This window comes from Dreissena polymorpha, chromosome 9 (assembly GCF_020536995.1).
Source record: "Dreissena polymorpha isolate Duluth1 chromosome 9, UMN_Dpol_1.0, whole genome shotgun sequence".
In the NCBI taxonomy this organism is placed as follows: Eukaryota; Metazoa; Mollusca; class Bivalvia; order Myida; family Dreissenidae; genus Dreissena; species Dreissena polymorpha.
The window spans coordinates 1777547-1849635 of record NC_068363.1 but is presented as its reverse complement, the minus strand read 5'-3'; the positions used below and the strand labels follow the sequence as shown (position 1 = coordinate 1849635).

The 72089-nt window shown below is 35.5% G+C and overlaps 4 protein-coding genes across 6 annotated transcripts in view; all 4 read right to left on the bottom strand.

The window, feature by feature from the left end:
• Positions 1–1334, bottom strand: part of LOC127844978 (GTPase IMAP family member 9-like) — a 17200-nt gene extending 15866 nt beyond the window's left edge. Inside the window, exon 1 of the mRNA XM_052375579.1 lies at positions 1242–1334. Within this exon, the coding sequence (XP_052231539.1) occupies positions 1242–1262 (21 nt within the window). The 5' untranslated portion in view covers positions 1263–1334. The remainder of the gene's footprint in view (positions 1–1241) is intronic.
• A 15346-nt stretch (positions 1335–16680) lies between these two features.
• On the bottom strand, positions 16681–29067 carry LOC127845701 (putative serine protease F56F10.1). Its single transcript, XM_052376793.1, has 10 exons — positions 28819–29067; positions 25101–25282; positions 22988–23124; positions 22149–22244; positions 21497–21632; positions 20871–20985; positions 20109–20310; positions 18157–18256; positions 17598–17806; positions 16681–16900 (listed from the first exon to the last, which is right to left on the bottom strand). Exons 1-10 carry the CDS (start codon positions 29038–29040, stop codon positions 16791–16793), a joined length of 1509 nt encoding a protein of 502 aa, XP_052232753.1. The 5' UTR covers positions 29041–29067; the 3' UTR covers positions 16681–16790.
• Positions 29068–34036: 4969 nt separating this feature from the next.
• LOC127845845 (respirasome Complex Assembly Factor 1-like) lies at positions 34037–49508 on the bottom strand. Its single transcript, XM_052377013.1, has 4 exons — positions 49245–49508; positions 39177–39280; positions 37148–37277; positions 34037–34838 (listed from the first exon to the last, which is right to left on the bottom strand). The coding sequence occupies exons 1-4, from the start codon at positions 49356–49358 to the stop codon at positions 34794–34796; spliced, it is 393 nt and encodes a 130-aa protein (XP_052232973.1). The 5' UTR covers positions 49359–49508; the 3' UTR covers positions 34037–34793.
• An 8214-nt stretch (positions 49509–57722) lies between these two features.
• LOC127845722 (uncharacterized) lies at positions 57723–68058 on the bottom strand. 3 transcript variants are annotated; one of them, XM_052376820.1, is made up of 7 exons: positions 67916–68006; positions 63730–63907; positions 60605–61299; positions 60407–60485; positions 59858–60275; positions 59517–59698; positions 57723–59247 (listed from the first exon to the last, which is right to left on the bottom strand). In XM_052376820.1, the coding sequence occupies exons 3-7, from the start codon at positions 60967–60969 to the stop codon at positions 57907–57909; spliced, it is 2385 nt and encodes a 794-aa protein (XP_052232780.1). In that variant the 5' UTR covers positions 60970–61299; positions 63730–63907; positions 67916–68006; the 3' UTR covers positions 57723–57906. The 3 variants fall into 3 exon arrangements, with proteins under 3 accessions (XP_052232780.1, XP_052232781.1, XP_052232782.1); XM_052376821.1 differs by lacking the exon at positions 63730–63907 and having other exon boundaries at positions 67916–68058; XM_052376822.1 differs by lacking the exons at positions 63730–63907; positions 67916–68006 and adding an exon at positions 66734–66842.
• Between the last annotated feature and the right edge of the window lie 4031 nt (positions 68059–72089).

Genomic DNA, 72089 nt, shown 5'->3' with positions numbered 1-72089 from the left:
GCAAAGTACTTATAGATACTTCTATAACAAAATAACTTAATGAAACGTTTCGTCTGCAACCACAAGGACTTATCGTATTTAACATTTCAGTGCAATACTGAATAGTCCTCCAGTTTAAGATGCTCGTCAGATAGAAGCTGCGTAACATTAAAGTAAACTTTACTGCTGAAGTAAACATGAGATCTATCACCTTGAGACCCGACGAGCTATCACCAAGTTTAAGTAGTAAAAATGTACCCTCGTTTAAAAAAAAATCAACCAGAAGAACATGTTCGATGATGCAGTTACTTCCCGTATACATATGGGAGGGAAAAGATCCCAAAGGAATAACAGTCATGTGTCATCAGGAAGCTTCCTCAGACGGGTAGGGCGGGGGCTCTGAGCCATTACAGGGAAATTTAACTGCTTCGCCTGTCTCCTAAGGTTCGTTTCCTGTTGAATCTAAGTATAGATCTCAGCATTACCTCACAGCTATCAAATGAACAAGCATGGTTCTTGATAGAAACATCGGGCAAAACAATATAGGAATTTTGCGTATACTTGTTTAACGCGCAGTTAAAAGGCAATCAATAATCTACCTCATTTCATTTTAATAAACGCAATGCGTTTGATATTATCGATCGGAACACTAAAAACCTACCACATTTTATAGACGCAATCCGTTTGACATTATCTATCGGGTCACTATTTGAAAGATCATGAGGCATTATGGCATACCCGAAATAAATTTGTCAACATCATATGCAGCTTCTAACTATGCATTACAAGCCAAGTGATCCACATTCTGAAATCCTTACACCCTTTGATGTTTCACCTGGACTAAGGCAAAGGTGTTTGATGTTGCCAATGATCAATCCCTTTGATATTGATTGAGTGATAACGATAACCACAAATGTATCAAATACATCTTTTGCGGAGTTCATTTCATTTTGTGGGTTATAAATTTAGTTACAAGCGCACTCAACGTGATTTTTTTTACCTGGCCATACATCTTTCCTGCTTGAATATTTAATGTAAACTAAGATTAGTGTTTATGTTCAAACAGTGTGTGGTGTAAGCAGATTTTACAACCCATACACAAATGCATTTGAGTCTTAGCTGATTAAAACTAATATAAATAAACTTAAACTATTTTTATAAAATACATCGAATATATATGCAAACGTTACAAATAACACTATATTGTTATATCGATAAATTGATTACATGTAATTTTAAGTTAAACTGTGTAAAACAAATACCTCTTGTCCTCCTGTAGCCATTTGCTTTTGAACGGCACACGGGATTGAAGAAACCAAAAGTTATCTATGTTGTGGGTTTGGGTTTGATGTATTTTTAGAACAGACGCTCTTGAGAACATCAGCCAATCATGCCTTACGCAAATATTTCAGATTAAGAGCTCATAAGCTGGACAAGTCAGTTCAATAAGTTTTTTATATATGATTTGAACTTTGGAATATATTATTAACTCAATAATTTACAAGCTTAAATTCACGAGATGCGTCAACAAATATGAAATTGTGCGTATAAAACAATTGGTTATACGTATTTACGTTTCCCAATGCGGTGTTCAATGTTTTAAACATTTTTTTTTTGTATTTATCAGAAAGTCAAAGTTTATGTTTTTTGATAGATAGATAGATAGATAGATAGATAGATAGATAGATAGATAGATAGATAGATAGATAGATAGATAGATAGATAGATAGATAGATAGATAGATAGATAGATAGATAGATAGATAGATAGATAGATAGATAGATAGATAGATAGATAGATAGATAGATAGATAGATAGATAGATAGATAGATAGATAGATAGATAGATAGATAGATAGATAGATAGATAGATAGATAGATAGATAGATAGATAGATAGATAAACTTTTATTTTCCTCCATTCATGGAGAGCATAACATATAATACAGGTTATAAACAATTAAATACAATCGAGTATATACAAAATATAAAAATGAAGTAACTCAATATAGACATTGTATTATTTACAAAGATAAGGAACATAACAAGAGTATATATAAAAATAATTGTTAGTTCAATGACATGAATAAAGTCATTGATAATGATTTTAGTTCACATACGCATTCACGCACTCGCGCACGCACGCATAAGAATATATACGTTTACATGTACATAAAGACACAGTATACGTTATGGACAATCAAATACGCATAAGAAATACCAATAAAAAAAGAACAACATAATACATCTGTATATATTTCTAATCACTGGCACCATCATCGCTGTATTAATGAAGCAATTTGCAAATTGAGACGGCAATGCCAAGGTGTAAAAAACGCTTCTGAGATGTTTCAGAGGCCAACTTTAATATTTTCACACATTGCTCAAAGTCACTGATCTGGATGAAGCATATATAATCTTCAATCCCACAACTCTCAAGTATGAGTGTCCACAATGTCTCACGTTCGGCTTCAATAGCAATGCAATAACACAACTTGTGGATCATCAGGCTTCCAGTTCTCAGGTTACAAAGATTGCAGATCTGCATGAACTGATTTGATATTAATAAGCCGATGCCATTCATTAGGGTTTTGCACAAGGCTAAGAGTTTCTTATTGTCCTTTGCAATTAACCATAGAGGAGAGTAACCGTTAGTTTCTATAACATGCGCCGTTACGCCCCATGGGTCTCTAGCTTTAAAACGATTTACCATGTTTGTGTTGATACGCGTCACGATATTGCGTTCAATGATTTGCTTCCACTGTCCCTTGGAAGGGAATGTTCCGTGTTCAACATATGAATGTAGATAGTTGGTTAGATTGTATCTTTGTAATATTTTATACACATCAGGAATAAAGCCGAAACATTGACGGTCTATATCAAGAAATCGTATAGGTCTGTTGTTAAAAAGATCTTTTGCAAGATACTGTGGGTTTAATCTGCAAATTTGTCCTAGCTTAAGTTTCTGACACTCACGTATGTAAACTATTGGTATAGAAGTTAATGTTATTAGACAAAAATCCGTAGAAATGCATTTCTGGTATCCTTGCATGTGTTTTAAACAGAAGTTTTGAGTAATTTGCAATTTCATAGGTCACTTGATGAATTATTATTCCAAAGCTCACTGCCGTAGGTAGCCTTCGGTAACACTGTATAATTGAATATCGTGATCATAGTCATAGGGCTGAGTCTCTCAGGTCCCATACCTTAAATGCATGAGCTTATATAAGTCCCTCTGATCTTCAAACATGCTTCTTGAATGCAGTTGCCTGTTGAGTTACATTCAATGCCAAGATGAATGTAACTGTTATTTACAGGAATAGTTTCTGTTCCGAAGTAAAATTACTTTTGAGTGGTCATAGTCTTATAGTTATATATCACAGCAGAACATTTGTTTGCATTATAGAAAAATTGCCACTTATTGGCGTAACTGGTACAAATTCGGAGCATATTGTCAAGTCCAGCTCGTGAGTATGACACCAAAACCATATCATCGGCAACAGTTGGTGCGGTCATGTTTATTGCATACAGGCACACTCCATTCCCACTTTCTTCCAGCTCTGAAATGAGACCGTTGATATAAACGAGGTAGAATAGCGGCGAGCTCTTTCCACCCTGGCGGGTTCCCTGGCGTACCGGTAGTGGCACTGATAGCAGTCCCTGGTAACGCACGCGGCTTGTAACATTCTTATACATATCACGAAAAGCCATTAACGAGTTAGCGACGATGGCTGGCGTATGGGCGTCATCACCAAAAGTGAGAGAGGACAACTTATAAAATAAGCCATCATGCCACACCCTGTCAAACGCTTGGCGTGCATCCAAAAACACATGTACACAGGTGATGAGTGCCCCCTATAGTAATTTAGGCATTCACGTAGAGAAAAACTTGTCATGATGCATCCAAGTCCGTCTTGGAAACCTGCTTGTAACCTCCTTATGGAGGTCATTATATTGCCTTTACACCGGTCAAGCAAGACCATCTCGTACACTTTTAGCTAGGTCGAAGATAATGTTATGGCCCGATAGTTGCTCGGTTCATCTAGCCTTTTTCGCCAACCTTTATACAAAGTAATAATGTCACCTTCTTTCATTTTATCGGGTATTAGTCCGGACCGTAAGATAACAGTATAAAGCTGAGATAAGTGGTAAGCGATTATGTCTTAACCATACGCATTTATAATTATTAAATTTCCCTTAAATATCAAACGAATTACGACACATTGCGTGTGGCTTTATTGGGTAATTTGTGCCGACCTACCTGTCCGTGGTTTGAGATGGTAATCGAATAAAAAAATTGTTTGACCTCTGTAATCAAACAAAACTCGTAGAGGTGAAAATATTGGACCTAAGAATTCTGAACACAAAATCTGAAATTCAGCGCATGAAACGGTACCAGAAAAAGTACACAGACATGAGTTGATGAACTTTGGAACAGTTTTATCAAAATAAACAGAAGAAACAGATATACAAAATTAGCATAAAAAGTACAAAAATGAAACTTAAAATTACACAAACGGACATTGTGATTGCAATAAGAACCTGTGGACGCAACGTTTTGGCAGTGCGAGTGTCGAGCAATACCCGGGTATTTTTCCTGTTATGTGTGCATGGTTGGATAAAACTGTGTATTTAATTACCAGAAATAGTTAATGGTTTGTTTATAATCAGCATACACAATACAAATATAATAATATGATAAGCATATGTTACTGTAAAAGAAAATAGGCAAGAAAAATTATACATTGAAGACGAATTTTATTAAATGCAGAAAGGGACAAATTAGCGCCCCGAGCCGATTGTGACGAAGATATTTCGTACATATTTTCCTACAATAACCGAAGCATTCGTCTTTTTATTAGGATCGGAGTTACTGTTCGTGTGTCGTATGAATAGATATCGTTGCAGGAAATTCAAATGATCCGTAAAACTAAATTTAGATTCACATCGTACATGCATGATATACATGCTGGCGAATTCGACTGTAAAGACATTTTCGATTTCAGAATTAAATATCTGGCTTATTTCGCATTTTTCGACACATGGTCTTCTTTTATCTTGCCTCTGTTGCAAACATTGACCAAATAAAGCATGGTCGAATAAATGTTCCTTTCTCCGGTCAACAGGAAGTAGTGTATTCCTACGCACGCTGTGACGATTAACATGTTTTAATATTTGACATTTGAAATCAATTGGGACGCATCATGAATGTTATCTTTATATTATATATCATCCTTTTTTTCTTCTTTAAAATATATTACTGAACCAGCTTTCCGTATTTATCATTTTCATTTACTTGATTGCGCAATTTATGACGTATCTAGTGTGACGTCATTTCTCAGACGAAACATGCTATCTAGTTTCTCTCAGGATATAAGGGACAACAATTTTGATATGGTGGTTAAACAGTATTTAAATATTTTTTATAGCATCGAACGAATCATAAACGTATTTCGGATTGTGTGTTTGTCATTAATGATTGTTAACTTCGATAGGAATAAAATAATTCGATAGACGGCAGAATTATCATTTCGTAAATCGGGTTTTGGGTGAGAGTGGTTATCATTCAATACAAACGCTATAAAAAAATAGTGTGGTTTAAAATTCATTTCGATAATAGGGATGGAAAAACAGAAAATGAATTTCGTCAAAGGGATAGAAAAACAGAATATATATGTGTATATCGTTGTAAATTTATTGTTATAAGCAATGGATTAAAGTTGTCATTAAGGTAAATAAAATTTAGTTTTTGTTTTGCTCGCAGCTGTTGCATTTTTTTTTTCATTTTTTACCAAGAAAAATATCTCATTCTCGATTCGTTTTTTATTTCTTCTCATATTTTCAATAGGAAAGTAGTAAAAGAAACTGTTTAAAGTGGAACTATTTTTTACGTGACAAAATCGTTAGTTATTCGGTCGTCTGGAATGTTGTGTACATGTAGGGGGCTCGAAAATAATAATTACATTGTTATGTCAATGTATCATTTGTCTTTAATAAAATATGTCAACGGCATGAAGAAGGATAAATAGAATACATGGTTGGTGCCGAGATGGAGAAAGTTTATCCGGTTCGGCCCGAAAAAGAAAAATAGGGCTCTCTACAGCTCGCCCTATTTTCTTTTTCTAAGCCTCACCGGATAAACTTTCTCCATCTCGGCATCAACCATCTATTCCCTATATATTGATAGATTTTTGGTGCAAACATACGTTATACTTAATTTAACGATGTTTATAGAAACGCTGCTAACTTTACGTTTTGCACTAACGTATGATTTTTGAACGTACGTAGTTCTAAGAAACGGCCCCCGGGACTCCAAGGGTTAGTGGTTCGAGCCATGTTAAGGCATACTTTTTTTATTTTTGTTATTGTATTCTTGATTGTTTTTACTGTTTTTTTTATCCAATGGTTACAATAATCAATATAAAGATTTTAATGACAAACTTCAATACATGCCAAAATCTGTGAAAAGGCCCCTTTATGAATTGTTAACAACATCTAACTCCATACAGTTTTGTGAAATAATGAGCATTAAACTTCAAAGCACAAGAGATGATGTGCTTTTCAATTGTTCTGTTAATATTTACGTTTGAAAAGTTCAGTTGTCCAAATGTAAAGAAAACACCGGGATGTCCGCCATTTTACTTTTTTCGATGAGAAATGCATCTACGATGGATTCGTCAGTTTCGTATTGTGTATGAATGTTTCGACTTGTTAATAAACTGTATGATGATTATTAGTTTCAAACTATTATTTGTTGGAGTTCGTACCACATTTAAATCGCGGGGGAAAGCTTTTGAGAGATATTAATATAACGTTATAAGTTTCGGCTGTTGCCGTTAAAGCGTGAGTTTTTTTTACATTGTTTCACCAAGTTAAATTGTAGCTTAGCTGTGATTGTTTTACGTGAAATTGGAGTTTTGTTTTCATACATCAACAACAAAATGACCGATAAAAATCGTCACTTTGAAAATTCAATAAGTTTAAAACAGGTCTAGAGGTGTCTTACCTTTTTCAATAAAATCCGGAAAATTCTAAGAAACTGTCACGTTTCTAAGACAAAAACTGAGAAAATGTCACAGTTGAAGTGATTTTTTTTTTCACATAATATAAATTCTTAGTGAACATTTTGTCTAATAAAGTTTCAGAATATCGCCTAGGTTTACTAGGTGTTATGTTTCCATTCTGCTTAAATGAAAATCAAACGATTCGTAGCAGTATAATGAGAAGTAACAAACAAAACAAGAACAGCAAAGAGAAATCTTTGACATTATCTTCCGAATGAAAAAGTCGTTCGGACTCGTAAATAATAATTATAACGTTAATTACCACCCAGTCTAAATATCTCAAAGAAGCATGTAATGGTTATATGAGTTACTTAATCTTTTCAATAAATAAACAACGGGCAGATATGTAGAGAACTATTCTTCTCTAAATTAAAACAAGAGCATTAATAAACGTCCGGCCAATCAGAAATAACATTTAAATCCGGGCATTAACTCGCTCGCAAAATACCAAGCTCCCTTGATACATGTTTCCGATTTTCCGATTGATGTAGGATGTTTTTGCAATATTTCATCACTTCTTGTTTCAATTATTTGTACTGAATCTTAAAAAAAACTTATCTTCTTGATAGCCATTTAGATTTTCCTTCAGTCAACTGCTCCCTTAATATTTACTTCAGCAACTTTCCTGTATCTTGCAAATATACTTTCAACGCCGTCGGCGCTCTCGTTTTTAAACCAAAACGCATTATTGGAAATATACTCAATTCATGTTTAGCTGGCATCAATAGCTCGATTGGTATTGGTTTTTGCGGGGATACAGTTAAGATCGCTGTTCCTGATTTTAATAAATAAAAATAACTTCAGAACGAATTAAGAATGGGTAAAATTGGTGCTAAATAACTGAAACAAATATTACAAGTTTTGAAATTGCATTTTATTTCATTTCAATATTTCTTGCAGTAAAATTACTTTAAATTGCAGAAATCTCATTACTTTTGCAAAATACTCAACGAATTATAAGCCAAAATAGTTTTTTGAATGTGCCTGTATAAAAAAGTAGTTTATTTTAGAAAAAAAGGCAGACACTATGAGAAGCATGAAAAAAGTAGTAGCCTGATGTCCCCTCTCTTGGTATCTGATCTCTTGTAGTGTGTGGTATTACGCTGCTTTAATTGTATTGAATAAGACAGTGATCACTACTTGCCATTAATAAAATATCGGATTACAAAAGGAGTTCGTGTCTGGGTGCCACAATGCCTCATGAGTTCAATTTTGCTACCTATTTATTAAGTGATGATAGTGTTCACGATATTATAACAATTGTAGCTTTATTTAACGATCACCGCTATATCTGGGAAATGCAGCAGCCATACACATAATAATAGTCATGCAAAATACCTTATTCACGATAAGTAATAAGAATAAGTCTTGATATTCTAGTACACACTTGAATATATACATTTGTATAAATACAAGAAAATGGGCAACTAGATTGCCCACATAGAAGTTTAAACAAATTATAAGAACTGAAAAGAAATGGTAAGATACAGTATGGGCAAGTATTAAAAGGTAACATTACAAAGATACTACAGATTAATCTTACGTACAAAACTTTGCCATTAAATTTCAAATGAAACGTTTAGAAACACTAAGTCAAAGGCAATTATATTCCCGTTAGAACGACACAAAAACTTAGTCAAAGTACAAATAATACAAATACAAATGCATTCCACTTATATATTATAAAAATTATTATAAACACATTTTATTGCGCTTCACAAACACTGCACATTGGTTATCCTTGAAAAAAGATTGAACAAATGAGTTTTAAGTCTTGATCTAAAACAGCCCAAATTGTCAATAATGTTTAAGTAGCTTGGTAGATTGTTCCACCACTTTGGACCAACAACAGCTAATTCCAAATTGATTCCAAATTGCTCGCCGCACGCCGTCGTGTATATTATTATTTAGATTGTCATAAAATTTCCCTTTAAAATCATTTTGAAGTGCATGTTTGGTTTTATTTCCAGAAATATGCTTCCTTTGAGAATTGTTTTTTCAGGTCCTGAACACTTACCCCACTCGTTAAACTCGGTCGTTCAATTGGTCGTATTTTGAACTTTTCTTGTTCAGTTTCTACAAACTCAAATCGTTCTTTCAATATTGACACACTCTGTACTCTCTCCCAAACAACCTCATTTTTCGTGTCCGTCTCGGATTTGTTTTCATCTGTAAATGTTTTATTTCTCGCTTCTACCATGTCATTTGCGTTATTACTATAACGTGGTTTTACCTGATTATTCTCTTCAATGTACCTGTCTGCAAAATTTGTTGCTTCTTTGAACATGGTATTTGAGAAATATTCCTGTCCTTGCAACTCTTTGTTCTTGTCAATAGTGCGAATAATTTCATCAACCATGACTTGCTTATTTTCCTTCGTTTCGTCGTTGTCGATGTACATTACCTTGCTTCCACACCTCACTATTAAATACGGTTGGACTTTTACGTTATCCGTTGGGTTTGCATCAGCGTAGCGTATATATTCATACACGTTGTCCTTTGAATTAGTGTGTGTGAAAAGAATGAATGCAAACTTCCCAACACCTTCGCCAAAGAACTCAGAGACAAGATTAACGGTTCTAACCAGTTCATCAGTAAACCTATTTGGATACATGACAAATACAATTGCGTTAAAGCCAGGAAGCGTTTGGTAGACAGCCTGCAGAAGGCTCTTCTGTACAAATTCTTTGCCTTTTGATGTATCAGCAAAACCAGGGCTATCTACGATTTCAATTCGACGCCCATTTTTTAACGCGACCTAAAAGTATCATGAACCAATTAAGTAATGGTGTATCGACTTGTTTAACCAAAATCAGCAATACAGGGAAAGAAAATAACATAAAATATTAGTTTTCCTGATAGTATTATCAAATGCACAAGTAAATATAATCATATTAATTCAAACGGACTCAAGTAAAACGGATATGAGACATGAGTCTGATTTAATATTTATAGAAAAAGAAAATTGTTTCTGCTGCACTGAACAGTCGGAAATAAGTAAAAGATTAATTTAAACACTATTTTTCCAACGTTATTAACCAGTTTCGACTTTGTGTAATTCTATGACATGAACAGAAACAAAGACGATGAGACCACTTAACATTTGTATTCAAACACAAACTAAAACTCGAAAATGAGTGACTTTTATAATGGATATAAAAGCGCTCTTAACATGTATTTGTTTTGACGTCTCCGTCTCTGTATTGCGCCTTTAACCATCCATTAATAGACTTTAATAGACTTATTTTTAAAATTTATCATTAAATTTGTTTTTTTTGTTGTTATTTATTAATACATTAAATATTTTTTGGTTTTATTATTGTAAATTATATAAATACCGCTCGTTTTATGGCATCTGTCACGGAGCCCGGTGAGCGTTTAGATACACATTCTTTTTTTCCCAAGATGCTGTTTCCGGCGGCACTCTTTCCATTTCCAGTCTGCCCCACCAAGAGCATTGTGACGTCTTCCTTACATAAATATTCGCATTGATCTTCTTTAATTTCAAACAACAATCAGTGATTATTTGACGTATTATAGCTGCACTATCCAAATCTTTAAATTAACTACAATTTATATTCACGTAATTTTATTTACAGTTTGAGGATTTAACCCATTTATGCCTAGTCCTCCCATCCTTCGAAATTGGATCAATTTATTTCCAAAATTAGGGATGTCTAGTATTTTTATTTCTATATTTAGAATATTTCTTATAAAAATTCCTTTAAGCAAACAGCGCAGACCCCGATGAGACGCCGCATCATGCATAAATGGGTTACAATATCACTAAGCGTATGTATTATAAAAATATTCATAACATTAATTGTTAATGAGCCCTTTTTGACAACAACTGATTTATAATAGTTACCACCTGTTTGATATGCAAGCCATCCCTCGCCGTCCGGGAACAAAAATTGTGTATGAATACAGTAACTATGTAATAGTGCTGTGGCGAGCATATCAATGATTTTGATCTACTTGTAAAAAGCAATACGCAAGTTTGAATGCTTTCTAATTAATCCTTTTAACATCGCGCTAAACATAAACTTTTTATGTAATGCTCATTTACTCTTGTCTATTTTTACAAACGTAACTTGGTTAATTATCCACAAATTTTAAGAAAAAAAAACACGATACACAACTCGCGTGGCTTACTTGACAGATATCAGACCCGCTCTAAGACTGAAATCTTCACGGAGTAAAGGGCATTTTCCCTGCATAGTTCACGGACTTCGATACCATAATTCAATAAAACGTATAAACAAACATTCTTACCGTGCTTGCCGTTACATTATGCATCAAAACTAACTGACCAGCGCCGTTTGAAACCTTTGGTTACATACATTTCAACTAACCGACATTTTAAACACACGAGAGTTATTTCATTGGTCCAATGCGTAGGTGTGTCTTTACACCTGAAGATTTCATTCATGAATCGGGTCTGATCGCTGTGAAGTAGGTCACGCGAGTCGTGTATCGTGTTTTTTTCTTAAATGTTGTGGATAATTAATAAAGTTACGTGTTATCGTGTTATTTCTTATAATTTGACCAAGCATTTGTAAAGATATGTACATTTCCAGAAAGGACATTCATTTCTGCGTTGAATAAGACCGGGTTCATGAAAATCGCTGCACAATTGATGAAGTTATGGCTGTTCAAAGCGATGCACCCTGTTTTCGGTTGGTTTTGAGTTGGATACCTTTTTATATATGATAGTGAAAAAAATAATTTTCCGAAAAGTTGTTTTTTCGTTATAATTTGATTATTTATCATTCCAAATGATGTTTTCACCAATTAATACCATAGCCACACGCTAACCACCTGTGGTATTTTACACATCATGCATGTCTATATGGCAAACTCTACTCAATCTTCAACATTACAACTGGAAAGCTATAACAACTACTTTTTGTTTGCTTTGAGTAAACATGCAAATTGTTGCTTCGCTGAAAAATATATGGATATGTATAGATTGTCATATGTTTCGCGATTTAATCGATACTATATTTAATTGTAATACAAATCCAGAGGTTCATTCCTTAAATTTTAACGATGAATTATAGAGTGCTTTTTACGAAAAGAGCCGATTTTTTAGTGCATGTAATATATTAACGATTTTGCCAAACATTACATTGTTAATAAAATCCATGCTGAGCTTTATTTATTACTACGATAGGAAAACAACAGTTGAGTGTGGTTTTAGTTTAGTTTATTTTTAGAAAAGATGCTCTTTAAAACATAACAAGACAGATCAGAAGGATCTGAGTCCATTTTGAACATACATAGCGTTTCTAGAAAATCAATGATTCGGACTCAGAAACAGTCATTGTCGAACACTGACTATAAAAACCTTAAGTCGCATTTATTTATTGTCACATTAAAATTGTAATAGGAACCCTACTAGCCTAGCTATCGTTCCAATCCTATAAACTTTAGATGCTTGTACATTATGTTGTAAAACACATTATTGAATAAATATGTTTAAACCAAAATTGTAATAATTTAATATTCACCCTTTGCATACTGCAGAAGGAAGTTTTTAATACCAAGTCATAACTTCAACCACTGCTTAAGAAATGTAAGAGTTCCTCTTAGAAGGGAATATTATAGACAGCTGGTCTATTGATAGTTAGAAGTGTTCAATCAAAACTATGTGATGTCGGAAGCATATACAAAACCAGAACAATACCATCATTGTGACTATGCACTTAAATAGTTTTTTTTTAATCCCATGAAAACCCCTGTCTGGTCTACACGTTTGTTTTCAGAAGATGCATTGTTTATACTTGTATAATCGTATTTAAATGATGAAACAACTTTTATTGTCAATTGTAGAGTTTATATAAGCAAAACAAAATGAAATTGGATTGACCAGTTTTAGCGAAACGACTTGGAACGTAAAGGACCCCAGTCTTGTAACAAAGTTTTTAAATAAAAACTATGTTCACAGTGCTATGTCATATCTTACACAGATGTACCTAGCAAGAGTCCTTATTAGATCTATTGAGCACAACTTACTTACAGTAAGCTTTTGTGATTACATTTTGCACATTTTTTTATCATCGTTCCTGTATGGCCCGTTATCAAAATGAACATTGTTAACACTAGAGATTATATTTTTTTCCAATTTATAAGAAACTTTGTAAGAAGATTGGTCTAAATGACAATTGGGTAAATTACAAAACTGCATTCAAAAACTTGGTTACCATGTCAAATTAAATGAAAAATTTCTTAACATTCCCGAAGTAACATGTTTACCAAATTCTGATGAAACTTGCTGAAAACGCTTTTTAAAAGGTATATCTGCCGAGTTTGAAAAGGGTTCAGGTCTACTGAAAATATGAGTACCAGTGGGCTTAGAAGTTTTCCTAATGCGGGTGAAACTTTGAACAATCTAGAGGTCAAATGTTCTTTTAAATCATCATGAAACAATCAGAACAATTCAATAATGTACTCATGATATTTCAACTGAATACACAATTGATTCTATCCGTTCCAAAATACGACTTAAAGTGAAAGTATTTTAGGGAGGGATTATTTAGAAGTCATTCTTGTTAATCGTTCGGTTCGTCCGAAGTGTTTAAATGGTATTTAGCTGACCTGATCACAATCGTGGTGAGCTTTTAGGATCACGTTTTGTCCGAAGTGCGTCGTCAACATTTTGCCTTGTTAACAATCTAGAGGCCACAGTTTTTGTCTGATCTTCATGAAACTTGGTCCAAAGATTTGTCCCAATGATATTTTGGTCAAAATCGAAACTGGATCCTGTGAGGTAAAAAACTCGGTCACTAGGTCAAATTAAATAAAACGCCTGTTAACACTCTACAAGTCACATTTATTTCCAATCTTCATAAAACTTGGCCATAACAATTGTCTTATGCTTTCTTAGCTGAGTTTGAAAATGATTTCGCTTGGTTGAAAAACATGGCCGCCAGGGGGCGCGGCAATTTTCCTTATATGGCTATAGTATAACCTTGGTGACATAACGATATACACACTATAAATAACGCAAGTAGATTGGTCATTTTATATATAAAATATATATAATTCACTACTCATGCACAATTTGCATTCCTGGGTTAAGCACGTGACGATGAAGATCAATCTACTTGCGTTATTTATAGTTAACTATTAGTTACCTGGTACTTGTACCCAGTAAAATTTATTACCGAATATACTGAAAATATGTTATGTAATATACCAGTTGTGATATTTTAATCAATATAAACTAATAATTGTAAAAAATACGGTATTTTAGAACTTTTGTTTTTTCGTCATTCGTGGTTGACGGTCGCTTTAAAAGCACATTGGTTATGTAGTTAGTTTCATGTATGGAAATATATTTTATAAAACGTGGTATAAATAGTAGGGATGCAAGAGGTTACACAAATGATTAACCGGTTAACCCTTTTCCGTAACCGGTTATTAACCGGTAAATCGAAACGCCTAAAGTAGTTAAAATCATTTATAGTACGTAAAATATGTCATACTGCTCTGTGGAAACAAAAGTAATTTCAAATTTCAAATCGCTTGCGTTGATAACAATCCAGTTTCGTAGTAAAATGAATTATAAAAGATATTTTCATAATTTTGTAAACATATGCTATATATTCTATTTAGTTTTCCTGCGTAAATGCATAAGAGTAAAAAAATAAAGAACTACACAATGTTCATTTTCACGTGTTATTAACTTATTTTTGGGTTCGCCGCTTATATTACCTTCGCGCCGTATCGCTCACAAAAATGATGTGTTTCTTTGTTCATTCTGTTATAATTTTTTAAACTCAAATTGGTATAATATAGTTATGTTTTTCCCTTTCAATTCGATGTAAAGTGGGTCATGTGTGTTCAACGAATCCGCATCTATTCTTATTCGCTAATTGCATATTTTGTTGCTTGCATTTTAGCGTTTGTAGCCGAAGTAGTATCGTTTGATTTTCATTATTCAATATAAAAAAATGTGCGTAAAATAAAGGACACATAAAATTAATTTTGAACGAAATGTAAGTTGAATATTTAATATAATCAGTACATTTATGTAATAGCGAAGTAACTAAGTATTATGATTTCAAAACTGATTGTTACGTCTGTTTGTCGACGTACCATAGCGCGCACATTTTACGCAATTACAATAATACTAAATTTAACGGGTTTATTAATTTTTAATATTTTTAATTGATGTTTAATTATTTAAATAGTTAATGATTTGCTTTCTTAAATAGAACTTGCATCGGACGGTAATGGTGGAATCATTGGACGTAAATAATCATAATGATATTAATTTTTGATAAAGAAAAACGACATTAACTCGTCAAGATTTTAACAACGAATTCAATTCGTAATAAAATTTTTACTTATAAACACGGTATTTTCGCGAGCAATCAGTGTTGGATATTGGTTAACAAAACATCAAAATAAGCCGTCCAATGTCTCAACTGTATTTATCGCGAGTTCAATAAACGTGTCAATTACGTCTTCGCTATAAGCTCCCACTCACCTCAGTTCGCTAGTTAAATTTTAGCGAGTCAAAAGACCAGTAGTTACAGTTATCAAAACGTACCCCTTATTTGTTATCACTAAGGTATTGATTAATTGCTTGATTACTTTGACTGTTGACACGTTATTTATTACAGTCGATGGTGCGGCATGTTGTTTTAATTAGTCGCCCGCGCAAGTTGGCAGTATGTCACGCGAAAAATGTAAAATCGTACGAAATATTCACTGAAAAAAACATAATCATATATTTTTTCCAGGTTAACCTTTTCCCGAAAATGTGACCGGTTAACTGGTCGTTTCGGTAGGTTAAGCGGTTAACCTCTTGCATCCCTAATAAATAGATAAGGCATTTAGTGCAAATCTGGTTGTTTGTCGATATTTATTAGCATTAAATTATTAGCTTTATTCAAACACTTACATATTGTGTAATTTACGACTTTTTAGTCGATGTTTACAGGCATTATACACGCACGTAATTATAAATGGCGTGGTATTCGACCTTGGTCGCGCATTTAACGATACTACAAATACGCATTTACAGAAGTTTTATAATAATGTAAGTATAATTATTCTAAAGTTTAAACACGTGTGTTCTTTTGTGTTTCAAATTATTCAGTGATTTGCAGTATCTATTTTGCATTTCGTACAAGTTTAGGCCATAACAAACAACTGTTCTGGGACAACACAATCAGTAAATAGCACCATCAATGCCACCGCTCAAAACTATTCATGTTGTCCAAGTAAATTACATGAAATGCGTAGAAGCTTCCTATCTTATACGGTATCTTTATGTATACATGGGACTATAATACGCCTTCATAAGTATAGAAATACATGAGAAGACGCTGAAACGAAACATAATCACATCCAAATTATGTTAATTTGGTATAGTGTAAACTCCATCTCCTTGTTTGACCGCTGGAATTATGTCCAAAAGCTATCGATATATTCCGTCGATTCCATTGAAACTGTGTAATTTGGCAATAATTCTCTTAACAAAATATTTGATGTTGTTCATACGTGTAAGTTTAGAGATAACTGTAAATCTTTTTAAGCAAATAACAACATGTGGGATCACATTGAATGTCTACTAGTATAATGTATACTTGTCGTGTATACATGAAAAACAATATAAAAAATCTATTATAAATTCAATATTTATTTACGAAATATATAATCTCTGTCCATTGATTCTAAATACACTTTTTTCGCGTATTTCATGAAAACACCTTCAGTGATAGGTCAATTCAAATTTAGTCCTGCAACCACTGACCAATCAGCTTGGAGATCTGCACACGCGCGTCGATAAGTTGCTGAGGGTCTTGATCAGTAGCCGGATACATGTTCGCACAGTGGGCAGTACCTAGAACAAAAATTTGAGTTCGGTTAAGAAATAACTTACCAAATAAACTTGATAAGAGTTTTTAAATTACAAAAATTTAATGATTTACTACACATGTAAAAAAAGATAAGGCGTTACATTTGTTGTTACCACTAAGCCTATTGACCGTAATTGTTTGTGCCGACCCTAAATTTAGTTTTTCCAGTTTGAGTTTTCGATCATTTTCCTAAGTCACCATAATAACTATTAAGATTGTGATCACAATTGCTTCATTCTATTAAATCCGCTGAATTAATTAAAAATAACTTACATAACCTAAAGCACAAATGTTGAATAGAAATTTCGAAGATTACTGTATTTCATATATATTCGCATATTCTTATTGAAGTGCAAATCTTGAAAAAAAGAAAACGTTAACGACAAAAACGACATGGAATACATGGATATCACCATGACCAAATCGTTAATGACATACATAAAGGAGTTTTTAAACAAATTGAAACACAAACAAAACAATAGCAGTAAATGCACCGTTATAACATAACTCACGCAACGAACAAAATCGAAAACTCGCATAAAACAAGTAACGCGCGTAGTTTCTTCTATTAGAATTCTCGGCTTCCAGGTAAATGTATCAAAGCTATATAACATTACATACATTATGCAGTGAGAAATTACAGGAAGTTTTTCTCACAAGACGCATTCACTGTCAGTCTACCTTCAATATAAATAGCAGTCGCATCCTTGGAAATGTCTTTCGTGACTCCCATCGCGTGCCAGGGATCGATCGATCCGTTCGGGAAAACCACCTTGGTAACTGCTATGTCACGTCCCCCGTAATACCGATTCGTGTCCTGTACATTATTGTAAATGGCCATGCCATTGAATTCTTTCTCGTAGATGTCCATACATTGAATAAACGAGAAGCTGAAAAATAAAGCTTTGTAATTTGAGTAGTAGCATTACTTGATCACAAATTAAAAATGTTTCTGTCGACGTGCAATTGTTGTTTCAAATGCCATTCAATTACTGTATCTTATTTTTGCAAAGCATTGATGACCTTATATCTATTAAATATTTCAGACTGAACTTCTAAATGTAAATTCGTGTAATTAAAAATTCAGTTGTTTTATTTAAACAAGTTGTCTATGAAAATATTTATTTTGATGAAAACAACACACATGCAGTATGGGTAATATTATGGCAAAGAGTATTCTTACAATGAAGGCAAACCGAGTTATTAATAGCAACTAATTAAGGATGAAAATGTCACCTACTTAACTGGAAAGTAGAACCAGTCACCAAAAGGTTGTTTGGCGTAGTCTGAGGACTGAAACCATCCGAACTCTGCACAAGTTTGGTACATCCATTGGCGGCCTGAAATCAGAAGAATATATCTTTCAACAGTTCTGGTTATATATAGATTACAAATCTGATACCGATGGGCATATGCCTACATGAATAGTTCAAAATATACGTGTTCACACCAGAAGAAATAGAAGAACTGCACCACCTAAAGGTTATTCAAAAGTGTATCAACAGCAAATCAAAACATCTAACAAAAGCTGTTATTACCTGATGTCCTATATAAATGATAATTAATTATTTTTTGCTATTTCCTCGTCGAAAAAGAAATTTGCGATGTTTTAAACTGTTACCGGTGAAAATCGAACTGTTGACCAGTCAACAGTTTGAACTGTTGCCCGCTGAAATAATGACTTCATTTCGTCGAAAAAGTGACGTCATTTTACAGTTAAACAGTCAAAATTATTTATTTTATCGATTACTGTTGTGTGTAAATAAAAATTTAGTTTGCTGTTATTTCTATGTTGAAAATTTGATCAGGTAATAAAACAAAATTCATGGATGCTTGGTGAACAGTCAAAACTGTTGTCCCTCGGTATCAGAGCTGACATTTGGAACTGTTGCCCTCAGCCTATCGGCCTCGGGTAACAGTACCTAAATCATCCCTGATACCTTGGGAATCGGTTTTGACTGTTCACCGCGCATCCATGAAATAAGTGTATAATGTTGATCATTCAGGCAACATTTAACAGATATTCATTTAGAGCGTTTTTCGTATTAATTACTACAGATTTTTTGCTGCATATCCATCGGGTAATTTCAGACAAACACACATCGTCGAATTGATATTTTAATTGTAGTGCGATCCATATCCTAGAAAAAAAGATTTCTGAATCCAAAAATAATGACCAGAGGTCAAGAGTTTTTTTGTAGTATCAATGGTTAAGTTTAACATGCTTATTATTAATTGTTTATTAATAGAACTGTTTGTTTATATTGTAATGTAAAAGCTGTTGATTGTATTATGTATGAAATGTGTTATAATTTGCATATATTGTTTGTATACTATGTACGGTGTGGAGTGGGATGCCCTCGACCCAAACACACCTATTGACGAGGAAATAAAATATATTGAACGGGAAAAAAGTTTAACATGCTTAGGTTTACATTCTGAACATAATCGCAAGGAACAGTGGGTTCATATCGTTCTTTAAGCCCCGAGAACGGCGCTTTCATACACATATCAAGCATTGACAAAATACCGGTAACACATTGACTGTGTATGCTGGGTTCCATTAATTAAAATGTGAAGTACATCATCACATTGCGTTAATCGTTATTCGAATTAATGTTTTGTGTTTCTTGTGATTACTAATCTCCGTGTTATGTTCGATATGCTATCAACCGTACTTAAACCAAAAATTCTACCTTCTATCAATTTTGTTTTTAAAAGTACGTTGTATCTTTTAACCTCCATTGTATATGCATTCGGTTACACGCTTTAAATAAATGGGTAACAGTTAAAACAAGAATGTCCACCGATACATATTGAGTATCATTATTCCTGTTTTGCGTTCATTTATTATTGCCCTCTATGAATATTCAATTTAAATGCAATCGTAATTGTCCATTCCATATCTGTCAGTCGTATGCAAATTAACTTACGCACACCAGAAGGAAATACAGTTTTTGACGATGCTGCTTCAGCGAAGCAGCTCGTCTAAGTTATCATACCATGAAAAAATTCTTAACAATGGCGACCCGTAAAAGACCGAGTTAGCTAAATTTTCTCAATCGGCATATCTCGCTGATTATCATTGATAAGGGTAAAGGCAGCTTGTTTGTAATTTTGTAACGTGCACTAATCTGGGTAGGAAATACAACTGTTCGTTGTAAATCCCGGCTCCGTCCATTCACTAATTACCTCCTTCGCCGGCGCTGCTGTTCCAGTCTGTTTTCTTCATGTCAGCAATCATCTTGGTGTACGTGTAGTCCAGACACGTCTGTCCGTACGTCTTCAGGGTCAGACTGTTCACGTCCGCGTATCGCTGCACGGGATCGCCGCGCGTGAAGTCCGTCATGATCTCGCAGAGGGTGTCGATCGTGATGTTGGTCCCGAGTGCGCCCTGAAAAATGAAGCATGAATCATTGCGGAATCGTGTTGTATAAACGAATATTAGAACAGCTTTGGTTATGCGTCCCTTCGGTTTTAGGAAAATTTATCAGTAATTAAAACTGTTCGTTCACCGTTTCACTGTCGCTGTTTCAAACAGTGAAAAATAACAGTCAAAAATACGTACTGTTTAATATACGTCGTTTTGAATTAAATCAGCTACGATATTTGATAATTATTTCTGTTTCATATTATTAATGTAATACAAATGTATCAGTACGGGTAACGCTGCGACATTGTTAGTCAGTTGAATACATGAACTAATATTTGATCTCACTGTTACAGTAATACACATTGCAGTGTCCTGCATTTCATTGGTTGTTCGAAATGTCTGGACGCTGAAAAATTTCGCGTAATATGCATCAAAGCCGTTAGCGTTTATGCGAATATGGCGTAATTTTCCATACAAATTATACACTGTTATAATAAATGACATATACGTTTAATATAAACAAACACTAAAGAACACAATTTCCAGAAAATTAAGAGGTGATATCAGGCAAAAGTGTCGACCTCAAAAGCTCTGTTGTCTTTGTTGTACTGAACGACATTTTCGAAGTTTCCCGCTGTGTTACTAAAGAATCCGGCGAGGTCTAAAGTATTGGTATGGTCGATCTTGTCACAAAGGCTGCAATAGATTCAACACAAACATACTGATGAAAGTATACGGTATGTGCACATTCATTTTGCTGCATGAGTACATGTTCCTCTTTAAAAAGACTAGTTATAAGTATATGGAAGTCAAAATACTATTTGAATACAGTCAAACGCGCATAAAATTATTGAATGAAGATCTCAAACTGTCAAATAATCCTACGATATGATTGTCGACTTTAACCTCGTTTATATGTATTGTGAAGTTGTAAACACCTGCCGAGCTACCGTAAGCAGTGTTTACATGTATAGATGTTTTGGTGAGACAACGGAAAACTAGTCCAGCTTTATAAACTAATATATTGACTAGCACACATTTGTTCTTTCAATTATTCTCAGTAATGGGCTAGCGGGCTCCAGCTTATTTAAAAGTGCACTACAATGACAGTCTGCGTAGTTTAAGTTTTATTCACACAGTCGAAAACAGTATTGAGAATAAAAATACGACACCTATTTACGATGAAGTAAGTATTGAAAGCGCTCACTTGAACTTCTGCTCAAGTACCGGCCTCATTTCTGGTTGACCCCACCAGGCGTACATGGTCTGGGTGGCGTTTCGGATCTCCTCCACACACTGGGTGCCAGAGGTGCCTAGCGCGTCTGTCACAACTTGTAGGTACTCTTTATATAAATAGGATAAATAAAAAGACTGTAGAACTACGCTTGTAGTTCATCCACTCATTTGGCAGGCTACATTTTAGTGCATTGTCCTAGCTGATGGTGTATAGAGCTGATCACGTACAAACCAATGCCATTTCGGTATCATTCTTGAATAGAAATACAGTTTCTGCACTCACAGTATAACAAGACGCCGTGTTTGCTTTTGTAATTCCTCTTGGAAACAACAGTTTATCAATTCAATGGTCACTCTATTTCACAGATATTTTGATAATCCATAATCTTCAAGACATGACCTATCGTTAACGATTCGAATTTCTGTTAAGATGAATTGTTTTTTTATCATGTTCAGCCCTTATCATGTTTTATTAAATTCAATTGTTATGTTAATGGTCATTTACATCTTTTGACATAACTGATAAATCATGACAAAGTGGTGCTTACGTATGTTTAAATATGAGTGTTTTAGTGACCTGTGTTTTGGACTTTACAAATGTATTTATCAGTCTATGCGTCTACCTCTAAAGTCCACCTGTGCATATATGGGTGCACTTGTGGCGTCGGCCCCGTCGACATACTGGGGGTACTTGGATCGAAACCAAGCCGATAGAGAGCCTGAAATAATGTAAACAAGTGCTGTCTCCATCAGAAGACAAATGCCACCGAAAAACGCTTTTTCGAAACCTAAACGCAGATTTCGAAACCTAAACCCGGACCCTAAGTTCAAGGTCAAGGTCAATGGGGTCAAAATGTGTGTGCGTATGGAAAGGCCTTGTCCATATACACATGCATACCAAATTTGAAGGTTACATCTATAGCGACATAGAAGTTATGAGCATTTTTCGAAACATAAACGCAAAAGTGTGACGGACAGACGGACAAACAGTGCCATCACTATATGCCATTCTTCGGGGGCATAAAAATAACAACTAAGCCGTTATAGAGCCTGCATATAATGTATAAATTCACCTTATAATTTTTTAATATTGTTTCTATGAAGAAACTGAGTGTAGTTTCGCACCGCTAAGATACACTTATATGCATTATCACTACAAGTATTTCTAGTATTTCTTTTGTTTGTTTGAGCAAACTGATAATAGATTCATCACGCTTTGAGTTTCCCCTGTATATAAGTATCATAATGAACATATAGATAGTCTTTAAACTAACATTTGTTATCAATTGCCTTACAACAATGTATTAAAGCAGGAAATGAAACTTCTTGAACTTTGATACAATATTTGCTTTGTATAGCGAAAAAAACAGAACATGACATGCATAAATGTTGACAATTGAATGAGTCATTAATAACAACAATAATAACAATATGACAACGCGGAAATTATGTGCAATCTCACCTGGATAAGAGCCACCAAATGTGATAAGCTTGTTGTTTGATAGTTTCATGCGAATCCTGAAGAAGTCGATGAACTGGGCAAGATCTGCAAGCGCTTGTCTGCTGTTCAGGTAGCGCAAGTTTGACAGGCTTAGATCACTGGAAAAAATGGCAGTTTAACCCATTTGTGCCTAGCGGACTCTCCCATCCTTCTAAATTGGATCAATTTATTTCCAAAATTAGGGATGAATATTATATTTATATCTATATTTAGATTTTTTTGTACAGAAATTCCTTTAAGCAAACAGCGTAAACCCTGATGAGACGCCGCATTGTGCGGCGTCTCATCTGGGTCTTTGCTGTTTGCCAACGCCTTTTTTTCTAGACGCTAGGCATAAATGGGTTAAATTGTGAACAGAATATAGAAAATGCATGCTCTAAACATCGTAACACCGTTAACTCAATATCTACGAATAAGTATACAGACAAATATTGTAAAATGTACATGTAAAGCATTAAGTGCACACAAGATTTAGTAGTGACACAATTTTACGCTTTATAAGTCATGCTCATGAGTTTGGAAACACCTAAAGGGTGGAAAATAAACATATTACTTGGCTTCATCAGATGTCTTTAATACTTTACAGATCCATAAAACTTAAGAAAGGTTTGTGAATCAACACTTAATAGGAAGAACTAAAGTGAAAGGAGAAATCCCATCCTTGTAAAATAGAAACGACATAAACTCTTTGGAACTCAAAACAAGAAACACATTTACGCTAATATTTCAGTTATATCGTAACATACTAATGCTTGCATACTACAATGTAAAAGTAGAGCTTTGTCACAGACGTGACCTATACCCCCACATGCTGCATTGACACAGAATATTTTGCATGCTGCCTTCACAAAACAAGAGAAGCTAATTTGTGGCGATTTTAAGAATTATTATGCCATCATCATTTATGGCCATTTTGACCTTTGAACTCTTGAATTCTTCGCATGACACGCCGTCCAATGACTGTGGACAAAATTAATGTACAGAGTCATTTTAAAATCTCACAATGAATGACATAGTTATGGCCCGGACAAGCTCATTTATGGCCATTTTTGACTTTTGAACTCCAAGTGTGACCTTGACCTTGGAGATATCGAGCAGGCCCTATTCCATGCACAATTATACAGGCGACCAGGGCCTGCTCTTAGTAATTTTTTCGCATGACAGACCGTCAAATGATTGTGATTAAATGTACCGAGTGATTTTAAAATCTCACAATGAATGACATAGTTTTGGCCCGGACAAGATCATTTATGGCCATTGTTGACCTTTGAACTCAAAATGTGACCTTGACGTTGCAGATATCGACGTAATTCTTTCGCATGACACACCGTCCAATGAAAGTGAACAAATGTGCCAAATGATTTAAAAATCTCACAATGAACAACAAAGTTATGGCCCGGACAAGCTCATTTATGGTAATTTTTGACCTTTTAACTCAAAATGTGACCTTGACCTTGGAGATATCGACGTAATTCTTTTGCGTGACACACCGTCCAATGATGGTGAACAAATGTGCCAAAAGATTTTAAAATCTCATAACGAACGACATAGTAATGGCCCGGACAAGCTCATTAATGGCCATTTTTTACCTTTGAACTCAGATTGTGACATTGACCTTGGAGATATCGACGTATTTCTTTCGCATGACACACTGTCCAATGATGGTGAACAAATGTGCCAAATAATTTTAAAGTCTCACAATAAATGACAAAGTTATGGCCCGGACAAGCTCATTTATGGGCAACTAAAATGTGTGACATTGACCTTGGAGATACCGACGTCCTTCTTTCGCATGACACACCATCCCATGATGGTGAACAAATGTACCAAGTCATTTTAAAATCTAATGATAAATGACATAGTTATGGTCCGGACAAACTTTCGGTTTAAAACGCACTAAATGACCCCGTGATCTAGTTTTTGACTTGGCATGACCCATATTCAAACTTGACCAAGACATCATTTAGATACAACTTCTGAGCAAGTTTGGTGAAGATCGGATGACATTTTCAAGACAGACCGACCGACCCACAAAGTGACTCCTATATAGGTGTAATAACAGAACATCACATACGGTACGGGATGACTCTCGCCATAATAGCGATGTTCCAGCATGACACAGATTGCCCCAAACTGCTGCGCATACTGTATCCATGTGCCTTCCACCATCCAGATGGCGTCTGCCGGTCCCTCGCCGCCTATCATCAGAAATATGGGACCTCCGGGCGTGTAAAACGTGTCGTTCACGAAATACCTCTGCAAACAAATAATAATTAATTCATAACATAATTAATATTTGTACACATAAAATAAATTCAGTAATTGTATTAAGTCTACGCACGCGTGATGCAAGCAACATAAATGGGGAAGTCACACGTGAAAACATTTAATAGGTCACCGCCATTTAAAATTACTATATGAGTCGCGTTCTGAGAAATCTGGGCATAATGCATGTGCGTTAAGTGTCGTCCCAGATTAGCCTGTGCAGTCCGCAAAGGCTAATCAGGGACGACACTTTCCGCTTTTATGACATTTTTCGTTTAAATGAAGTCTCTTCTTAGCAAAAATCCCATTTAGGCGGAAAGTGTCGTCCCTGATTAGCCTGTGCGGACTGCACTGGCTAATCTGGGACGACACTTTACGCACATGCATTATGCCCAGTTTTCTCAGATTACGACTCATGTATTTCTTATATCTTAAACATATGAATGCAATGCCGTTCTGGTGTCATTATGTTGTTTTTTTCGTACGTGACTAGTTTAGTGTTTCATTTTTCACGTTTCGAGTTTTTAATTTTTTGCCAGTATTTTCTGTGTTGCGTTTTTTTTCTGTATTGTTTGCGGGTATTTGTCGTGGAGCTTTGCTTACTACATTGTCAATATTATATACCGTTAGCTCAGTTGGGTTGTTTTAAATTTGCATAGATATTTGCATAATTATAGGCATATTATGCATATGCCTAGATATCTATATACGCCTACATAAAGCCAAATTATAAGGTTAACCAACGAAATCTATGTCTTTCAATTTGCATTTATGTCAAATCAAAGCCCCGATGAAAGATTTGGTACGTTTATTTCATCTAGAACCCATAATATCATTATTTTCCCGAAGTCGGGTATAGCGTTTATAAAATTCTCGTTAAAAATGTATGCATACTCATAGGCATAATTTGCATATCTCTTCATTGCTATGAGATATAAACAAGGTTTGTATGTGTTCATATTCTAAATCCGTTAAGTCCGTTTAGAACTCATGAAAAATGTTAATATTTCGTAAAAAGTGCTCTAAGACTAAAGTAAATGCTATGTAAATCAATGAGTCAAATTCACAGCTTTTTGTACAGACTTTCAGTACACTTTATGTTTACTAGATCTAGTATATATAATGTTAAATAGCTTTCTGTACAGACTTTCAATACACTTTATGTCTATTAGTATACATAATGTTTAATCTATTAATCCTAAAAACATGACTTCCCGTATTGACATCAAGGGTTTTCATTTGAAGCAGAATCATGCTTTTCGATGCAAGGATTTAAAGGGGCCTTTTCACAGATTTTGGCATGCTTTGAAGTTTGTCATTAAATGCTTTATATTGATATACAATGTATGTTAATATTGGATATAAAAAGCTCAAGTGAACATTCAAGAATAAAATTAAAAAGGTAACCTCAGCAGTGCTCGAACCACTGACCCCTGGTGTCCCTGAGTGAAAAGTCTCCCACTTAGACCACTCGGCCATCCTTCCGAATACAATTACAGGTGTATTTTATACTTCATATAACCAATCCTCGTTGTTTCATAAAATCTAATAACAACAACAGAACTCTCCAAATTATTAATTCGTTTCGCTAACAACACTTTATAATTTTCGTGGTTTTAAATAGTCAAAAGATGCATATAATGGATATTTTAGAGCATGGTAAATGTTCAGTATTTCTGTTTTCTTACAAATATCATAACAAAAACGAAAATTTGTGATTCTGAAACAACTTTTTTCTATTTTTTCAATTAACCCAAACGTGAAAAGGCCCCTTTAAAACGTTCTCACTTTAGACTCATTACAATTATCAGCCTTGAAACATTTTGATGCAAATATAACCAGGAAGCGAACACTATAATATATCATAAAGATTACTATTCTTTTTATTTTTTATTTAATATCTGTATTTAATGTAACACCTTTTTATTTAATTAAAGTAATAATATACAAAATAACACTCAGTTTTTCATGATGTGTGCCATATAATGTAGCATTACAGCAGAAAAAAACATGACCATCAATAGAAGCAAGTTTAAAACCATGAAAATGTCAAATGCATAGTACATAAACACACCTACATTAAACTAAATTATAAGGATACACGACGAAATCTTAGTATGTCTTTAAAGAGTATGAAATGCTTTAATACATTCTCGTTGAAAATGTTGAAGTTCTTTTTATATTTACGACGCCAGAATTTCCAGGCTGCCACATCAATAGTAAAAGGCACTCCAAATACAACACTTGTATAATTATTTTGTTTAAGTCGGCTCTAGATATCAAATAGAAATGTCCTTGTTGTTTGAGAAGAGAAATTTAAGAAATATATTTCATGTGTATAATTATCTTATATTTGGAAAATATTTATGTTCATCAAATCATATTTCTTGTAAGATTTGATAAAAAAACGTGTGTTTGAATCGAGACGATTTCAGACTGATCTATTGTAATTTCAGCCAGATAGTTGAACATAAGCACGTTCCACACGTGCAATACATGTCTTACACAAGTATCATACCACGCATAATAAATGTTGGCTCTGCAATTACTATAACCGAATTTAAACATTATAAAACATGTTTGAGACGAGTTGAACATGGGTGTAAAGACACAACCTTTGTAGCATACAAGAACTTAAATGCACCCGACTTCGGGAATAAATTATCGTTTCATCGGCAATTTGCTGACATTATGGGTACTACCCGGTAGATGATAAACGTACAAATCTGTCTTCGGAGCTTTGATTTGACATACATGCAAGCACGGATTCTAGATTACAATATACACTCCGTGATGCAAGTGAACTAAATACTTGTTTTGTGCTTGAAGGATTGAGATTTTAATGATTTTAACTTACATTATTTATTTTTACATAGTGTCAATTAGTGACTTTTAGAATTCATGAAAAATGTAAATATTGTACAAAAAGTGCTCTGAAGTAAATGCAATCTAAATCACGGAGTCAAATCCATAGCTTTCTGTACAGACTTTCAAAACACGTTTTGTTTACTAGTATATATCATGTTTAAATCTATTAAGCCTTAAACATGATTACTGTATATAAATGATTTCAGTTGAAGCAGAATCATGCTTTTCTATGCAAGAATTTAAAAATCTCAATTTAGACTGGTTAAAATTATCAATCTGGCATCATTTTGATGCACATATAACCAGGAAGTTATAATATATCATATACAATGTCATTGTTTAAAGTATTTCCCTCCAATGTATACTTTGAAATACTTACAGAACATTTAACAAATATGCAAAAAAGAAAATAACACTGGACTTCAGTTGTTTGATTTCTGACAATTTCATTGCACATGTGGACATTTCAAACAAGATAGACTATCATTGGACTCACGGTTTTCAAAATCTATTGAAATCCATGACTGTTGACATCATACACAGGATGCTGAATTTACCATATTATATTTACACAAATAGATAAGCCATGTATAATTTTATTAAATAAAAGAAAAAGTTCGTGTTCATGAAAAACACCGTTCTGATACGCGTATACCGACCTGACTCCAGACTTTGAAATTAGCTCCGTCGAAATGATCCAATCTTTGCTCGTCGTACCACTGGGCGGCCGGAGTTTTAATTCCCTTTGGAGCCTTAGGTGCCCCCAACATCCCTCCTTTAGGTCTACCATTGATAATTCGCGGAATCCAGCTGTAAATATGACTAACGCATAATAGCAAACAAAACAACTGAATAGTAGTGGGCGACGCCATCTTGAACATGTATGCTGATCATGTGATAATCACATGATGTTCAGTCATTTACTACTTACGGCGCGAAATTTAAACCATGTCAAGTTTGAGTTTATTAATAGATAATTCGTCTCATAAATCACGCATGTTTTATAAGCACAAAATCACTCGTAATTATTTTACGTCTACTAAAAAGTGACCTATCGTGTTTTCATAACATAAATATAGATCTAGTTAAAGCCACACAACTTATTTGGCATAGTTAATTTGAGTATAAATAAGAAACATATTTTATCTATGCCAATACGAATATATATGGTGGTTACAAGGTAGAAATCCGTCTTTTGCGCTTTAAAACTTAAAAAACAATCGCGTTTGTCGAAATGGATGTATACGTCTAGAAATCCTACTTTCGATATTAAAAGCGTTACAGTTTGACAAATTATAAATTACTTTCTAACTAGGCTATAGATTTAATTTTATCAATGTGAATTAGAATATATCTGGTGGTTACAAGGTAGAATCCGTCTTGTCTGCGCTTTTAAACTTAAAAATAATCGCGTTTGACGAAATTGACGTAAATGTATAGAAATCCTAATTTCGGTTTTAAACGCGATACCGTTTGAAAAATAATAAATTACTTGCTAACTAGGCAAAAGATTTAATGACAATTTTGCACACTTTCAAATTTCATCTATTTGTCTTGATTAACGCTCAATGGGTCATTGTCGACCTGAAATAGCCCAAAAGTCACCCGGGGGTGACTAGAAGCCGATTCTTGTCACCCTAGGGTGACTTCATGTAGCCGATTCAAGTCACCCGGGGTTGAATAGCGTCGGCTTGAAGTCACCGCAGGGTGACATGAATCGGCTTGAAGTCACCCTTAAGCCATTTCAGGTCGACAATTACCCAATGAGCGTAGCGCATTGGGTCATTGTCGACCTGAAATGGCTTGAAGTCATCCGGGGTAGACTAGAAGCAATTCATGTCATCCTGGGGTGACTTGAAGCCGATTTTTGTCACACAGGGGTGACATGAAGCCGATTTTAGTCACCCGGTGTGACTAGCGTCGGCTTGAAGTCACTCCAGGGTGACATGAATCGGCTTCTAGTCACCCCCGGGTGACTTTTGGGCCATTTAAGGTCGACAATGAGCTTGATTAACATGTATTTCATATCAAGGTGTGTGGCTTTACACTGTAGGCTTTAAGCGAGTAGAAAGTTTTACTGCTAGCATTTATTTTCTCCACTTTAAACCAATTTATGAATATTCGGTAGAAATTTAAAATAGAACACACTAGCTATATTATTATGGTACAATCCATAAAATGTTATTTACACAAAGATTAATCAATAAACATCATAAAGGTATTTGTAAGCGGACCTTAAATCTGCGCAGAATAGTGGGGATTTCGAGAATTCCTGCCAGACGTCACGATCTCGGCGGTACAGCATCGCCTCTTGGGCGTTTGTCCCGATATGCGACGATTTGTCCAGACAATCTTATAACGATGAAAGGTCTATAAGTTCCCAATAAAATTCGCTAATCGAGCTTTGTCTGGCTAAAACTTACCATCGCTTATCAATTATTCGCTCCCTATTAAAGGGGCCTTTTCACAGATTTTGGCATGTATTTAAGTTTTTCAATAATTGCTTTATAATGATAAATGTAAACATTGGAACTAAAAATATCCAGTAAAATAACAAGAATAAAATAATAAAAAAAAAACAGAAAAAAGTAACCCTCAAACGGGCTCGAACCAATGAACCCTGGAGCCTTGGAGTAAAAGTCAACCGCTTAGACCACTCGGTCATCCGTGCGATGAATACAATGAGTGATGTATTTTTTACTTAATATAAGCAATCCTCGTAGTATCACAAAATATAACGAAAATAACAGAACTCTCCAAATTATTCAATCGTTTCGCGTTGGAACGCTTTATAATTTTCAGGATTTCAAATCGTCAAAAGATTCATATAATGGATATTTAAGAGCATGGTAAATGTTCATTATTACTCTTTCCTCACAAATATCATAACTACAAGAAAAATTTGCGAATCTGAAACATTTTTTTTTTAATTTGGTCAATTTACCAAAACGTGAAAAGGCCCCTTTAACAACCCGATTTTACTCCTCGTATCTACCAGCGCTGTTTTTTTACACCTGATCAGCGATTTATCGGCATTTTTTTCGGGCCTTCACTTCATGATGTTGTGTGTGTTTTATTGGGGTCGGTAATTGCTATCGTTAGTTGTCGATACAGATAAATAAATGTTGAGAATGCGTGTTTGTGTCTTTGTTTGAAAACATAAAATGTTAATTCCGGGGAATGTGCAATATACCAGTATCGCAACAAACAAAAAAAGATTGCCATCTTGTCTTGTGTAATTGTAATTCAAAACAATGTGGTGCTATTCATGAGAGCTTGACATTAAGTACTCCAATAAAGCCGCATGACAATTTACAAGTTACAATCTGAGTATTGATACATGTAACAAAAAGCAATCTGTGCTGCCATAAACCAGTATTGCAACAAACAGTTATAAAAGTGGTACCCATCTTACAATTGTCTTGTAAATGTAATAAAAACAACGTGGTGTTATTCATGGCAGTTTGGCATTACTCCAATAAAGCGCATGCCAATGCACAAGTCAGTTTAATATGTGTATACATATAGTATACATATACTAGTAACAAGAAAACGTAATACGATTATTGGTACTATAGACAAATAATTTTCGTAAGGAATCCACAGCCTACTATTGCCTTTTGTTTGGGTTGGAAAAGATTTAACAAAATAATTGTTGAAATGTCCAAGCGACCCGCAGAGCCGCAAGCTGAGCACTGCTTTTTCTAAGAAGGCAAAGAGAACCTGCAAGTACCAGGAAAAAGGGAAGACGGAGTTCGAGCTTGTTGAAATGAGCAGCAAGGGCGAGGAATATATGAACTGTCGTGTGTGTAACGTGGACATGTCAGTTGCCAGTTGCGAAGAACTTCAGATGAAAACGGCGACGAACATAGTAACCAAGGTGTTGACGACATATGTGGATAAGAATGTTCCTTAGCTGTGAATTTTTCGAGACAGTCTACATGTAATTTGCATTTGAAAGAGTTTTCATTTGTGCCAATTAAAATCATAATTTTCTTATCCCACGTCTTCTATGCTTTTATTATGCTATTCTGTTTTTTATTAACCGTTTTTAAAGCTACATCGTTACTACTGTTCAATCATAGTGAGCGTTTATCGACAAGTATACAAATTGCCAAGCCACTGCAACCGGCGTCACGTACTGAAGCTTGGCGGGAAACACCAGAATCAAAGTGTACTAGTATGCGGTAATGATATAGTGTCATTTGTTCGAATATCTGACTTATTTTTCAATCTCTCTAGCACTTAGTTAGCCCCACAAACGAAAGTTTGACCGTGAATGAGAGATAACGGGAATATTACCAATAGAAGAAAAAGGTTAATGTTTGCAAAGTAGAACCCTTTTGCTATACACTGGTTCTGAAACGTTCGTTCCCTGTGCTTTATGTAAAAGTAGAACATTTAGACAAGCAGACCCAGATTAGCCTGTGCAGTCCGCATAGGCTTATCAGGGACGACACTTTCCGCCTAAACTGGATTTTACTAAGAAATGACTTTCGTGAAACATAAAATATCATAAAAGCGGAAAGTGTCGTCCCTGATTAGTCTGTGCCGACTGCACATGCTAATCTAGGACGACACATTACGCACATGCATTAACCCCTTTCTTTTTCACAGAGCACGACCATTTATATTTTAAGGAGCTTGCACACATTCCATGCGGACTATTTTGGGTGGTGTGTCGATGTGTGCCTTTGGGCATAATATCAAATCGTAAAAAAATATGAACTATGCGTACCCTCACCAGTGTTGAGCTATTAAGAGTGTTCAATTAAGATTTACCAGCGCTCTACAAAAGGCAGAAACGATTTCATGGTGTACTTATTAAGTTTCACTGAATATAACAATAGCTTGTCACAGTAGTGCAAATTCCCCGCAGAAATGTGTTTGCTTGTATGACAACATTTGTTCTATAGAGTAGAATAATATTGGTAAAACATGGCACCTGTGCCATCTATTTATATTTCAAAGATCAATTAGTTATATAGTGTTGAGGTTATGCTGTAGAGAATAAAATATATGGAAATGAAAGAAAGAGAGGTAATTAAAAAAGAAGACTATAAACAGTTACTGTTCTTGATCACTGTATTTTTCCTTAAATTTATCAATTCATTTTACAGTAAATACTTCAGTGTTCAAATTAAACTATTATTGTAAAATTAGATAAAGGGAGATATTAAAAATTAAAAAGCTAAATATTTACTATGAAATTAAATATAATTTTAAATTATAAATAAATAAAGGGAGATAATTAAAAAAATACGTCTGAAAGAGTTATGATTCATGTTCACTGCACTTTTCCTAGTTGCCATCTGTTTATATTTCTAGTTTCAAGTAAATCCCTTCAGTAGATTTATAGTTATGCTCCTGACAAAAATTAACTTTGAAATTAAATAAAAGGAGATAATTAAAAAACTAAGGTAGATAAGAGTAATGGTTCTTAGTCACTGCACTTCTCCAACTTGCCATCAGTTTATATTTCAAGTCAATCCCTTCATCAGATTAAGAGTTATGCTCCAGACAAAAATTTACTTTGAAATGAAATAAAGGGAGATAATTAAAAAACTAAGGAAGATAGAGTTATGCTTCTTAGTCACTGCACTTATCCTAGTTGCCATCTGTTTATATTCTAAGTTTAAAGTAAATCCATTGAATAGATTTGGAGTTATGCTCTGGACAATGTTTCGGACGGATGCACAGACGGACAGACGGGACCAATTACTTTATCACTCCGAATGTTTTTTTCAGCACTAAATTGCACTGCCTGTATTATTTCCACTTCAATATAATATATTTTCGCCATGACATTCTGTTTTACTGCGTTTACGGTGTTTGTCTTTTATATAAACGCCGTGAGAAAAAAAGAAATACACAACATTTACACAATTGGTTAATTGCAATAATATTTTTTCGCTATAAAACACATATTCATTTACAAGAACAACATAAAAAGTTATTAACATTGACATTTTAATTTTAATTGCACAGCTGATTATATTGTGTACATGTGTATAATTTAAACTCCGGTTACAACAGTTAGGTGGGAAGATGTATGCAATACATAGCAAATACGCAGTACCAATATTTTCGTTACAAAATCTTATTGTATCCTTTCATCCTAGCTTGCCTAAGCAGACTGTGCTATGAATTTATATTTAATAAGACTTGTCAATAGGTGTACACTTATTCAAAATGAGCATCAGCAAATATAGTGCCCACACACAAAAATGGAAACATTACACTCACATGTATGCAAATGTTTGAACAAGATGGTGTTGAAAATTGACAATGCAACTAACAAGTATATTTCTAGTAACTTATATTTTAACAGAAAAATTTGGTCTGTTTCCTTTAAAAATGAACATGACTATTAAAAGTATAATTATTATCAAATATTTCTAAATGGAAAATACTTTTTCTAATGGGCTGAAAATGCCGTCAACCTGAATATAACTGACATTTGTGCATATATTTAATTTAAATAAAAAATATGATAATAGCGTGTTGAATTTTTTTAAAGAGAACTTCAAATTAAAAATATGAACACAATAATATAAATACATTATCTTAGAAAGTGTTGACTCATTTAATCTGATGACTCAGATGTTCTTCCTGTACGGTTGATGAGATTCTGCTAAGTCTCTGTGTGAAGCCACGAATACAATAAGATCCACATCACCTGAAATTACATTGAACTTTGAGTATATACCATATTGTATAATGCACATCTCTCAACATTTGAACATAATATTTGGACCTTTGACCAATTGCAAAGCTTTTTAAATAGACTTTTGTCAACAGTTTATTTGAATGGCTACAGTTTGATTGAACAGGAAGCACAAACATATATTGACAATGACATACACTTTTATATAGCAGGACATATACAGACGATGCTATTCATAATATTTATATTCTAGGAATCTGTATATGTTTTTGTGGGACTAATGGAAGATGTCACAACCTAACATATATACCACCAGCACTTCTTCATCAAAAGGGCAATGAGGCCCTTAAGCGCTCAAGTGAGTTCACAGACACAAATTGTTTCAGACTTTGATAGAAGGCACATACTTGGTTGGAGAACAATGGGATTGACCTAAATGAAAACAACATGTGTCCATTGGAAACAGATGCCAACACTCTCAAAACTCTGCTTATGTCAAACACAACCTGTTAATTGTCAACTTTGAATTCTGACTTCTAAGTGTGACCTTGACTTTTGAGGAATTAGACAGGGAATAAAAGGGTCATTCAGTCTCTTCACAAAATGTAGTAACTTGAACTGCATGGAAAACTATTTGATAGACAAATTCAGTCCTCGTGGTTGTCATAAGTGGTATAAGATTGAGTCATAAATGTGGCTTCTAGAGTGGAAATTAGGTTTTTTGACTAATATTCAACAGGGTGACCTAGTTTTTGGACACACCTGACCCAGATTCGAACTATGCCTAGACTTTGTCAAAATAAGTATTCTGAACTTTTTGTCATCATGATTGCACTATAAATGTGGCTTTTTGAGTGGAAACTAGGTTTTTCTAAGATTTAACCTGATTACCTAGTTTTCAACACATCACCCAGATTGGCAGTCGACTAAGATTGCAGTCGACTTAGATATTTACCAGGTAACTATTTTGACCAAATTAAAAAAATTGGATGAAAAATGTGTTCTTAATAGAGATATCCAGATAAAAATTTACAATAAACACCAGAGACACCACGATGCCGGACATAAGGTGATCACAAATGCTCAACTTGAGCACTTTGTGAACAAAAGTTCCGCAGTTAAAGACACATCCCCAAACAAGGCTTTGAGCTAGTGACGCCAATTTCAATAGGGGTCATCTATGTCCAAGATAATGCACATGGGAAGTATGAAGCCAAGCGGTCAATTTGTTGACAAGTTATTGACCGAAAACAATTTTCACACTTATTGTGACAGTGACCTTGATCTTTTACCTAGTGACCCAAATTTCAATAGGGGTCATCCACTGCCCAAGGCAAATGCACATGTGAAGTATCAAGCCAATCAACAAAATCAGTCAATTGGTTGATGAGTTATTGATCGCAAACGATTTTTACACTTATTGTGACAGAGACCTTCACTTTTGAAATATTGACCCCAATTTTAAAAGGGGTCATCAACTTTCCAAGGCAAATGCATATGTGAAGTATCAAGCCAATTGGTCAATAAATTGATGAGTTATTGATCCGAAACAAACTGGTCTTCGGACAAACAGACAGACCAACCGACAGACTTCCACCAAAACAATATACCCTCTCTTCTTCAAAGGGGGCATAATAATTATAATCTTTAAATACTATTTAATTAACAAACTTATTATCATGGACACATATAATGCAAACATCAAATGGCTTTATTATAAAGATGCTTATTGGTATCTTCTTTTGGATTATTTGGAAAGGAAAAGCTTGTTGATATCAATATTTGCAGATACAGGAATAAAACATGTTCAAAACCATATTTAATGGTAGATGTTAATAAGCATATATCCCTTTTCTGATCACATATACAGTTTGACTTGTTTGTAGTTCCTTAGAAAATCAAATTAAATGAAAGACCCTTTTTACTACATTCAAGTTTTTTAAACTCGTCATTTCCAACCCTTACGTACTTGCAGTCAACAAATAGCATACAACCTGAACAGAGTGCAAGTTACTCGCAGGATGTTCTTGTTTTATGCTGGTTGCATGTAGCCATTTTCAGTTTTCTTCTGATCGGGAGAGGATTAACAGCTGTAACTCTTTCAGTGCGGGAACCGAATTTTGAAGGCCTGTGCAAACAGTTTGGATCCTGATGAGACGCCACAGAACGTGGCGTCTCATCTGGATCCAAACTGTTTGCTATTCTGATAGTATTCTTTGAAAAAATTCTAAGAAAATGCTACTTTTAGAAAGTCAGCAGACGACATTATAGCAGACGACAAATTCCCCAGCATGCAAAGGGTTAAGTATCTTAGTACTTACCACAAAGGATGAGAATGATGTCATTAGTCCTTCTTTTAGAATTTCTGAGATGCCCCCATATTCCTCTTCGTCTACTTTTTGGAAACTGGTGAAGTATATGTAGGTGATGAGGACGTTAACTGCAAAAAATCTGCAGAAAAAAACCCACCACCATATAACCACAGGGGAATTGCAATATGACAAGTCAATTATGAATATTTTTTATGATCACTTTTTTATTAAATTACAAAACAATGCAAATTCAACAGCAACATTTTGCAGGCGACAACTTGATGCATCCTAAATATTACTATGCAAAAATGACATTTTTTATTGTGAATTTATATGACTCTTCAATGTATTAATTAGGTTATATTAGAAAACACAAACTTCACAAAAACAAATAATAGATCAATTGTTTACATTTTCAGTACTTAAATTCATTTTAACCCTTTTCAACTAAAAAAAATGTGCAAAACTTGCAATGCATATTATCCAGTTTAAGGTAGCGCACCTCTAATGATTTCCAGCGATTTATTTTACGATCATTGCCGATCTTAAATGATCGGTTATTTCCGAGAGATGCATTATATTTTTTTCAAACTTCGAATTTTGATATGTGTTTACCTTATTCATTTAGAATACATTATTTTCACTATAAATATTGACGTTGATCCAATTATCATCTGAAAAATACGATTTCGCGATTTCTTCAAAGATTGACGAGCCATTTTACCTGTTTACTTATCAATATCTAATTTAAGGTTGCACTGCATTGAAGTTGTCGTGGCCGAGTGGTTAAGGCGATGGACTAGAAATATTTTGGGATCTTCCCGCGCAGGTTCGAATCCTGCCGATATCGCATACTTTTTGCGACGTGTTTTATTTCTTTTCTAACGTAATTTGATTTAATATAGCATATAAGCTATGTTTATTGTCAAATACGTTGAAAATTATAAGAACATCCTTCAATTTTTTAAATTAAAACAACGTTATGGCTAAATTGGGTAATTTACTGCTGAAAATACGAATGATGCATGTTGCATTTTTATTTTTATTTCAAAAAGTAAACGGTAAATCTGTCCATTTCTTGGTATTTTTGCTGTATATAGTGTTTATATAAAAAATTAGTTTAAAATATAACTTAAATGATACTATTTTGAATTTTATGACACTTTGTTTATAACCGACCCAATTTTTACTTGGCTGAAATCACCTTCATTTCATGGCGCTATTCCATAGATAAAAAATCGTAAAAAATAAATGTCTGTAAAAGAATACTTATGTCATCTTGTTTAAACTTTAAATACCTTTACTGCATCTGTACACACCAACTGCATGCCCATATTTGGAAATCTGAATTAATTATGGAACTTTTATATACCCCAGGGGTGAAAATAAACTGGACAAAAGCCAACGTGAGGTTCGTTTTGAATAAATCAGTATATATTTTTTAAAAGCATGGAAAGCCTACCTACAAATTTGCATGTAGTTCAGTGAAATGATGCTGATTAAGAAAATAATTAATTAAATTATATTTGGATATGTGCCCATTAGAGGTGCGCTACCTTAATAGCAATTTCCAACATTGAAAACACATTTGCCACTATAACTGTTACATGATTGTAACCACATGATACATTTGAAAATACTTAAATTTGGTTTTAACTTTTGGGACTCTAAGTAGCATCCCCAGTTATTTGATTTAGATTATGCCATTATTATGAATTATTTCATTACATTTGAAAGTAAAATATGTAGTCCTAAATACAAACTCTGAACACTTTGAATCTCTGCAAAGTTATATGATTTTAGAGTTCCAGAATTTTCACAAACTTATACCACTTTTTTGTCTCTTGAATACCAATTTTGCAGGAATTTATGGTACTGACAATACAATATGCAGGATGAAATATTTACAGAATACTGAAATAAATAATTGTACTGTAACTTTAACTAAAGCATCCTGCAACTTTTGCAATCATTATCAATTACCCTATTTCGGACACATTCAATCACATGTAAGTTATCTGAATTCTGTGTAACTTACAATGCCAGTCCCAGAATGCCCTTCAAGGGCAGCAAACCCCAGACAACTCCCAGCAGAACACCGAGGATCTGTCGCAACCAGTAGATAACGTCCAGGAACTCATCCTGAAAGAATATATAAAATCCACTTGTTAAAAATGGTCTGCATTGGTAGGTTTAGGCAGGGAATATATATCTTTATATCTTCATAGTCGTTCAACTTGCTGTTATCTCTCAGCAGCCCTACATGATTCATATCTAGAGGGAGAATGGCAGTAAAGTAATTTCATGACCAATCACCAAACAAAATATTGGGGTGGCCCTGGACGCCAAATTTGTAAACAGCACTTCACACAAAAAAGTAAGCCAGCCTTTAGGCATCCTCTAAAATAACCAATCAAAGTCAGTCTGTTGTGTTTCATAATTTTTAACCGACTCATGTTGCAGATTAACTTAAACAACATTTCAAAGTACTGATGTTGCTCAGATTCTCAGTTTCATATAAGTGGCCTTGTAATATTTTCTTGGTCTGAAGTAATTGTATAAAATGGTTTAATCCTTTGGTTTAACTGCTAATTATGATGACTGAGTTTGTAAAAAATCATTGACTTAGTTTAGTTTAAACCTATTTATTTGAGCTCAATTGCATCGAAAGCCTCAGGCTTATAGAAACGCTCTCGAGTCTGTTTCCTGGGCATATAACCAGTAATTGGTGTCTTTGGGGAAGATCTAGGGAACACTCCCCGAGTGGGGAATTAAACCATGACCTCCCTATCGCTAGGTGGACACCTTATACATTACGCAATGGAATACTTAAATATCGACTTGATTAAGAGGACATTAAGAAATTCTGTGACCTTGACCTTGGAGATATCGATGTTATTCTTTCGCGCAACACACCGTCCAATGTATTGAACAAATGTGCCAAATGATTTTAAAATCTCACAATGAAGGACAAAGTTATGGCCCAGACAAGCTTGTTCCGCCCGCCCGCCGACATTTGCCAATCTAATAACCAGTTTTTCCTTTGGAAAACCTGGTTTAAAAATACCTGTTTTATCAATCATCTTGTAAAATAAAGATAAGATTAAAAACTATAATAATATTAAATAAAAGATATTTGAAATTCTTTAATATCCAACAATATCAAACATAGTTTAATGATTATCTTGTTTTTACAGCTTATAGTGAAAAATACACAGCTCCAACAGGGGATTGAGCCCAGGTCTCCAGAGTGGTCACTTTAACAACGTCACTTCAGAGCTAGCCCAACAGCAAGTCTGTTGGAAATGACCTTATATTTATGGCGTACCATTAGGGTCGAAAGTCAACAAGACCAACTAGGTAAAAAGAGAAATGTACTCCGACGTACAATATGTACGTACATTTTTTACCGACCATTGAGTGTTAGCTTATCAGAAGATGCCTTACATCTGTTGCTTTTAGAGATATTTGACATTGAACATTATTATTATTATTTATACCAAATTATGCTACTATCGACCTCTAACTCATAGATATAGTGAGTAAATATTGACCTGGCATTGCAGAATTAACCTCTGACTTATGCAAATAATGGTAATCACAAAATACGACCAAACCAGGGAGGTTATTATACATGAGTAATCCCGTAATCGTTTGGTAAATGCTTGGTTACCGTTAGGAATTTCCTACTAAGTAATGCGCTGGACCGTGATACTCCGCCCCGCATGGTCAATAAGTACTCACAATATGCTTGATAATTTAAAAAAAGGTAACATTGAATCTTCTTCAAATAAGTATATTATTTATTTTAATGCATAAAATACTTGAATTTCTTTTTATTTTATTTTTTATTTTGATATTTATTATTCATGTTGTCCTCAATTAAAAAAGAGATTTTAAACATTTATTATGAATAAATCTGAAGGAAAAGCAGCTCTAGAGATGAATGTTTTGATTTGCTGTTCAGAAAATGTCCGAACCTTAGAAAACAGATATTCGTAATTACTAAATCCTAAATAAACAGCAAAAGGAAACAAAAAATATCTGGGGGTGAATTGTCCAGGTAGCAGGGGTAAATTGTCTAGGGGGTGAATTGTCTCCTGGGGGTGAATTGTTTTGGGGGCTAATTGTCTCGCTTCCAGTTTTCTTCGGTCCATACAATCACCGAAAAACACTCAATTTCTCTCTCTATATATGAAATATATCGTTTCTAGTGTGTGTTAACGGGTTTAATTAGTTATTAATGGTTATATGATTGTATGTCTATACGAGTTATGGAGGTTTCGGTAAATGACAAGTTCGGTAAATTGATTTATATAGTAAATGCCGTGGAGGTTTCCGTAAATTGGTATAAATAGGGATTATCGCACCTTTTGTTTTTGTTTGTAAGTTGTTAAATTATCTGTTTAAATGTACGGAGTTTATTTTATCAATTTAGAGATGTTTGCAAAGTGTTAATATTAATTATCCAGGCTTATCAAGGGAGGTAAATTATATATTAAAAGTTTATCTTTAGGTCATGATTGTTTAGTTTTTTATATATGTTTTAAACAATTAGTTGAAAAAACCTTAATTAAAGCGTATCAGATAAAAAAACAATAATGTGGCTCTTACAAGAGGTGGCCTCCACGTGGCAAGAGCTGGGCAACATATTCATTATGTTAGCAAACTACCTCATGTTTTTATAATGAGAAATTTTCGGTGGTTTGAAATACTAATATCAAATCTGTTTGTTTCTTATATAAATCAATTTCTCGCTTCTTTTTCCTACAATCAGGTCAGCACATAAGGTATTTTTCTTAAAATAATCTATTATGTATGTTTAGATCGTGAACATACTTTAACACTGGTGGCCGAGTTTTTAATACACGACCAGTAACTTTCAAACTGTGAAATAAACAAACGTTTTCCTTCTTTAATCATGTTTACAAAAAAATACTGGTGGTGACATCAAAGGATGTTTATTTGTGGTAAAAATAAAATTATTATGTAATTGGGTAAATATGAAATTATCATGGTCATTTTCAAATAAGAAATCAAAGAGAGGATGAAGAGAAGGTTTTCACAGGTTATCGAGTAATTAAGGTAAGTGTTGTTGCTCAATTATTAAAGTGTGTATATATGCAGGTGATTTTTTTTTACTGTATCATACAATCATGGCTGAACATCCATGTATTTTCTGCAATATTGAGGTCACTTCTCGTGCGCAGACTATTGCATGTGATGCATGTGGAAGATACATTAAAATTGTGAATTTGCATTTCTTTAATGTGGTCGCCTGTAATGTCTTTATTTAAAACTGATTATAAGTAATACCAATGATTATTTTAATTAACGTAAATTAACAGATAATGATTGTAAATATAAAATCATTTTATGCTATAACTTTGCTTTATTTATTTTCGCAAATTACCCATCAGCAGTACATGCAACTTCGCAGTGGTGAGTTACAGATAGAGTTGTTCTGTATTGGCTGCAGGAACCCTCCTCTGAATACCACAGCAGAGGGCAACGAAGCACCACTACCACTTTAAGTCCCGGTCTCGCCACTCAGAAATCTTGCGCAAGAGGACATAAGACACGGGGATAACACTACTATACCAGATGTGTCATTCGATCTAACTCAACAGTACGAACGACCAACACCCGTGGTAGACACATCTCTCCCTGACCTTGAGCTGAATGACGAAATCCCCGCCGATGACGCCGTAATCACGTATGAAACTCTGAATGATATTTATGTTTCATATTTATATTTTACTGTGTCATAAATGTATCTTATTAATATGTGACTACGCCCTCATTTTTTTAAATGACATGAAATATTCAAATATGTCCTATATATATAATATATATATATATATATTTATATATTGTATCCATGTTTTACTTGTTGCTTATTTATAATATATTGTAAATAAAACGGATAACAAAGTCATTCAGTTATTATATTTTTATTTAACGGATTTGTTCAGGCAAAAAATGATATCAGTTATTTTGGCCGTAAAACCCATTGTTCCAGTACAGTAGCCAGGTGCCTGTGTATTAAGCTGATAAGATAGTGATCATCACAGCAGCTTGCTATTACACAGTGTATTAATTCTGCTGGCGTTGTGTTAGGTGTCATTTTTATCAGTTTTCAATTATGTGTATCTCTTCGCTTAACTCAACGTTCAATGGCACGCGCACGTAACAAAATTATAAAACATAACGCGTATCATTATATTTCTTTTTATTAATTACGTACACGTATTAGATTTTATATATTGTTTTTTTCTTGTTTTTCTCAACCAGAAAGAAATAAAAAAACATGTAATATAAAATTCAACATTTGGCTCTTACAAGAGGTGGCCTCCACGTGGCAAGAGCTGGGCAACATATTCATTATGTTGGCAAACTACCTCATGTTTATATATGGATAAATTGAGTGTTTATCGGTGGTCTAAAATACTATTGCGCTTTATATTTAAAATTAAATCACTTTTATTAAATCATGTCTACAATATTTTACAAACAACTTTTTTAAATAGCATTAAACTTAATGGAAGATCTTACATTGATTCCCCCATAAATCATTATTTATTATTACTATTAGGTTATTTTAATAAAAGCACCAATTATTAAAAAAACAAAACAGTATTGTGTTATTTAAATCGTAAATTTACCTACAATTTCCTAACAGAATTCGTTTTTCAGAGGTAGCTAATTCATTCCCCTTAATTCTTTACAGACAGACAGACAGACAGACAGACAGACAGACAGACAGACAGACAGACAGTTTATTTCGACTTGTACAAAGTACATCGTCAACAACACATAATGATAACAGTACAGATTGTCAATTGTGATAGGAACAAGGTTTTATACAAATTTACAAATCATTTACTAAGCAAATACAGTGGCGTGATTACAAATTAAATATAACAACAACAGAAAAGAAAGAAAAAAAAAGAAAAAAGGAAAAATGAAAAAAGAGGATGAACAATTAAAGTATTCTTGCATTTAGAATAGATGTTCGTACTTTAAGTGATTCTTTTACATAAAGGCATATATTAATTAGTTCTGTTTTATTATTCGTTTGCAGTAAACTTAAAATATTTATACATAGATGGTCTTATATAATAACATGCTTTAATGTATTTTTTTCTAATGTTTCCAAACGTCGGGCAAATACAAATAAAGTGAAATTCATCTTCAATATCGGTCGAATCGCAACAAATGCAATATCGAAGGTTTCTAGAAACCATTTGTCTCGCATAACGACCGGTTTGAATATGTAATGGGTGGGCTGACAATCTAAGTCTAGTAAAAAGGTATCTCAAACTTCGATCTTGGGATAATGTCTAGGTAGGACTCATATTCAAAGTTGATTTCAAAACTTCGGTAAACATCTAGCATTGAAATGTTGTTTAATGTCCCATACCAGACCTGTGTAAAGTGATCAAATACTCTGCGTTTAAATTCCTCTACAAATGTATTAATATCAATATTAATATTAGTTACATCATCAAATACATAACTGAAACCATAGTCATCAAGCATCTTTTTAACATTAAATATCCAATTTTGACAGCCTTTGTGGTAATCTGAAACGGTCAAGTTATATACAGTTTTAGTTATGATATTTTTTGATCTACGTATATTAAACCAATATTTAATGACACGTACATATCTATTTATATACATGGGATATCTACCCAGCTCACCATAAACACATGCATTACACGTGTTAAGTTTAACCTTTAATAATCGTTTACAAAATTTCAAATGAATTCTTTCTAATTCCTTAGCTTTAGTATAGCCCCAAACTTCCGAGGCATAGTTTAAAATGGAACCAACAAAAGCGTCAAATAGTTGACAAAGTATTTTGGGCTTTAAATCATAGTCATGACATTTAGATAATAAGATATTCATTGCTTTTAATGCTTTACCCGTAAGGTGTTTCTGATTCAATGTGAAACTCCCAGTATAATTAAAAAGAACTCCTAGATAATTAAAATCGTTCACTACTTGATTGACATGTCCATTGTAGGTCCACTTTTCAATGGCCATGGGCAATAATCCGCCTCTTTTCCTAAATACCATAATCTTTGTTTTCTCTGTATTTACTTTTAATCCCCAAACATTGCAATAATAATGTAGATTATCTAAATGATTTTGAATTTCATCTGGCGATTTACCTACAATGGCCATGTCGTCAGCAAATAACAGTAAAATCAAGACAATGTCATCAATATGCAATCCGGATTGTACATCATTTTGTAAAAACAACTCGAGATCTTCTACAAATAAAGAAAATAATAAAGGGGACATAACCTCCCCCTGACGAAGCCCCACTGCATATGAAAAATAGTCAGAATATGAAGACAATGACTTAACAAAAGATTTAACTTTTTGATACATATCCCGAACAATCCTAAGAATTTTACCCTGTATGCCACATTTATACATTTTTAACCATAATGCATTTCTATATATAGTATCAAAACATTTCATCATGTCCACAAAAATAATATATAATCTCTTATTTTCAAATTAATAATTTTCAACAAGAGAATGGAGAATAACTATTGCATCAGTCGTAGACCGCCCTTTCTGAAATCCAAATTGGGCGTCCGAAAGTGTTATTTTCACAACAGATATTTTCATTATGATTGTTTAAAACGGTTGTAAAGAGCTTAGATAAACAGCTAACCAAAGTAATCCCTCTATAATTATTGACATCTTCTTTTGAACCTTTTTTTTGCAGAGGGACAATTATTCCCTCGGTCCATTTTTCAGGATAATACCCTGAGTTCAATATGCAATTAAGTAAGTCACATATATGCAAGGCTAATATATCAACACTTTCAATAAAATACTCGTTCAAAAGATAATCACTACCGCAAGATTTGTTCCGCTTCAATGACTTAACAGCATAACCGTAGGCATAGCAATAATTACTCAACTCAAAATCAATCCACAGTTTGCAAATAAATGCCCCTAATGTTATTGTAAGCCAATAATAGGTGTCATTAACACCTCGATGTAGGTATACCACCTCTATAAAAACCAATTTACCAAACCCTCCATGGCATTTACTTTATAAATCAATTTACCGAACTTGTCATTTACCGAAACCTCCAGCACCCGTCTATACTACATTTTGCCCAAAATGGTAAATATCAGCAATATACCGACCGAAAAATCACTTCATGTGAAGACCAAAAAGCACTCAATTTCTTGCTATATATATGAAAAATTGCGTTTCTATTGTGTGTAAACGGATTGAACTAGTTATAAATGGTTTTCTTGACTTTCGACCGAAATGGTAAGCCATATCCTGGTACAACCCGTTTTCGACCGCTTAAGACTTATTTAGAAAACCGCTTACATCAACGAAGTGATACATGTTTAACTTGAATAACAATGAACTTGATACGCAAAGCAAAGTATAAACACATATTTTTTTATAGACTTACCTGTTTGTTATATCTTTTAATTTCACACTTCTTTTATCATGCCAAAATCGGCCATTTTTATTTTCATCCAACCTGTTTTCGACCACTTTCAGATAATTCAAGTTTTTCGAACTATACTGCACAACAAAAATTAGTACACAAATAAAATCATTTTAAAGTGCTTTAAACAACAGTAAATTTAATCTAAAGTAATTTAAACTGCAAAAAACTGTTTTATTTCGGAACATATTTTGAACATATTTACAGTACTTGTTTAATTTTATATTCATGTTAATTGGTTGAGCACTGGGGGCACAAGAAGTTGTCTCCCCTTCTGATAACTCTGATAGTTGTGCAGAAAGACAGGTGGACCCAGCCAGAACACTTGTCACACTGTCCCCATTTCACAATAACAATGTATGGCCTCAAACTTAGGTCAGGGCTAAACTTTTTGCACACAATGCATTTTTCAGAGTCTGTTATATCTTCCTCAGAACTACATGTATCACTTTCAGTCACTGTTCTTATAACCTTAGGTTTTTTGGCACAACCAGATACACTTGGTTTTGGATTGATATTTTCTTTATTTGCATCTTTTGAACGTTTGTTACTTTGATTATGTTTATATGTCTGAATTTTGTTAAGGACTTCAGTTTCAGTAACAGCTTGTCCACCTACAACTTTGCTAAGTGTGTTTCTTTGTTTTTTTGCTGTGTCCACATTTTGCAAAATCTTGCCCCCACGCTCCTGTAAAAACTGATCTGCCTTTTCATTATTCTCTAACGGCTCAGACACTTTACTAGAAGCATCACCTGCAGCTGTAACGTGGAAACAGGTTGATGGGGCCACTTGGTGATCAGATATCACATTTTTGTTGAATGGGTAAACACCACTCTTGCGGAAGGCAGCTTGAATGTTGGCAGCTGTGAGTGTTGAGCTGTACACTTTACAAGCTAAACTGGCAACATCATATCGTGATAGTGTACGACCCCCAGATGCTCTTAAGTTGCTGTGTAGAGCTGCGTTCCAAGCAACCTCGAAGGGTCCAAAGCAGCTGACATCTAGGGGTTGCAATAGGTGGCTGCAATGAGGGGGTAATACAAAGAGGATAATATCTTCCTGTTTAGCCCATTGTATTAGGTCCAGTGAAATGTGACTACTGTGGCCATCATAAAGTATCAGGACTGGTTCATTTTGTGATCGTGGGGGTAAGTATTGTAAGACGTGCTCTTTCAAATAACCAGAGAACACCTCTGTATTAGACCATCCTGTTGGGGAAACAGTTCCATTTGTACCAGGTGTCACACCATCTAACAGACTTGGCTGCATTCTCTGACCTGGAAAAACAAAGTAAGGAGGCACTTGCTGACCTACCCCATTTACACAACCAATGACAGTTACATTTTTTCCTCTGCTACCTGTCACAGCAGGAGTTATGCCATGCTTTGATGAGACAATTTTTGGTGGTTTGTGTTCTAGACTGAGCCCCTTCTCATCAATATTGTACAACCGATGGGGTTTTGACAATAGATCATACTTTACAAGAATTTCATGCAATTTGTTGAAATATCGATCCACAGCATCTCTTGTCGCACATCTTGCACGGGCTATATCAAGGCTCCTTGTTTTTTTTCACCATTAGTGCTGGCCACCTGTCCAAAAACTTGTACAACCAACGATCAGTAAGAGGTTTTTCTCTTGGTCTCAGGCCTAAGGTGAAGGCATAATCACTTGCAAGGTTTATAGTCTCTTGCCTGGTGTACCCAAAGCCTACTTCACCCATAGTTTGGATGTGACTTGCCAGTAGAGACTCCTGATCAAGGGTAAACAGTGGGTCAGGGCCGGGTTTCACAGTGTCAATACTAATTCTCCCATGCAACCTGTCAATAAGTGTTGTTTTGGGGACATTAAAGTACAATGCTGATTTTCTAATTGACATTTGATTGTCTTTTACAGCCATAAAGGCCCTTTGTAAGTCATCAATGTCATAGGATGACCTATAGGGGCCACGGACAGGATTAGTTTTCTGAAAATATACCAATTATGTTCTATTTTAATATGTGCATTAGAATGAATATATAGCAATTACAATCCAAATAGTTGTTATAAAATGGTTTTCTGATAAGGTTCAGTGGCTATCAAAACACCTTATTTTTTATGCGCAGTATACTACTACTACCAAACGACAATTTAGGTGGCCCTGGAGAAATATGTAAAACACCTTCGTTACGAGAGATAAATTATCGGTCAAGTTTAAAGCAATGAAACCGTTCTAGAAGCTAAAGATTATTAGGGATTAGTAAAAACTACGTAAAATGTAGCATTTCATATAAAAGTGAAACAATTTTACCTGTCGGATCTCCATTTTACGTCATTTAAAACTGGATGACATTTCACCGACACTTGTTAACAAAACTTGCGCGCGACGTCCGGAAATTCGCTTATTTTACTTATGCATGAATAATTTACCGGGGCCGGTCGAAAACAGGAAGTGGTCGAATTCGGGTTGTGACAGGATACTTATTTCACTACAGTTCGTTTCTTGTTGGAAATCGGATTTTCATAATTACATTACTATTGGACTTACAATAATAATAATGTAAAAAATATAGTTTAAATATAAATTATTAACGTAAAAAAAAACGATGGTAACAAAAGGACCTTACCTTGTCAGTCCATTTTGCCTTTGATGTAAACGCTTTGCCTATTGTTTCGGACACAGTGGGTGCGACAGTTTCACCTGTTCTTTCCACATTTCGTTTGCGCGTCGAGGACGACATCGTCACAAACGACAACAAAATACGTAATATATATACTTGGATCGTCTATTTCAACGTAAGTGAGGTACTTAAGGCTGATTGATAAATGTCCACGAGTCAGCTTTCGTGTCCGAAAATCCGGTAAAATTCTTCTTTTTGAAGAGCATGTTAATAGGTTAGATATCACTAATTACGTCGGTTGGATGGAATATGTGTGTAAATTGGTGCTTATTAACATTTGGTGTTGGACAAGATACAATTCACGTGACCAAAGATCTATTAATGGTATATTAATAGATCTTTGACGTGACGAGCTATCGTGACGGTTCACCTATACTGGTGGAGAAGAGATAACAGATACCAGATGGCAAACGCAAATCTGGATAAAGGTTACATTCGCAAATATATTCGGGGGCATTATCAATTTAGGTCACAATATGCTTATTTAAAAAAATAATATATAATTATATATTAAACACAACTAATAACAGCCTACCATGGCCTTTCTAACAAACTACGACAAAGGAAGCCAAAAAGACATAGCCATTCTCGATTTTTCGAAAGCATTCGACACCGTCCCATACGAAAAGCTTTTAAGTAAGCTGGAAATCTGGGCATCTAAATGGGGAATGCGTTTTAACGCCAAGAAATGTTATATTCTGAGCGTTAACAACCGATCATCACACATCACTATTCTATAAGCACATCCTCCAACAAGTAGAAGAAAATCCATACCTAGGTGTTACCATCTCTGCCAATCTAAATTGGGACATCCGAATCAGCAAAGTAGTATAAAAAGGCTTATTGTACCATAGGATTCATACCGAGGATTCATACGAAACCTGAAATACGTTTAAGTATATTTGCCGTACCTGGGGTACATGTAAATATACTTAAGAGTATCCGGGATACATGTAAGTAGTACCCGAGCCGACAATGACCAATCGAGCTGCCCGACTGCCCGATCACCTGCAGAAAAACCGCAAACTTGGCTCTAGTCCGATCAACACTTGAATACAGCTACATAGTATGGAAACATCATCTTCCCAAGCATATCGACAAAATCGAGAGCATCCAGAGACAAGCGGCTAGATTAATCACAGGGGAATACCGCTCACGGGACGAACGCCGTGTCACGTCCATGTTAAGTAAACTGGAACTCCGAAGCCTACAGGACAGACGAAAGAAGAACCGACTCACCTTCCTGTACAAAGTAGTCGGGTGGAAGGTTCCAGCCTTACCTTGTCATGACATATTAACACCAGCAAGAAATAAACGTAACGTTAAACTAACATCATATAATGACTACCAAGCTAAACATTCTAGACAACCAAGTGACTAATAATTCTAAGTTTTTAAAAATCTTTCGTGTGTTAAACTGAGCAATTTAAAAACTCACTTTTCCCAGAACTGTGTAAGACTGATACAAACTTAGAGCCAATGTTGTATGCGCGAACACCGTAAACGGTTTCAATACTGCAATGATAGATCTACAGTTGGATTAATCTCTCTCCCGTTGCGTCCTACGCCCTACAAGGCCATGCAACGTATCGATTCAAATTCAAATAACTTGAAGTAAAAGCTTTTGCCTTGGTAAAAGATAAATCTTACAATTTGCAAGTAGGAAACCCTATAACTATACATTTTCTCAAAAATATTGCGAAATTGTAATTCGCGTGATACGTGAGAAAGAACTCGACAAGTATCAAAGTTCTCGGGTTTTGTATTCAAATTATGTTTCTAGAGTTCATGAGCAAAACAATCATAACTGTTATAAGTGATGTAGTCAACATAACATTGTTTAATTCTTAGAAACCCTGTTACTACATTAATTAAAATATTTCTTGACGATGCCGATTTGCACAGCTGTGTTTATAATCGAAATGCGTTGTTACCGACAGGCGTAGACCGACAAACAAATTCACCAAGACCTATGTATTAACAATATCGATTTGCACACAAAATAAGGATGCTTCTGGCGCTTAACTGACTTGCAGAGAAAGGGTTTTTTTCTCTTTAAAATATCAAGTGGTTGATACGATTACACATAGCGTTAACAGTGGCGATATAACTGGTTCTCCGTTTTATTTGAATTAAATAATACAAACTGTAACGTAGCATTTGATTTGCTTCAAGTTGCGTCATGCCTTTCAGGCTTTCAACATGAAGTGTGCTTATTGCATCATATTTATTTATTTATTTCTTTTTAATGCGTAAACCAAAATTGCTAATGTAATTACTAGTGATATTATAGGTATACAGGTGTAATGCACAAACTATAAAGTGGTGAGTTTTTGGATAAATATGGTAATAAATGGATGCATTTTCATAAATTTACACGCAAGAATAGTATCAAGTAACGACAGATGCAATTAAGATACTATTTTTGTCACCAAGTGATGTCAAGAAGCAGAAAGGCGCTTAGATATTGCAGTATGTTTGAAACAAATATCACTATAAAATAAGTCGTGTCATATACCAACATGGACTTGTAATATGTTAATTGCCTTTTAGCAACATAAATGTACTGGCGGACATTACCTCTAATATATGAATGCATTTCTTTGCGCATAGCACGTTCGTTTGCATGAAGTCAACTGCATAAAATATACACCAAGACAGTAAATTTTGTGAAGTTTTGTTAAGTTCAGAAAATACTACGTTTCATCAGAACACGTTACAATACATTAAAAGGTATATTCGCTGGAGAATGCTTTAAAAAAAACGTTTATGCTTACAAAACTTTCGTCCATCCATGTGTGATTGCACACATCTTGTGTGTCTCCTCTAAGTTATTTTGTAATGATACATGTGATGTTTATAATGTGGTCTGGAATGAAAAATCATTGCTTTACTTTATTTTATGACACACAATTAATAGACAGAATATACGTGGATTGTCTTTATTTCTGTTGAAACTAACCATACATTCAATTAATCATTGTATGTCAAAGTTATCAAAAGCCTAGGATAAGTATTGGCGTAAAGGCCGCAGTATGTGGCGCAAAACCCTGTGAGCACTTGGTGTGTTAAATAATAATTTCCTAGACGCGATGGTTACTAATTTGGACTTGCACGGAGCCTAACCGCGTATGTATACCTGTGCCAGTGACCCACTATATATTATATAACCCTCTGGCAGCCACACTATATAACCCTCTGGCATACACCAACCTTTACCGGTAACCCATATATCTCACAAGTTATACCATTTGCCAGTAACCATGACACCACACGCCGGTAAACACTATTACACGCTGGCTCCTACTGCGATGCCAGTAACCACCAAACTTTACCAACAGGGTGTAGTGCCGGGAAGATCTTATCTACCTGACCCCTGCAAGTCTGGGTAACCAACCAACTATGCAAGCAACCAACCAACCAAACCACGCCCCGTACAGTTAGCCTTTTTTATTTATAATGTTTACGTTAAGAGATGTGTTGTGAGCCCACTGCGTCAGTGCGGTGTTGTCCTGAAGGAGCCACAAACAATGGCAGCGGAGAGCTCAAAACCCCTAGAATATACTTGTTTATTTATAAATTAATACTGATTAACCAAAATAAGTGGAACTGAGAAATTCAACAACCTGTACTCACAGAATTTTACGCCACAAATAAACTGGAACAATTTATTCCCAACATTCTGATAGCACACCAGTACTAGCCACTTGGTCGATACAAATTGCAGTGTTTACAAATGATTATGCCCTTTATATTGTGGGTTATAAAAATTGCATAAAAGCATCCCGCAGGGTGTCCAGATAGAACTCCAGCCCCACTGGTGACAAGTGCACTCCATCCGGGAGGAAAAAACCCGGGGTGTTTGCATCAATGTCCACAGTGATACTGGTGCTGCGGCTTGCCCACTGCACACACAATCGACCAAACCTGTTTACCCGGCGACGTTTTGACGTTATAATTTTCCTGGGGAGGGAAAAGCGCCAATTTATCCGGTCAGTGATGTCCACGCAGATTATTGCTGTCTGCGAAAGCTGTCCTTAAATTATTTATTTCTCTCACAATATTATTCCATACCTTTGTACATGAGTCGATGCACATATCATTTCCGCCCAGGTGTAATACCAATACCTTTGGCGGTGTGGAAAGTAACACATTGGCTTCTATTTACCTCCGTTATGTTGACCATGTCAGGCCGCCAATTCCCAAACCATGCGATGCTTGTGGGAAGCCGCAGGTTCTCCACCCCCGTTCTTTGGCTCTTGCTCCTGCCCGCTGAGGAATACTGTCCCCAAGAACCCATACCTCTGTCAATAGCAAATAACACTTTGGGTGTACACAAAACAAAGGTCAATTGTTTATTCATTTTAGTATACGTATTTATAAGGTCTCACAGTGCAACTGCATAAAACTGTATAAGCATGTATAACCGAATACAAGTCTTCTTACGTGTCAATTAAATTACTGTAAATCATAATGTTGTAGCCCAATTTAGCGAATATAGGTATTACTTTATTACAGTCTTGTCAGCATATATACAATCACAACACACAATAAAGCATAAACATACTACTACTAAAAGCCGCCACTCGGAAGTATCGAGTTATAAGAGACTAGAGTATTAAATCAACATAAGTATCCACATTCACATATAATGAAATGAAAGGGAGCCAATCCCTGAATTCAAATTAAAGATACGGTAACGTGAACTACAGAGTTACCTCTCTGCGTTTTATACTGGTTTTGACAGCTTGTTATGGGCGCGGCCGTCTGGGATGGATAACTAGTGACGTCACAGCTGTTAGCTGCTGTGCCCTAAATAAATCTTAAGGGTTATGGTCTAATGTACTTTTTGTATGTGTCTGATGTCCATCTCCCAAGTTTCGCGATGACTTCGGGAGGAACTCCTTTCCTTGACAGATCCATTGCACGCCCAATTCTAAAGCTATGAGTGTTAAAGAAAGCGTTGCCGAATTCAGTGCGGCCGAGGCATTTTGCTAGTACCGCGTTAACCTGCTGTCTGGTAACTGGCATACCCCTCTTATGACAAAATGCTGCAGGACCTACCAGAGGCATTGCCAGATAGTCGCGCATTCTCTGGATAGAACATATTGATTCCTCCGATTTTGGATTTTTGAGTGTGACCGCCGCATTGTGTTGAAGAGATTTTGACTTGGCGATGCGGATTGAGATGAATGACTGGTCTAAGGACAATTCAACGTCGGGCGTTCTGATTTGGTTAAAGATTTCTCGTCGTTTAGGTGATACCAACTCGCTTATACGAAATAGCCCAAATATGCGAGGGAAAATATCGCAGCAAATAGAGTTGCCTCATACGAGTTATAGCATACGTTTGGCAATTGCTGTATTACTTTGAAGAGGATTTCGGATGTGATCGATCGTCTTCTGTCCTTGTTTATACCCATTGATCGCGAATAACCTTCTATAACCTTACTTAGCCTAAATTCTTCGGCAAACGATTTGTACTTGTTGCCAATAGTTAATTCCTGCCAAGTAAGTTTTGTTTGATCGTGCGGGTCGCTAAGCCTTTCACAAAGCAGTATGCTATGAACCATAAGATAACCTGTTCAGGTACTGGTTGCTTTTGGGATATATGGTAAAGATCGCAAAATGCGTTAAAGGCATTAACACCGGTTTCGTACGCTGCGCTAGTGTTTTGTGATATCGACTTTCTCATTAAAGAAATTGCTCTGTCTTGAAGATATTGCAGAGGTACTCGGGTACCCTCTGTGGTTCCTCGTCTGCTTCCGGTGCCAAGTTTCTGAATTTTGCCATCTGAAATCGAGATAGTGCGCCACATATTGTGTTTTTTGTTGTACCTGGAACGTGGGATGCCTGGATTAAAATATTAAATTCCAAACATTTGAGTGCAAGTGGGCGCAACAGCGTCATAACTTTGTCCGATTTCGAAGACCATGAGTTTAGTACACCTACAACAGCGGCATTGTCGCAGTTTAACTGTTCGTTTTGTTTTGTAGCATATATCCCCATATTGCAATTGAAACCAATATCGGCAACAGCTCTAAGATCGTTATGTCGCTGGTATGTCCATCTGTGTGCCAGTCTACTGGCCACCTAGCTGCGCACCAGTGCGACTCAAAATAAATACCAAAACCGAGCACCACCCCCGCCGCGCTATCGGTGCAAATATTAACATCTTCAATAGACATCCAAAACTGGTCGTGGAACATTGATATCCCATTGTTATTTGCAAAGAACTGCAACCACATGCGCAATTACAGCTCAATATCTCGCCTGATTCTAATTCGATGAAAAGGTTTGGTCAAACCGCATGTCGCATTAATGAGCCGACGACAGAACGGTCTACCTGCTGGTATAGCTCGATAACAAAAGTTAAGGGAACCTATGAGAGACTGAATATCGCGCAACCTTGCTTTTGTTTTTGACAGAATTTGGTTGATCTTTTCCGTCAATTCATGTATCTTTGCCATTGGTATGCGGACTTGCATTTTTAACTATCTTACTATAAGCCTAAGAATGTAAGAACCATCGTTGGACCTTCCGTTTTTTCAACTGCCACTGGGGCACCTAGTTCGACTATAACCTTGGAAAAGACGGGCATCAAATCACCGCACAGTGAGCGAGACTTATCACCGCCAAATAAATCATCAAGATAGTGAATTAGCAGTCCCGAGTTCCCCCGGGAAACGACACAGTGTTCTAAAAACGTACTAAAACGTTCGAAAGTAGCACAAATAATTGATGCACCGAAAGGTAATGTTTTATCAAAATAGTACGATCCGTTAAATTGGAGCCCTAATAACTGAAAATCTTCAGGCTTGATTGGTATGATCTTGAAAGCATTTTAGATGTCCATTTTAATTAAGAAACAATTTTTACCCAGACGTTGTATTAACTCAACAGCTTTATCGAAACGTGTGTACTGGACAGATGTCATAGATGGGTCTATATAGTCATTGATGGATTCCCCTTCTGAGTAAGATAGGTGATGTATCATGCGGTACTCCTCGGCGTCCTTTTTTGGAACTAGACCTATTGGCGAAACTATGAATTCGTTGAATTGTTGTGAAGAGAAAGGGCCTGCAACTCGCCCCTCCAAAAGTTCTTTCGACATTTTCTCAGAAATTACCTCTGGGTGTTCGTAAGCCGATTTTATTTTTTTTGCGACACGTGTTTGTCGCGGCCCGTGATATTGAAGTGAAAAACCGTATTTGAAATCATAAAAAAGAAACTCTGCCTCCGCATTATCATACCCTCGTAGAAATGTTTGTAAAGCGTCTAATTTAACCGGCGACGTCTATAATGTTTTGTTTTGACAGTTACTGCGTTTATCGATTAAAATTGCCTCGGTTTTGTCCGAATTGACGCTGCCCGAACCTGTGTGAATTTGGATTATTTCTGCAACGAAAGGGAGCATCAAACCTCGGTGTGTTTGCGCGCTGGGCGACTCCCGAGGCTTCCGCTACGCTCTGACAGTTTATTGCTGGATGGTTACCCCGACAACGCGAGCAATTGTGAGGAAAACGGCAGTTTACCAGCCGGCAACTTCCCTGGTTAAACTAATTACACGTGTTCTGGTCGCGTTAGGGGCGTAGAAACGTTCCCGATGTGCGCGCGTTTCCGGTTTGCGGTTTGTACAAGCATACAGCACCACCAAAGGTCATTATTTATTTCCGACCAGGTTAGATGCCCTGACGGAGCCTGAAATGCTCGTCATAAGTGCGCCAAGCCGACCCACCCTGGCGGTACGCGGCCTCTCTTATGGTCCAAAAATATTTCAGCAATTCTTGTGTTTTTGATTTGTTATGATCAAACGATAAATACACAGACATGAAGATAATGAATGCGTCTGATCATTTCTCGATCTAACCAATCGTGTCTTTGCATTCTTTTGGTTGCGCCACCAGGCGGCCGTCCACTGAAACTGAAAGTGTTGCCCCTGACAGAGGAATTGGAGCTCTACGGACCCTTTTAACAATGATGCGAAATTGACAAATTCACCCCGCCCAAGTTGTTGATATAACAGATCGGGGATTTGGGCCGCTACGTCATCCGAAACTATCCGGATGTTTGGCATGGCCGCGCTCGTTGTTGTGATGTTCGACGCGGCGGGAATTGTTGACTGACTCGGTTGCTGCAAACTAAAAGTGGGTACACTATCATGAAAGGGAACGATACCAGTGCTTGAACTATTTGAACCACTTGAACCACCGTTCTCGGCCTCTCTAAGCAATCGCTCAAAATCGATATTTTTTTTTACCTTTATCCCCTTTATACAAATTAACGAACATATACTGGCTCACTTTTCTGATGCATGGATAATTATTTTAGGATATTTTGCTTACATGATGGTGTTTAACGTACTATGCCAAATTGGATCTACTTGATACTTTGATAAAATGCCCAGTTATACATAATTCTTAATTAAATGCAACCGTTTATTAAACATCATTGAAGCGAAACCGTGTCGTGAACCTAATATGCAATTACATGTACGCTAGGATGAAACAAGTTGAACATTCATGACTTGATAATCTTAAGATATAAAACAGACATGCATTACAAATACCGGTCGACACTCAATACATATTGTGTCCTTTTCCGGCACTTAGAAACCGAATAAATCCCGAAATCGTTGGAAAACAGTCCTTTTGTCCTTACGTCTCTTTCCGGTCACACCAAGGTTTTGCGCTTCCTTATGAAACATCTCCGCTTCATCAGCGACCTGTGCTCGCTTACGGAACCGATACAGCGTCTGAACTCTCTCATACCAACCCTTCTTCTTCTGCAGCTTTTCATTCTCAATCATCAGGTCAATGTGTTCGACCATGGACAGCGGATTTGGGCGCAAGGCAATTTTACCTAGACGGGTGTTGCAATTTCGTACAACAATCATCATATCTTCGATGGTATCAACCATTTCGTCAAGCTCCTCTACCATCTTTTCTAACACCTGTTCTTGAGAAAGAAGCTTTCCAGACGCCTCTTCATATTTGTGTTTCTTTTCTGCGTAGGTTTTAAATTCTTCGACAAGAAGAAATTCAAATATGTATGGCGTATTGGCATGTAGATTCCAAATGCACTTCTCAGGACAAATTCTACAAAACCCTTTTGTCATTGCCCAACAATTGATTTTGTCAACGTCATTTGCATACTTACAATTTTCATGGCATGTAAAATTGCAATGTGTGCAGTTTGTGACATGACGACCACGTGGTAGGTCTCTTTTCATATGCTTAGTTGTCATAACTACGTATGTAAAATCTTTGTTGTCGGCTATGATGGACCTATTGTCTTCAAAGAATTTAATTTTTGCTTTCAATTCATTGATCTTGTTGAGACCAACGTCGAGTTTTGGTTGAAGGTTTCGGATCGTTGCTTCTAAGCGACATCTCTCATATAGCACATCACTGGTTAGTTGCAAGCTTTTTGTCGCCAAAGTATCGATATGTTTAAAGAACTTTCTGAAACTGACAAGCCCCATGTCCCAAAACATCGGCGATAAACATGTTTGAGAAAGATCTGTATTTTTCGCAAACAGCCCAGAATTATTAAATGTGAATTTTTCACCAAAGGGTAATCCAGACTCATCTAAAGCGGCGAACACTGGAGGATCCATGCCGTCTGCAAATGTGATCAGAGAACATATGTTACTTTCTATGTCATTTCCGAATAATGACATGATCGACTGAAATATGTAGCTTTGAATTGGCGTTAATCGAGCATCCGGTGCTTTCAGTAAAAAACAAACGGCATCTATGTATAAGACACCCATTGGCGGTTTCGCTGAAAACAACTCTCGAATTTGTTCCACGATTTCCTGGTCCCGTTCAATGCCCCGTGTATCACCAAAACCGGGAGTATCGATAATATTGATAGTGTACGGTAATCTGCTTCCATCTTGCGGATGAATGGTATAGCATGTTATCCACTCAGTTTGGGAAAGTGCCTATACAAGCATACATGTATGAAAATTAAATGACTCATATATTTTTTGGTGAAAAAAATAAGACGTTCATTTGCTCAAAATGCATTTCGTATTTAAACTTGGTTTTAGTATAGAACTTAATATCAATACATTATCAACTATCATGTATACTGTTGTTGAACGTTTGAATACGTTCAATCGTGCAAAGATCTTAACTCATTTTGTAATAATTGTTACATGTATTTGATAATTTTTAAAAGTGTATCACCACCATAAACATACACATTTACCTGATTTTTAATCTTTTGCTGTTCTTCTTCTTCCAGATTGACAATGGTAAACCTGAAATTATCATTCCATGTTACCCCTAATATGAAGTTTGCCAACCCATCCACGAGGGTACTTTTTCCTGTTCCTGTTTCACCTATCATCAAAATTGTTTTTTCCTGCCAATTAGCATCTTTCGGTGAGCCTGAAATAGTAAGAATACGTGTTAATATACTTCATAAGTAATCATATTAGCGCACATTTCTCGTTGTTTATATTTCGCATTTATATCAAATATGCTGATATGAACATGTGCATACATGTTAAATATACCACTTTCAACGCAACCAAAAACAGCTCTTACCAACTTCAAATTTTCTCGTTTTTGCTTTTCCGTTTCGTGCTCCTTTTACTTCACACATTGGTAAAGCATACCGTATCGGTGACACAGCCTCCGCACCAAGACGAACTGAGAATCCAACCAAACGAGAAGCGGTTGAAACATGCGTTTTAATTACGTCGCTTTCTTCGCTGTAAGGTCCCTCGCCATCGTTGCAAACTACTCTCAACCGAAACACAAACTCTGTATTTGACCTAACATCGGTAAGAACCTGTGTGCACTCTGTGAATTCTCCGGTATACACCTTCCATTTTGCTCCTTGCATGACGTCCTTGTAGCATATTTGAAAATAATCCCCTTCTTCGAAAAACGAAGGCTTTGTCCAGGAAAGCATTATCGAGTCTGATGTTACCTCAAGAGCCGTAGGACGTCCGGGTGTTTTCTAAAAACAATTAACTTGTAAATTAAAAGTTATACACGTGTTAGTTTAAATTGGTAACAGCCCATTATTTATTCCAATAAATCATGAGAAGGATTCATTTTTATATTTGAATTAAATATATAAATGCTTACCAACTGTAGTGCGCCTTTAGCTAAATGTGTGGTTTGTTTTGCGGACATTTCATTCTGGTTGATGGCATGAATCGGCTCTCTGTATAATACATATTTATATTTAAAATACATGATATACACTTGTAATATTTTCTTTCGAAAAATTTAGATAACCAATACGATTATATGTTTTGCAATAGAACTTAAATGTGGACTTACTGTTTGATTGCTCCATTAATTGGCATAATTTTGTGTGAGCGTGTTGCCTTTTGTGCCCGATGTTGATTAATGCAAGAATCACATAAATTGGCTTCACACTGCTGGCATTCAAAGTTTGCTTCAGTTTCTAGGTTCTGCAAGAGACATAAGCTGCAAGGGAGAATAGCTCCACTCCTTTTGTTTGCTGGATGTTCAGATATATCTTCAAGATCGTGTGATTTCGTAATAGGCAACGACCTATGAATTGCTGAACATATATCACATAACATCTCATTTTCACAACTAGGGCAAAACGTTGATGCTGGGGCAGTTTTGTGTTGAATTCCACATGGTTCGCAAAAAAAGAAGAGCTCGTTCTGAATCATTCACATCGAGTTCATTTTGTATTCCGGCGCGTATGGCACTAGTTTGTAAAGAGAGTTCTTCGACTGCAATCTTATTCGAGTTATTACCGTTATTTACTGCACTGAGGTCATCATAAGTTTCATTCTCTGAGATATCTAATAATCTTGGTCTACTTCCACCGACATCGTTTGTAAAGTCCTCTGTGTTATTTGACGAATCCTCCACGATTTCGATATCACTTGACGCTGATTCAAATGACGAATCGGAATCCAGTTCATCATGATTGTGTAATGCCGCTTTTGCTATTTCAGCCCCAGCTGATTTTGTCACATCTTCCATACTGATTTGCGCTGCATATACATACAAAAGAAGAAATTGTACCATTTTCAAAATATGAAAAGAAACGCAAGAACTTAAATATGGAAAGAGATATGCGTTCAGGCTTTAATTTTTAATATATTATCAGGATATAGTGTCATGAAATGAACTGTAGAACACAATATAGGTTCAAATTTTAAGGCAGATATTAAATTAAAACAAGAGCACCGCCTAGCGGATGCAGACCATTAATCTATTTTTCTTTTTAAAGGTGAAGCAGGGCTATAGATAACTTTTGGGGTATATTGGGTAATTCGCCTCCTGTATTTTACAACAATAGGGTTTTTGAAAATTCAATAGAATTTTAGCAAAAAATTTCACCCCCTACTTTTGAGCTTAATTGGGTTTTTCAACCCCGGTTTTTTAACTCAATTGGGTAATTTAGGGAATGACATATATAATATAATAAAATCTACTAAGGTTACTTTATTATTTAAACAACTGGTATTAAAAAAGGTACCTGTACATTACAACAAACAATTACTGAATTTCTGATCAAAGTTCGTTTATTTTTTTTGCGTTCAATAAGACCGAGTTCGTGAAAATCGCTGCACTATTGACAAAGTTATGGCTGTTCAAAGCGATGCACCCCGTTTCAGGTCATTTTGAGTTGAATACCTTGAAAATGAAAGTAGAAATCGGACGGATCTACGAATAATTACAATAATACCACAAAGATTGATAACCGCTGGAAAGACTGCCTTCTTTTCTTCATAGAACGGCATATCAACTATCCACGGAAAATACGGAAAATAACCAGTCTAAAATATACGCCCGGTGTTCGTAAGAATTGCGTTTTGTGACGCAAGATCTTTTAGTACGGGAATTACGTTATTAAATTTGCATTTGCGTTTGTGTAAGCTTTATTTTGAAATTAATTACGTTTTTTGGTTATTTTTATTGCGTTTTAACGCAAATACGTCCGTTATCTATAGCCCTGGTGAAGGGACCTATCTCAATACTTCAATCAAAAAGGGGGAGGGGTGAAGGTGGAGAGGGGTGTACAGCGTGGGGGTGTGGTCATGTTTGGGGGATTAAAGGTGGGTATAGTGTTGGGGTGTGGTCATTTATTAGATGATCTTTCAAAAAAAAAGAACAAAAATGATATTGTTTTTTTTTTGGGGGGGGGGGGAGGGAATTCTAGCGTGTGGCGTAGGGGATGGGTTGGGTGGAGCATATTGTGGTATGTCAGGTAAGTGTTGTTTTGTCAAGTATGAATCAAATCTGATCATAAATATAGAAGTTCTGGCAATTTTAGCAAAATTTAATACTTTGACCTTGACCTGGAGAGTCAAGGTCATTCAAAGGTCAATGTCAAATTTAACTAGCCAGGTACAGTATCCTAATAATAGTAAGAAAGTATTTGAAGTTTGAAAGCCTTGATACTTTAGAAGTAAAGTGGATCTAAACACAAAATTAAACTAAATATTCAAAGTCAAAAAAGGGTCATAATTCTGTCAAAATGCCAATCAGAGTTACATAACTTTGTCTGCAAAGTTCTCGTATGATAATTATTTAGTGTTGCATGTATGGAAGAAATAGCTTTCATACTTAAGGAATGAAGTTGACCTAAACACAAAACTTATCCAAATTTTCGATTTCCTAAGTATAAAAGGGGCCATAATTTTAAGAAAATGACAGTCGGAGTTACATTACTTTGCCTGCACAGTCCCTTATGATAGTTAGTAAGTCTTGCAAGAATGAAAGCAATAGCTTTGATACTTTAGGAATAAAGTGGACCTTAACACAAAACTTAACCAAACGTTCAATTTTCAAAGTATAAAAAGGGAATATAATTCTGTCAAAATGCCAGCCAGAGTTATTCAATTTTGCCTACCCAATACCCTCATGATAGTAAGTGTGCCGTGTTTGAATGCAATAGTGATGATTTTTTATGAGAAAAGGGGACCTAAACACAAAACTTAACCGGACGCCGACGCCGACGCAGACACCGACGCTCAGGTGGTGACAATAGGTAATTGTTTAAAAAAAAAGATGAGCTAAAATAACTGAAACAAGAGGGTGAAACGCCCTAGACGTTCACATGAGACCCGAAGGGACTTAACTATTCGAAGCAGCTTTTGTGATAATTGGAATCATTTTGAAACTCGGTCGAGATATCATAAAGTAAATCGTATGCGCATTCAAAGAAAAAGAAGAAGAATATTCAAGTTTGTTTGTGTTTCATTTCTTTAAGTCATTCTGCGTCTTCACAGTGTTACTCGAATGGGTATTTTATATCTGGCCTATCAGATGCGTAATTAAGCTGTCAGATAAAGGGGCCATGCACTATTATTATATAATGAAATTACCTTTAAATGTTTAGTATATACTTATTTGGAAGGCGAATATATGATTACTGTATTGCTGTGTTATAACAAATTACATGCTATGTATTGCACCTGGTTATGCATTATGGTCTTGTGGAGCAGAAAAGGAGGAGGTAATATGAGTACGTCCGTCGTTGAAGTCTATATCGTCTGGCCTCAGTTACTAGCGCCGACCCTTCCGTTCCCAACAAGAGCACAGACGACGGCGACCGTGCCGGACCCGGCCCGCGCACCAATCCCCGCCCAAAGCCTACTTTCGCAAACAATAATTAAACAAGCGTTCCCACATCCGCCATTTTGCAACTCGTCACAAAAGGTTGTCCATTTAAAAGAAGCTATTTCCATTGCATTTAGTCGGTTGATGTTTCAGTATTTCAAAGAAGGCTTTAGATGATAAATACTATTAATTGGATGATAATTATTGGCAAATATATCAAATTATTGTTTCCGCGGTTAAATTGATAGAAACAAAACACTAGTTATACTTAAAATATTAAATAGTATAACCTAATTTAAAACAAAGCCAATATATTAATAAACTTTCCAGGCTCTAAGTATATTCGTAGCTTAGTATCTTGGTATTGACTACGTCATACATTATTATTCCGAAGGTTTGCTTTCGATATACTTATAAAGTTTCACTAAACAGGCCATGTTTTTCATCGGATCTGCAACACATACGAACTCATACCTTTTTCAAACTCAGCCGAGATCTTAAGAACAAATGTTCTGAGCAAATTTGATGATTAATTGGCAAAATGATGACTCCTAAATTGTCGATAAGGTTTCATTTTAACCACATAAGGAAAACTGCGCCAAACCCTGGCTTCCCTAGGAACCGGAAACGTTTTTCAGTTCGGCTGATATTACATTCGGATGAATTTTCTGACTGTGCTTCATACACATTTGGCATATTTTGAGTTCACATTTTAAATGTTGACCCGGACTACGAAAGACGGCCAAAGGTGGTAGCAAAAGCTTATGATGAACATGATGTGCTCAAGAAAGCTTAAACATGAACACACAGTATTTATGGTCAAAAGCGATGTGTTCTTATCAGGTCAAAAGATCATAAGAATTAATACAGTCTATGTACATCGTAACTTAAGCTACGCAATTAGAGCAGATAGCTCATATCAGCACGAGGCCCTTTATTACTGCCAAGTGACTTACTGGCAAACAGTCTGACATTCCAAAAATGTACTAGACACAGCACAAAAAGCAACAAACACAAACAAATTTGAATAAAAATAGGTATATTATACAGTGTAGAAAAGAAGACACAGGGCCATTAATCTGCCAAAACTCATCGCAACCGAAATTCCGTTTTTTACGGTCATCTTCACCCATTTATGCCTAGCGTCTAGAAAAAAGGCCTTGGCAAACAGCATAGACCCAGATGAGGCGCCGCATGATGCGGCGTCTAATCAGGGTCTGTGCTGTTTGCTTAAAGGAATTTCTATAAGAAATATTCTAAATATAGAAATAAATATATACTATTCATCCCTAATTTTTATAATACATTGATCCAATTTAGAAGGATGGGAGAGTCCACTAGGCACACATGGGTCAACATTACGATAATCCAACTGTGAAAGCTTGAGCGAGATCCATCCAGTAGTTAAAGAGGTGTTAAACAAGAACATTTTGGGACTTTATTTAATTTATTTTATTTAATGGATAAACAGAGAAAGGGCAATAATTCTTCCGAAAATCGTTGCAGCAAAATATTACATGTGCTTAGTATCTTAGTATGGCAGTATACCAGACGTGTGGAAGACATCCAATGTGTCGGCAATTTATAAGAAAGGGGAAAGGTTCAAAGCCAGCAACTACAGGCCGGTTTCACTGACATGCATAGCATGTAAGATACTGGAGCACATTATTGTAAGCAATATAATGGGCCACCTTGATAGACATGCCATCCTCACGGACTGTCAACACCGTTTCAGGAGAAGACGGAGCTGCGAAACCCAGCTACTGACGCTGATCAATGAGCTCGTCCATTCCATGGTCCGCCATAAACAACATGGCCTTGCAGTACTTGATTTCAGCAAGGCCTTCGATCGGGTCCCGCACAGTCGCCTGCTCCAACCACTATGGCATCAGAAGTGGATTGAAGCCTTTCTGACAGATCGCACGCAGAGGGTAGTCGTTGATGGAGTAACATCCGAGCCAGCACCCGTCATTTGCGGAGTCCCTCAGGGAAGCGTCCTCGGACCCATCTTATTTCTTTTCTTCATCAACGACTAGCCACTACATGTAACATCCAAAGTAAGGCCATTTGCAGCTGACTGTGTGGGTATCGGGAAATCAACTCGGAAGAAGACTTCCTGATCCTACAAAACGACCTGATAAAGCTAGCCGAATGGGAGAAACAATGGGGTATGGACTTTCACCCAGAGAAGTGTAGCATTATCCGTGTCCACAGAAAGAGGAACACAATCATGTTCCGTTACTCCCTGAAAGACCACATTCTCGAGACTGACTCGACTACCAAGTACCTGGAAGTAACCTTGTCCCAAAACCTTTCATGGAACCACCATATGGACATCATGTCGAAAAAGGGAAACAGTACACTCGGCTTCCTCCAGCGCAACCTACGCGTCAGCAATGATAAGGTCAACACCTCGGCATACACCTCTCTTGTCTGGCCAGGCCTTTAGTATTGCTCCACAGTGTGGAACCCATTTACAAAGGACCTGGTTTACAAGCTTGAAATAGTACAGAGGAGGGCTGCTAGATATGTGACCAACCGATACCACAACACCAGCAGCGTATCCTCCATGATCGAGCACTTGGGGTGGGAGACGCTTGAGTCACGACGGACCAAAGCGCAACTCACCATGCTGTACAAAATCATCAATGACCTGGTGAATATCCCAGCCAACCAATACCTTGTACAAGCCCCAAGTCGCCTTAAGGACCATAACAAGAAGTACCACCAGCCGTCTACATCCACATCTTACCACAAGAACTCATTCTTTCCACGAACCATATCAGTTTGGAACCACCTTCAGTCAGTCGCAGAGGCCCCTGACTTGGTATCCGTCAAGCAGGGGCTTTCCTCACTCACCTTCTAATCACTGTTAGGCGCCCAGCTTCAAGTAACCCCTAGTGATTCCCATTGCTGTGCCGGCCGCGGCCACCGTAACCGGAGAGGTCTGGGTTGAAGAGGAGAAAACGAATCTGGCAAAACTATCTACTATCTCTATACTTTTAACTATCAAATCTCTTCTATCTATCCTACCATTTCATTTCTTTCTCTTGACCTAGCACCACCCGTCGCGTAATAATCAAGTGTGATTGCGCCGACGTATGATAAAGATGTAGGTGTACTCATTAAGGTCACTCAACAGTGAAAGCTTTAGCGATATCGACCCATTAGATAAAGAGAAGTTGAAAACACACATTTCGTTCCTCAAAAAGTTGTAATTCCCTTTTTTTATTGTTGAATTTGAGTTGCAATGCTATGAGGTTAAATTTTATTTACACTTATATGTATCATGAATATTGCTGGGCCAGGTGTGAGGTAAAGCGCTCTAAAACCAGTTTAAACCCCAAAATGCTTTGCATTGACCGTTCCAAGACGGTGACCCCAACTTTATTCTTATATGCGTGTATGTTGTTTTGCATTGTGCTGTTTTGTACTGTTTTGGTAATTGGTAACTTGCCTTAAATAAAGGACCAACTCATTGTAAATATTGAGAATGCAATAACGCTCCAGCAGCTGGAGTTTCACTTCTTTTTATTTATACAGTATTATAAAATTATATTTTAATTCTATTATTTAACAAGGTTATATATTCTAGACATATTCTAGACCAATGAACATAACTCTGAAAAAACTCGTCGGAGCCAAGTCATTTACTGTACGAAAGTTTAAGCGAGATCCGTCAGTGGTTTAAGTATGGACGAACGGGGTGACAATTGCAATGCCTTATGCCTTTCACTTCCTTTCGTCAAATTATAATACACGTCCATAGCAAAAAATGGTCACCGCGTTGTCTGTGCTAACCTTTACCTTTATACCCAGTCATATAAATATGTGTTATGCTGGTTATGATTTGCTTTTGCGTAAAAGATAATATTGAACATCAGCAGTTAATGACAGTAATGAAGTTCTTCGTATATACTTTGTACATAAAGTCATATAGCTGGGTGTTGGATTATTGCAAAAAGACAATATTGCAGTATTTTATCTAAAGCATGCTTTTGAGTAAAACAGATACAAATACACACATTCAAATAAACTTACCTTTTAAACAGAAGCCAGAAAAACACCTATGTTGTCACAATGCAAGGTAAAATATAACACGTTAAATAAATAATGACCTCTCAGAGGACTGATTGTCGTCAACACACGAGATAACATCCAAGCGTTACAAATGCAAGTATGGTGATGTATTCGGGTATTCTACATTTTTAACTAGTTTCTATTAAAGCGTTTTGGTTCGTTGCCGAGTACTGTTTTACGTTCTGATTGTTAAATGTTTGCGATGATATGATACGTTCGATACATTCGATTTGACAAACATAGGTGCTCATTAATATCATTTAATGGTTTCATTTACATTTTCAGAGATGAACAAGCATAACGCAAACATAATTAAACGATAATTTTTAGCACAGAGGTGTTTGTGAAATGTGGCTGATTATGTAGTCCACCAAACTGAATCAAATGTAAATAGATTTGTTTTCTTTTAAAGAATATTTACCTGTTCATATTTTTAAGACCTCGTGTGTGTTAACAATCAAACCACGTAAATTGAATTTTACAACCATTATTTCCACTTTTTTTCTGAGAATGATATGAATATTTAACTATATGATGCTATGCCTGTAAAGTTATTTATGTTTTGTATGTGTCGTGTCAAGTATGTATGAATAGTGTCAAACTATATTGATTTTTTTCCTTACCGTACTTCAAGGGCAAAATTAAGGTATATGTCTCGTGCTGATGCCGCAGAAGTTAGCCTTTAATTTCCACATTCACATCAGTTTTATAATATATTATACCGACGTGTAAGTAATAGAGCATCTTATATACTATCGACTATTTAAACGTTATTGCATTAATGGTATGCATTAGATTGTTATACGTTTTCTGAAAACACAGGTTACACTTTGTGAAAACGAACTCATGATTTCAGAAAATCGGTATATTTTTATACCGGTATTAATAGCCGAACACGCACATACAGCGCGTGGTTTGGATAAAAATCGATCTATACGTTTCTAAACGTACACCACAATCTTAACAAGTTGATGGAGTTTAAAGTTGCGCAATAGCTACGTGTTTAAAAATACTTAAAACAGAGAATGCACACAGTTTAAATAAAATACCATGTTATTATACTATTTTCAGAAGTAGCGAACAATATTAATATATTATTTAAGTGTTAGAATACGTATATTTCAAATTTTGCTCAGTATTGATCAACCCTTCAATAAAATTCATGTACTCGATACACGGTCGGTATAATAAAATCAGAATGAGTGTTGAGTGCGTGTGTGTTGTTTAGAAAACGTTTATCTAGAAATTATTTTCTTAATACAGATTGCATAAATCTTTTCTTCATTGAAACAGTGATATACTACCCTCAATACAACTTGTAATAACACTCATGTACATAATCATTTGTATGTAATGGCTTCTCATGCAGTTTGTATGAGTTAATACAATTATAAATGGCCATTTAAATTAGGAACTGCAACAAAGGAGTAAAAGTTGTTCAGCTCTGAACAATAAATCTGGTTTTGACCGATAACACACATGGCAAATGTAAATGCAACAATCTGATACATGCACTGTTTAATTAATTATTGCTTGACAAAGTATTCACATAGAAATAATGAAAACATCATTTACATGAACATAAAACCTACTGGCCACAAATGTTTGACCAATAATATCACAAAGTAAATCAAACCTATTAAACTGTAGGAACTGACTGCTAAAATAAAATAATATTTATTTTGTAATTAAGTTAAAGTAAACGATAACAAAAGAATCAACAGTTCAATATATTATAGTGTTTGTATTCAAAATGATTTCAATATTATCAGGCGACAGGCGGTCACGATATTGTTCAACTTTGTTTGGCAGTTACTTTTTTGTTGGCAAGTTGGCAAATTAATTTTTGAGCTATTTTGACCATATCGTTAATTGTGGGAAAATACTGTCGGATGTATTTATACAATTTAACACACACTAAGATTATGCAAACTATACAGTTTAGAACGGTTTGTTTTTAAAATATCCAAGCATCATTTTATTAAATATTTAAGTCTGCGATATATCCATCACATCATTCGCAATTAATTCTTATTTCGAAGATGTATTAATACATATATTTGCATGATGTAATAATTAAACAAATAATATTTTCAGGTAAGTTTTTATATATACTATTCCTCAATCATTGAGGGACAGATATCATGTATACATCCCATTCTCTTTCATTCGGAACATGCTTACTTTTAAATTGATGAGAGCTTACATCCAGTATGATCGGTATGTGGGGTGAAGTGTGCATGTTAACGATACTACTGTGATTCATCCCATTTACGTGTTTAAAATAACACTTGGACATTGAAACAAGTTAAATATCTTTGATCCGTTGTAATGTGTTTATAGTATATACATGGTAAACTTATCCGTGCTCAATAAATCGCTCTGAAAAGTATGTTAATGTTAATATGGCAGAGGCATGCTGTATACATGTTTTCCTTTCTTTAACAATGGCTAACACAATGCACAAAACTGCAAATTAAATATCTTAAATCCTTACAACTATTAACTTTCATTACATCAATTAATAATGCAACACCGTGGAACAAGAACGTTTAGAAGACTATTACAAGAGAAATTTAAATTGTCATTTGCAGCTTCGAACGCGTTGAGAAATATGAAACCAGTATTTCAAAAATGAACACATTCTCATCACAATCCACTTTCAGACTCGATTCAAACATCGACATAAATGCAAGATAACCATGTAGACTTAAACTCATTTGTTCTTGAAATGTGATAAACCGACATGGGCATTATTCGTCGCTATTATATTATTGATCATTTTGTAATTTTGTGATGTCACTAGCTGCAGTTTGTAGCTGCTCGTGGAATGCATTAGACTCTTCTGCAGTAGACGTTTCACTACAACTTGAGATGGCTGTCAATCCGTATGTCTTTTCCCTTCAAAAATATCACGAAACCTTTTGGAATATCGTTTCTGGATATTTACGCCGGCTCCCAGTCACCCCAAGAGTTATTGCTTCCTTGAAACAACTTTCAGCGTCGTTCACGATCTGTGCTCGCTTACGAAACTGGTACAGCGTCCGAACCCTCTCATACCAGCCATCTTTCTTTTCGCACTGTTATGTGGTTAAACGCAGACGAACTAAATGTTTAAAGGTGCTTATTTTGACTAAAGGAGTTAATATAATTATTTCTCTCATTTTGCGCATGCGCACGTGCAGGGCTTTCTTGATACTTTATGTGTGGCGATGTGGAGTACAATCCTGGTCCGCATACTATTTGGCAGGACCCGACACGTAACAAAACGCAGCAACCAGACTCACGGATCTGTGAATGTCATCTTAAACTACAACCCCCGTCAAGATACATGAGAGGGCGTGGTGACGAGGCAGCGGACATTGTCGTCTTACGCATTTTCTCAACCATCGCCATCATTTAGATCAGTGAATAACAGCGGGACTTATCGATGCAATCAAAGTAGGTCATCCATAGATTCAAGTAATGATTCCGATTTTTTTTACTTTTCGAAGAAACATGATAACCGACCTAGACAAACAAAATGAACGCATAGTTACAGAAATGGGCGGTATAAATCAAAGATTGACACAATTTGTCAACAATTAACGAATTAAAGCAAGACAATGGCCGGCTTAGAGGTGATAATAAATTACTGCGAGAAGAAATGCCACATGTGAAAAATAAGCTAGACCAGATTGAAATCAATTCCGTTGAAACACTCGCTTAAACGGCATATTTAAATGAAAACTGGGGTATTTCGACAAGAAAAGTACGCTCATTTCTACGAGAAATATTTAATTTCGGACACGATGCAGACACGCTCGAAATCGACCGTGCACATCGCATAAAATCTCGGGATCCAAGCAAATTTACAGTCAGGGTAGGATCGACACGATTTAAAGACCGTGAACTGATTCTAGGACGGGAAACTACACTGCTACTCTCTGTTCAACAGTACTTCAGAGAACAAATACGCACTCATAGACCAATTCTCGGAGAGCGCATGGTACAAGAAAGGAGAAATAATATGTATGCCGTCACTAATAACGCTTGGAAACTTCCCTATTAAAGAACTCTTTTTACTTTTTGATAGCATGGTAAAGCCAATAGTGTGCTACGGTTCACAAATATGGGGATACGAATATGTAAATAT

Coding starts and splice junctions, on each gene's coding strand:
- LOC127845701 (XM_052376793.1), bottom strand. CDS start 29,040: ATGTTCAAGATGGCGTCGCCCACTACTATTCAGTTGTTTTGTTTGCTA. Junction 21,633..22,148: donor TGCACAGGTGGACTTTAGAG/GTAGACGCATAG, acceptor ATTTATATAAAG/AGTACCTACAAGTTGTGACA. Junction 20,311..20,870: donor AAGACAACAGAGCTTTTGAG/GTCGACACTTTT, acceptor TTCATTTTTCAG/GGCGCACTCGGGACCAACAT.
- LOC127845845 (XM_052377013.1), bottom strand. CDS start 49,358: ATGTCGTCCTCGACGCGCAAACGAAATGTGGAAAGAACAGGTGAAACT. Junction 39,281..49,244: donor AGGCAAAATGGACTGACAAG/GTAAGGTCCTTT, acceptor ATATTCTTTCAG/GATGAGTTCCTGGACGTTAT. Junction 37,278..39,176: donor GGCATTCTGGGACTGGCATT/GTAAGTTACACA, acceptor TTTTTTCTGCAG/ATTTTTTGCAGTTAACGTCC.
- LOC127845722 (XM_052376821.1), bottom strand. CDS start 60,969: ATGATTCAGAACGAGCTCTTCTTTTTTTGCGAACCATGTGGAATTCAA. Junction 60,486..60,604: donor ATTAATGGAGCAATCAAACA/GTAAGTCCACAT, acceptor TGTATTATACAG/AGAGCCGATTCATGCCATCA. Junction 59,699..59,857: donor AACGAGAAAATTTGAAGTTG/GTAAGAGCTGTT, acceptor TTACTATTTCAG/GCTCACCGAAAGATGCTAAT.